Genomic DNA, 72,089 nt, shown 5'->3' with positions numbered 1-72,089 from the left:
AGGAGGTTGACAAACGTTGTCAAAAGCACACGAGGTCGTAAAGTGCTGCGGCCTGACGGTCAAAAATAGAACTACTGGGTGTCAAGCATCCAGTCCAATAAGAGTACTGTGCGCCGTTCTGACTAAACAGAGTACTGCTATCGTAAGCAACAGTGACTAGTTGATAGACAAGCATGAGCTCACAACAGGATTGACGTTATGCATTCAAATACCTCCCCCAACCCAGAAAACTATTCAGGGAGCTCCCATTGGATGCGCGCGTTTTGATTGAAGACGAGGAAAACATTCATTACTGACATAATTGACCATTCGAATCGTACGAAACATCAATAATGGCAATCTCATAATTAATTGCAACGCATGTTCTAATTAATTGCTTCGCTCTCTGCTGAATTATTATTAGTCTATTATTTCCCAAATGCATCGCAACTCGTGATTCTGTAAAAATAGTTTTCCGCTTATCTGCCAGTCATATTCTTCATTCGCCATTTACGGATTATGCTCTCCACTAATCAATTCCACTTATTATTCATTAGTGTTCGCCACAAAATAGCCATTCAAAAATGAATTCATTGTATGTTATGCACTTATTCTGAATGTTTGTAGAGATTGTAAATTATGTATAATCAGATGAAGTTCAATCCTGATGATTGAAAATGGATCCTATTCTAATAAAATTGGCATAAATTGCATGTATTGATTTTTTTAACTGACCAAACGAAGTGAGGTCCATGTTTTCACTCGATTTGCTTTTGTGTCTGTATATTTTTTTATCTGTCCGTAACGCGATTACGGCCAAACGTGTTGATAGAATTAGATGAGATTTGACAGGAATATTCCTTTTTCAACTGGGCGTCGATGTATACACAAAGTTTTTTATTTTTACTTTCCTTGCCCTATTGCCATAGGTAAGGAAAGTATTGCTTTCCAAAAAAAATTAAGGTACCCTAATTTCAAGTTTTCTATACGTTTCAAGGCTCCCTGAGTTCAAAAACATGATTTTTGGGTGTTGGTCTGTGTGTGAGTATGTGTGTGTGAGTGTGTGTATGTGTGTGTGTGTATATGTGTGTGTGTATGTGTGTATGTCTGTGAACACGATAACTCCATTCCTAATTAACCTTTTGACTTGAAATTTTAAACTTAAGGTTCTTATACCATAAGGATCCGACAATAAGAAATTCAATAAAATTCAATTCAAGATGGCGGATAATTACTAAAAAACCATGTTTTTCACGTTTTTCTCGAAAACGGCTCTAACGATTTTGTTCAAATTCATACCATGGATAGCTATTTATAATCCCTATCAACTGACATGAGTCTCATTTCTGGGAAAATTCCAGGAGCTCCGTAATATTGTTGAGAAAAATGGCGGATAATGACTAAAAAACCATGTTTTTCACGGTTTTCTCGAAAACGGCTCTAACGATTTTCTTCAAATTCATACCCTGTATAGTTATTTACCAGCTCTATCAATTGGCATGAGTCTTTTTTCTGGGAAAATAATGGGGGGTCCACCCCATCCTTGAGAAATAGACTTTGTAACCTCCTTCTCGTGCATGAGGTAGGTAGGTGGAGCAGTTTATAAAAAGAACACAGTCATAGTCAAGATATTTCATTTGTAGAACAGCTGTTTTGACGACTTTAAAAGAAAAATCATCGAATTTCACAATTTACACAAAGGAAAATGTACTATTTAAAAAGGAAAACAATTATATACACACATATACAGTAGTCTGATCGTAGTTGCAAATATGTTGCCGCCAATCGTCATTATGTTATTCCCCTAAATTATTATTGTTTAAGAATGAGACTTACAGTTCAATGTGCAAGAAAAGTTGTGTGAGTGTAGTACCACACCAGATTTTTTTGAAATTTTGCCTTGTAAGGATAATATGAAAAGAAAAGGAATTCCTCCATACTCTGATATCTCTCTCTCTCTCTCTCTCTCCTCTCTCTATATATATATATATATATATAATATATATATATATATATATATATATATATAATCTACTTTGAATATTAGATCAATCAGTCTATAGAACTATTCCTGATCAATCAGCTGACAAGTGGATTATTCATTGCATGCATTACACAGATGTCTGGCCGTGTCTATTTTTGTAAGGTAGGGTTTCAAATTTTTCATGATGCGTGCCCATCAGTATCAATATTCTCACATTTGAAAAACAAATTTAATAGGAGATTGGAAATGAAATGGAAAATAATAAAATCATTTGAATAATGCTGAAGAAATTAATAATATTCTTGATTGAAAAAAATTAATTTGAATAGTTTAAAAATATTTTTATCAGATGGAAAGATTATCACGAAACTGGATACAAATTCCAACGTGAACTGAATCTATTAACATGAGTGAGTTTTTGATCTTGGAGATAACAAATAACAGTTTTTAAGAGTAAAAATTATGATTCAACTGTGAATTGTGATTCAACTGAATCAACTAGAACAGGTGACATCAGATACTTGTGGATGAGAAAACTGCATTAGGTCTACTGTTCACAGAACAACTAGTATTAATTGATTTAATTTTTTTTATTACTTTTAAAATCCAATGTTTCTCATTATTCACCGAGCGAAGTGAGGTCTAAGATTCAAATCGACGGTTTTGCATTTCTGTTTATTTTTATGTTCCGCATTTACAGCGAAACGCAGCAATAGATTTTCATGAAATTTGACAGATATGTTCATGTTCTTTTTTGAATTTCGCGTCGACGTATACTCAAGTTTTTTTGTAAATTTTGAATTTCAAGGACAATAAATAAAGAAAAGGAGTCTCCTTTAAACGCCAATATTACCGTAAAGATCAGACTATAATATTATTAATCATAAATCAGTTTTCGAGTGGTCATTGCATGCAACTAGTAGTTCTGTGGACAGTAGACCTCGCGAAGTTATAAACCACACTCTCCTCTAATACTGTCCATCAGAGTAAATTCTGTCATGCGGGCGTGATATCGGTGTATAAACGACTAATGGCTGTTTGGGTTGTTGTATCGACAATGGTAATAATTTGATGTAAACAGTTATGCTACTATCATCAAAAGCTTACCGAGTTGAAAGCAGAGAAAAGTCGGGGAAAATACTATGCTACTTCAAGTTATCAATCGCATGCCTCAATGCATGCAATTAATAGTCCACACAACAGCTGTCTTTCCACTAAGTTACATTGAGATATTGAATTGCATGCGTCATCGCATGCGATTCATAATAATCCACTCGACAGCTGATTTATGATGGATAATTCTATAGTCTGATTTTTACTCTAATATTGGCGTTCGAAGGAGACTCCTTTCCCTTTTGTATTATCCTTAAAATACAAAATTTCCAAAAACCGTAAGTATACGACGAAGCGAAATTCAAAAAGGAACATGAACATATCTGTCAAATTTCATGAAAATCTTTTGCTGCGTTTGCGGAACATAAATATAAACATATGAACATAAAAAGAAAAGCAAAACCGTCGACATGAATCTTAGACCTCAGTTCGCTCGGTCAATTAATATCTCAATGTAACTTTTGTAAAAATTAGCTCGTGTGGACTATTAATTGCATGCATCATCGCATACAATCTAAAATAACACAGTATTTTCTCTCGACCTTCATCTGTTTGTATATCACAACTACATTTCACGCCAATATTCCAAGAGTGGTAAATCTTATTTCAATAAGAGTTACATTCACATTTAGATTTTTTAGGATCAATATTATCTCTCTTCGGAGTTTCCTTTTCTACATCAAGTACCTCGTTCATTGTATCCCATGTCTTTCCATCGTTACCCTTATTTTACTCAAATTTATGTCTATGGTAGTTTTCTTCAGGTTCTTTCAGCTGCATATCCAATGAATTTCTTCTATAGCGAGAAAATAATTTTTCTAGTTTATTATTTCAAGGTTGCTTTATAGTTGAAGTGCATTTTATTCCTAGTTTCGAGAGCTCTGGGGTGATCCAACTTTTCAGTGGTCTATTTCTGTGTGATGTTCTGACTTCTTTGCTATTGATTGGTGTTGCATCTTGTAGTATGAATCATATCATTCATCCATTGTATATTTCAAATTGAAAATCATAACATGAAATTGTTGAATGGAGCAAGGTTTGGTCAAGATGAAAATGAGATCAAGTGAAAGTACCCTTCATCAGTGACACCCCTCAATGGTAAAGAGGCATGGATTCCTCTCACCATTCTTTATTCCATATCATTCATCTACAGATATAAAAAAATCATCGATTTTGTAGAAATAACTCGATAATAAGGTTATCGATGGAAATAACTCATAAAATTCAAAGAATTGTATTCAGTCAAGTTGAAAAAGCTGTATGATTTGGTAATAACGTTGAATTTTCTGCAGGTCTATGAGTTATGTGGTCGATAATATAGCTTCCCTCATCATGGGAATAGAGAAATTTCTAATTGAGAAAAATCTGGCTTCCCATAGATTTTCCAGCAAGTAAGTCATAATATACTTAATACTTATGAAATCTATGAATTATAAAAACAAAAATGAACAGCATAGGGATATGTAAGAGAGAGAATGTGAGAATAATTTGGTAAACTGTATGAAGACAATGTGTATTGATGGCAGATAGCGATGTCCATAACTGTCAGACCAGGAGCCAGAGATGATTTTTAAATCCCCAGATGCAGGCTCAGTGTATCTCGTTTCAGCTTCTCAGAATGAAACGTTTCAAACCCCTGCTGGCTCCCTTTTCTGCCCTTCCAATGAAATTATTTTTTCTTTGAGTTTTTCAGAGAATGGTTTGGTAATAAATTCCTTTTATTTTACAAAAGATTTGAAAATTTGAGTGAATAGGATAAAAATTATCAAGCCATCTCAGGAATTTATAACTTAATAGTTCATATAACAATAGTTCCATCCAATGAGTGGAGAAAAAATGATGATGATTGATTATGTGAATTATGGGATTGAAATCTGTTCTTGAAGTAGCATTATGTATATTGTGTATTTCTCCATCTCCATCAGATTGGTTCCAATGTATAAGTTAGTGCTCAAACTCATATGAATAAAACCTAATGACTTCAATTCTGATTGGGTATATTATTTAGTTCCAATTTCAAGCGAATCGAACTTGATCACTATAGTTTCGATAGACTCTATCAATTCATTACAGCGATTCAGTTCAGCAATATTCAAATCGACATCAGTGAATATCATCAAGTCGCGATTTGAAAAATGAGCACGCCATACACCATCGACATCGCAGTCTGCTCTGATCGTTATTAAATATTCGCGGCAAATGTTCAATTTGATATGCATGCAGCTGATGGGTTCTCAAGTTTGAATAATTTATCGCGATGAGCGCAATCTCTGGCTGTTTTGAGAATAGCACGCTGGCAATTTTGTGTCGAAGAACAGCCGTTTCGAAAGTTAGTTTGCACGATGAAATAGTCTGGCAAAGTCGATTTAAGTCTGCGCGCGGATCCAAGAAGATGCTCAATTTCCTTCCACGCGATGACGTTTCCATCAGCGCTGCTAAAAGTAAAGTTGGCGCCAAATAAGGTTGAAGAGGAGGAACAGGAAGATGACGTCGATGAAGAAAGAGAGGAAATAGATGGTTTGATGTGAGGAGGCGGGGTGGGGGGTAAGTGAGATATTGTGAGAGTGACGATGACGAGACGACGACGATCTGTAGCTCGCTGTCAGGATTAGTGCGAGGATTGATTTAGTCTGTTAGTTTATTAATCGATGGGAGTTTTGTTAATCGAATCGGATTAGGGGCGCTCGTATCGGCGTCGGCTCTGATTTAAGTCAGCTGCAAATTTAGACCTCCATATGTCACCCCTCCCCCCTCCCGACACTCACCACAAGTGAGGGCACGAGTAAACATCGACAGGACTCCGGCAAAGTCATTTCGGCAGATCATCGACAGACCAGGTTTTGCGGGCCACAAGACACACAAAGTTGAATTCCTCATGTGATGAGAGTCATTTACGAAGCAATGAGTGCGATTTTCCGAGTGCGAGCAACCGATGAGGCGACAGAAGTATTTGTCCTGTTGAATGTCCTTGACGTGCTGAGATAATGCGCCAATTTTCCCAGTCATCGAGTGCGCGTTAAGGAAGCGCTGTCCTGTGAAATGAGGTCGTTCCCGATTAAAAACATTTGCAAAACAATTCGCCAACTCCCCTCTTTTGTGAGTCGAGCAGAGCAGAACTGAAACTCCTCAACGTCATGGTTGCCTCACCACTAGGGCAGCAGCAGCAGCAGCATCAGCAACGATGACCGTTTCATGCTCGGTTTATTCGAATTAGCCTCTCTCTCTCACACGGCGCTTATCTCGAGGGCTGCTCAAAAAGTGCCCGTTTATTCCATTTACGCCGTTTATCTCTTTTTTAAGCGCCCCTTTTAAAAGGTTAATCATCGTTATGATGTTATCTCCACTCTGGAAAACCGGGCACTCAGCTCCAACCTCAGCGGCTATTACCTCGCTGAGCCTATTAAGCTCTTCCCAATGGACTACTTAGTGAAATAAAGGAGAGTCATTGTTCGAGGAGATGTTCCTGTATTGAGTGAAGCAGTTTGTACGTGATTGCAGGTGTAATCTCAATGAAATTTGGCGAAAAATCAAGGATGGCTGAAAAACCTCTTTGGTTCGAGACTCTTTCATGGAAATTTTCGGTCTGTAGAACCAAAATAAAACATATTTGAGTACAAACTTAAAGAACCTTCAGAACTTGTATAAAAAAATATTGCAAACTTCTAACAATTACTTGAAATACTGTTGTTTTCTCATTCTGATATTAATTCTCTATTTTTTGTTTTTTCGTACTTTTCCCTGCTTATGTTACAAGAGAGTGTAAAAATAAAAAAATGATGAACACTTTTTTACATTCCTTGAATGCATATATTATCACCCCCAATAATGAAATATGTCTACTGAATTATAATCATAAAAGCTTGTCTGTTTGGCCATGTGAATTTAATTTATTGAGAATCAATGTAAACGAGGAAGGAAAGAAATTTATCCTCTCATGAAAGACTCCTGTGCTCGTGGAAGGTGGGAATAATGTAATGGCTTTTCGGAGCAGAGAGAATAAAATAATTCGTTCAAACAATTGGTAGTCCAGATGTGGATTATGGAAAAACAGAAATTGCCAACTTTGTTACATCTGTGATAATCAAGTGTGGGGGGGAGTGGTGAGGGGCTAGTGATTATTCGGAACAAAACTCGGAACTCCAAGGGGGAATCGGAAAGAGATCCGGCCTCAATTTATACGTACAAAAAGCAGAGCCTCTCTTGTGCTGGCTTTGAGAATAAATAACAATTTTCCAACGATTTTAATGCGTGGCTTGTGGCACTGTCGTCATTGGTGCGGTTTTCTCCACTCAGCCACCATTGGGAATTACTTTTGTGAATAAGAAGGAGAAGAAGAAAAAGAAGGAGAAAAAGAAAAGGAAGAAGAAGGTAAGAGGAGAGCAGTGTGCAGCTTTCTTCTTCAACCATAAATAATTCGAGGACTTTGGTTTCTGAGCCAGTTTTTAGGGGCTTCCGAACCGACCGCAATTTATGGAGGCTATGGGACCTCCTCAGTCCTCAGTTCTCCTCGTGAGGCGACTCCAACTACTTTTTACCGCAATATTTTACGCTTGCGCAGCCCAGTACTTGATCATCTATAAGTCCAGAGAATTCTCTTTCCCACCCCCACACTCTGCCAACCGCCAAAACGTATTTATTTATTGCCGACACAGAGTGACTCGAGTTTATTATTTTATAATCCTGTTTTTTACTTCATCTTGGTTATAATTTATCGCTTCCCTCTACGAAAGAAACCTTTTTAGGCTTCTTGATTCGGTTCTGAATTATTCACCCACTCTAAAGGCCGATATTCATGTTGTTACATACTCAAAATATTATAAATAAATATTAGAAATCCAAGTACCATCTCGAAATTGCTCAATCACGACATGTTTCGGTTATATAATGCTAATATCAAGTAATATTTTAAAAGGGTACTTGGATTTCTAATTTTTATTCATATTAAAGAGTAGCCCTGAAGAAAAAAGTATAAATATTATACTTGATGTCACACACGAAAACTCTAGTTTGTTTTAATTCACAAATGGAAGAAGAGTGTAGACTCAAAATCAATAAATCATCGTTGTCTATCGAATTAGTGCAGTTGAATAAATTATTCATAATCCCACACGTGCATGAAAAGGTGAATGCGATTATTCATTATCATGAAATTAGAAGAGTATAGAGTGAAAATTAGTATTAATCAAAGTAGAACCAAAATTGGAAACGTTACTGGAGTTGAGTTTCTATTGAATTGGACTCCTCAATTGATTGATCAATCGAATTGCGATGAAGAATTATTGTTGGATTGGTCTTGGACCCATTACTTACATCAACAATCTCGCAACATTCGACGTCTCAGAGAACTGATCAAGCTGATTCCCAGCGACCTGGAATCGTGAGGGATACTCTGCTTGAAATTATTCTTGAGAAATCTTGTATGTACTTTACTCATGAATGTGAGTTACTGTTGCTCCTTACTAAAAATAAAAATCATATGTTTTAACAACACTTCTTGACTCGAATTCTTCGAATAATTTTTTTTCAAAACATGTTACCCATGTACTCCTTTGTTCTCCACACACGAGTTCTCGAGGCTCCTCCTTTCGTGAATATCCTTTCAAGATTCATTCCTCTATGACCATTCACAGTACTCCATTTGCTGTCAAGCAGTTGAGAACCCTCTTGTATTTGATGGCTTGATAAATTGCGTTATTTATACCTATGCCACATAGTAGACGAAATACTGTTGCAGCTGCTTCTCAAATGAAAATCGGGAGGAGTGTGCAGCAAATTGCTTCTTAGAGGTAAGAGGGACAGAGGGGTGGTGCCTGCTTTGTAAGACTGTTCATCCATCATCGAGGAGGACACAAACCTTGGTGGCGTCTTGCGTCTTGTCCATGTCTTGTTCTTCTTGTCCGCGATGGATTGATGCTTTTCTGGCGCTTCTCCCCTTCTTCTTCTTCTTCTTCTTCTTCTTCTTCTTCTTCTTCTTCTTCTTCTTCTTCTTCGTATCCTCCGTCTTGTCTTCCTGCGAATGGTTTATCACACTTCATTTATCAATACTCAAAGATGTGCACCGAGCTACCAGAGATTTCTCTTCTGGTCGAGGAGGCGGCGCCTCGTCTCACTGAATCTGAATAACTCTTCCACTAGAACTGAGGCGGGCGCACTGAATCTTAAGACGCTGTCACGACAACGAGAACAAATTCAAAGGCCTCCACTTGAGGAAGCGTATTCAGAGCAGGCTTCGAAACCCAGCTACGCATGCAGGATTCCAGAAGTAATGAAGTGGAGTATGAAGAATGAAGTGTCAAGAATGTAATGGAGTATGATGAAATTATTGATTTTGTTAAACTTGCCATGACGTGTTTTGATATAAGGAGATCTTCATAATTTCTACTGTTGAATATCGATATTCATTAAAACCTACAAAATAATTTCAAATCGTTTTCATAACTTGTGGAGAACTGATACAAGTATTCACTTGTGTTATGTAACAGAATTAGTACATTATATTACTTTGTCATGGATTCTTAGCAATGCATCTTTTTTCTAAAGAATGGATAGGCTGAATATAATATAGGCTATAGACTATTATATTTTTATTCCATCAATTTATGGAAATCTGAGTTATAAATCTTTTGAAACCAATAAACGATTTTCATATTCTTCAAATATAATTGAGAAGTTATTGATTTTGAAATCAGTATGTGTTATGAATTCCTCAAGACTCCTGAAAGGTTCTCAACTGAGATATATCTCGTCTTCAAAAACTTCTACAATCTTGAACAAATAAGAAACCTGAAAGGTTTTCACCCTTCTTTTTCGTGAATCCTGGAGATTAGGAATTTCATTTTTTGCTCTCTCATCCATGATTGTTCAAGGTAATTTTTCCTCCTCGTAAGTTCTTATGTGAATGGATGTTTATATCTCAAAAAGAATTTTTTGATCTATTGTTACGTAGACATTCATCCAAAGATGCATTCAATTTTAACAAATTCAATATGAATTGTGAAATTCGATAAGTTCCACATTCGATCTCAATTTCCATTACTAATCTTGTCAAACGAATATGAAGTTTGAGTATTATCAACCTGATTGAATTCGGAATATTTCACATTCCATGAGAGTCAAACCAAAATGAATACCATTAATGAATGAATAACAACGAATATGAATGTCGAATATGAATGTTATGAGAATGAACCAAAATGAATACCATTTCAAACTAAGGTCAACAAAGATTGAAAGAGAATTATAACTTCAGAATTGTTGAACACTAGAAAATCGAAGAGTTTTCTATCTGGAGATATGTGACTTGAATCTGATAAGGCTAGCTAAATACACCTACTTAGATTTTTGCTCCTACGATATTTTGCCGTCCTTATGAATTCTATTGGATAAAACAGATGTCGCTCGTCAAGTTCTGTTTAATTTAATAGAATTCATAAGGATGACAAAATATCGTACGAACAAAAATCGATGTGTGTGTGTGTGTGTGTGTGTGTGTGTGTGTGTGTGTGTGTATGTGTGCAGGGCTTTAGAGCCCTCATTCCTTATTCCACAATTTTATTTCATATTAGCTCATAATCATACCTTCAGCTTGAACTTTTTTCAGTTTTATCACCAGCAACAATTCACTAAAAATTCCAATTTTTCACAAGATGTATTGTATTGCTTATGTTTAAATGCTCTAACACAAGTACAAATTGATTTTTGTAATATGTGATGACTATCTTATTGATTTTTCAAATTTTCATTTCTTGAATCCTTGAAATGATAAATACATAAAAATGATAAAATCAGAGAAATATCGATATTGGGCCTGATGGACCTTCATGACAGAAAAAAAAGTTTCTCCGGAGATAATCCGACTTGAGATGCTGGCTGTGGAGAAAAAGCGGTTTCTGCTTACAGTTGCGATCTGATGGAAATGAGTTAGCATCCTTTATTCAAGGCGAGTCGCATAGTGTTGGTGCTTCTGTCATAGCAGAGTGAACTTCTCTTTCGGATCCTATTATGCCTACTTTGAATCTCATCTCGAGGAGGCAATCGAATTAGCAAACTGTTCCTCGACTTCGACGAAAACCCTATTTGAAATTCATCGCGTCTCAAAGAATAATTATTACACTCTACGAAACAAAACACAACTCTAATCGGACTTTGATTGATAAGTTGAGCTGCAGAAGGCGTTTACTTTGTTCAAAATCAATTTTGAAATTGAAAGATCAAAAATATTAAATATCTCCAGCTAATATGGAATCTTCATGTTCGATTTTATGCCCAAGTGTTGATGTCCCTTAGTTGTATATTGAATATATAGAATGTTTTTATAATATGGATGAAAATTAATTGTGAAAAAGCTCACAATGGAGATTGATGATAGTCAAGGGAAAATATTGTTCAGAGTTTCATATAATTTCCTCGTTCGTTTTACTACTATTGAATACTCAATGAACCAACGTAATGTCCATGAATACGAGTAATTTTCACTAAATTACGAGTGGAATACAAGTTTTTTCATGACCATTTGCTCATAAACTATAGCCACTACTATAAGTAATACCGTAGCTAAATATTGAGCAAATGTAATGTGAATGATGAAAGAAATTCCTACAATTTATTGTAGGAGAGAGGACCAGGAAAATAAAGAATAATACACATTCGAATTTTGAATATTTTAATACCAAAAATTGTGATAGCCAAATGGATGATAAATTGGTTAGCCAAATTATATTACCAAAAAATTGTGATCATACAGCCAAAACTGATCTATTTACAACGCTTAGCCAAATGCGTTTTACAAAAAATTTAGTACCAACGGAAATTTTGAAAGAAATTTTGAATTTTGTCTTGCCAAAAGTATGAATTTACTCGCCGAGTGACCCAAACATTCCACCAGGTCATGTTTTTTATTGTTCTTAATCTAATCTCAACATTGTCAATAATGAACAATCACATCATCATAATGATACTTGTAACAATTAAAAAGAAACATTTTCAAAAGAAAAAAAATTAACGAGAATCAAGAATGTGTCAGAATTTCGAATTTTAAGACACTTAATCCAAAAAACTATTAATATCATTTAAATTTAAAGCTTCATAACAATTTCAGTCTCATATTTACGTGATAACAAAACAGTGGTACATACACTCTGATAAATGACTATGAAAGACTTTTTGAGCATTTGATGATGTCAATACAATGAATTTGAACTATGAATTATCTTAAAATATTTGCACAGTGAATCTAGGACAGGTTATACTTTCAACAAAATCATACACTGTGAACCAGTATGATCTATTGTTATTGTTATCTGGAGATGAATTCGTGAATTTTCTTATTTCAGAATACATGCAAAAGATTTTCCTGAGTGAAACCAATACTTGTTCCAGACAGATTCCGAATATTAGTTGAGTTCAAAAATAATGATCAAAAACAGTAAATATGGCTGGAAAAGTAGTGCAGTTACTGACACACAGTATGTGATTTTGTTGAAGTATTCTTTAGAAGCAAATATATTGATTTTTTCAAGACTGACTCCTTGTGATGAACTTTTAACAGAAATTGAGGTTCTGAACATCTTGCATGATCATTTCCCCAATTTCATATTCCCATATTTTTATCGTGATATCCAGTCGGTATAATTTTGATAAATTAACTATGGGAATGAACCACTTCCGAACCAGCTGTTTGAAATTGATAAAGTTCTCAAGGAATATAGGTAGTTCACTTAATCAGGATTGAAATTTTCTGAGGACGACTTCTTAGCAACATTTCTGGGAAGCAGAGAACGGGAAATGACGATTCCGTAGCGTTATTTCCAACTACTCGTTATCTTCCGTTGCCTGTTGCCCAGAAACCTTGCTAGAAAATGGGTCCTCCACTGTATCCTAGATTGATTGTGTACGTTTGTGAAGTGAAACTATTACTGGCCATATTAGTTCATAACCATTATCAAATCTTTAATGTCAGTTATACCCGTGAAATTAATAAGTCAGACTATTTTTATTATCAATTGAATATTCTAAAACTAATAATTCCATAGATAGAATTTTGGTGATAATCACAATATACAGTACAATCGTTTCGAATACATATTTACATCCGTAATAATTATGATAATTATTGTAAAAACATTGGCTTATAATCACTCTACTTATAACTTGTCGATTTATAACAATATTTCGAACAATTCTTGAAGTAATTGTAACTAGTAACAAAGTAAAACAAAAGAAAAAAGAAGATGAATTATATTCCAACATGAGTTTAGTTAGAATATCATGACTTTATCCTCTTTTCATATGATTTTTCTTCTCACCCACTACACATAAGATTGAGGAGGTAGCTTTCCGCTCTTAAAACTATCAATTTTTTGGATCTTCGAAAAAAAAAAACATTTTTTTCACATTCACCTTGCAAATCTTAGCAATGGAAAGTTAACCAACAGTTTGAACAATTTTTTTTCAATTTAATAACAAGTTTCAACAACATTTCGAGTTTCCATAACAAATACTTATACTAGAGTACTAATTATACTTTAACGGACAAAAATAACAACTATGCTCATTCAATATGAGTAATCTGATTGACTTATCAATCGGCTTTATATGTTGTGAGGGTGAGAAGAAAATAATGTATAATGTAATAATTATCAATCAGTGTTGAGATGTAAAGGACAATAAAAATTACGCGACATGTACCTAAAAATATATAATGACATAAGAAGAGACGCTAATACTATTCGTGATAGATGCTCAGAGATTGTAGATGTTTTTTATATTATAGGCTTAGATCCTTTATTAGACAGATTCTATTTCAAATAATATTCTTGAAAAACTTATGGGTGAATAATATGAACTTATTTTTATCAACTTTTATCAAGATAATCCCAAAAAGGTTGAGTTTGAAAAGTATGGATTTTGTGTAAAACATTTTTTGTTTATGGATTATTCCAGGGCTAAGACAGGGCTAAGATTATTCCAGGGTTCTCTAAGACTTCCATACTCATTCATTTCTCATAAAAGTGGAGTAAATGTGAATTTTCTCCTCCAAATTGGTCGTAGTCTATGTTTTCCTTTTTGAAAAATCTGGATTCATTCCAATTCCTCCAAAATTTGGGTTTTAATATTCTGCCGAAGAAAATACTTTCAATATGATTATTGTGGGAATTCGTTGATAATTTGGTATTGTAAATCTGGATTCTATACATATTTTTTTGAAAGAAAATGTCAGCAGAGAACAGTTTTGCTTGTGATTTTATGATTTGAAATAGGAAAACAATGAAGTTACACGAATGAGAATTCACATTGGAATGTTTTTCTGAGACGTCAGTTAAATTTGTTATCGTGTAACAAATTCTCTCTGCATTGTCCATTTCGATTCTGATTCTGAAGATGATTTATTGTTTTGAATGTATCACGGAAGTGAGATTGTAAGTTGAGCCATGTGAGAAAATTATGTTGATTTTTTGTAGATTCTAGATTGATTGGGATAATTTAGATTACAAGATGGCTTGTGAACAGTGAACAAAATGGAACAGTGAACCGTTCACTGTTAAGTCGAAAAGAAACTACAAATCCAGGAAATTTTGCTGCTCGATCTTGCATCTTGGAACAAATTTCGTTTGGATCAGTGAAACTACTCATCAATTTCAGTGCAAGAGTTGATTTTTTTAATCTTTTTATGATTTTTCTATATTTTTTGGTTGAGCGATTTTTCAATAGTGTTAAATTTTGGTTTTTCACTAGTTAAATCTCTTCTTTATACTCGTATCTCGTTTTAGAACCACAAATGAGAATGAGAGTACTCTATAAAGAAGGGAATCGTAATAATTTTTCGTGATTGCTGGCTTTTTTTTTTCTTCATATTTGATTGCTCTCAATGATTTTTCTTACATTTTGTTATAGCAAGGGATTCAGTGTGAGGATTATTGTATCTTATTGATAACTTTCAAAGATTTGTGGATACATCTCACCGAACTATTCAAGTATTCATGCTTCAGTTCCTCAAGATTAACAACGAGCAACATTAACAAGAATTGTGTCTTCTCAAGCAAGCATCTCTAGAAAGCCTGAAGCTCCCCTCTCACTCCTCGTCTCTTCGAAACCGAAATCCTCTAGAATAACAACAGATGACTGGATTGTAGACCGAGAGCTAGATTTCGCTGATAGTCTGCTTTCTCGAGGGCTTTTGGGAATTAAGAAAATTGAACAAATATTAGAACTCTGCAAAGTTTATATTGCTTTGGCTCAGAGCTGTTGTTGAGCCAGACGTTTGAACAGCCTAGTCATTGAAATGATGGAAGTTCTCTCATAAAATCGACTCGGATCCTTCGTTTAATCAGAGATAATATATAGCTTCCTCAGATATTATGAGGAAAATCTGATCCAAATCCAAAATATTTTCCCAGCGTTAATTGAGTTTCTCTTGTTGGATTATAGAGCATTGCATCAGCTCTAAAATGAAACGTAATTTTATTGATATCTATGAGGGAGTCGATTGAGGGTAACTGTGACTGGAGGTTAGGATGCAGATGCTCGTATAAAGTATAATCGTTATAATCTTTTGACGATCTATTTTCATAGCAAATTACAAAAATTATTCATATGAAAGGTCTCTTAATCTGAACTTGAAAATAAATCTCTCAGAACTATTCTGAATGATGATAGCCTAAATGTATATATTATATGACATATTTGACAATTTGTTAATTTATTTGGATAGAATTATGTAAAATAATCCAAATCGATATATATAGTGAGTTGATTCTATAGAATATTATTCTGCTAGTAAGAATAATTTAGTTATGAATTGAATAGTCGATGGGTTTGATAGAGTTTTTTTACAAATTTTTGTTTGAATGCTTGATCCATTTTCGTGCTGAAGTCGATTAGAGGACATCTAGCATAAATCTAACTTTTTGAATTCAAACCTGTTAGGCAAATATTGTACATTAATTCAAAAAAGACAGAATTCAAATTGATCTCCATCTTTGAACATCTTATAAGAGAATGTGCGTAATATTTTTCGGATACAGTATGATTCGTGAAGAATAATTTTGATTGATTCCCTGATAATTTGAATAACATTTATTATATTATACTCTATTCTGGTGGATTTTTGAACAAATATTCTTGTACTGGTATGATGTGTTTGAATTTCTCCAATTATCCATGAATAAAACAATCTGTATTTTTAATTCTGTGATCGAATGTTCCAATTGATTTGGAATAGGAGCGTTTCAAATGAGACTGTAATTTAGACGAAGAAATATTTTCTGAGACGAAGTTACAAATTCTTCTCAAAGGTATTCAGTTCTGTTGAAGCATCCTCAGAATCGAATATCATTGGACTATTTTTGTCAATTTGTTTTCTATTGCCAGATGAGATAACAGGATGAACGGTATTTGAACAAAATTTCTTGCACTGGTATGATGTTTTTGAGTTTCTCAATAAATTATTTTAGAATGAATCCATCTGAATTATTAATTTTGTGATCGGAAGTTTTAATAGTGTTCGAATAGGAGCATTTGAAATAAGCCTGTGATCCAGACGAAGAAAATATTTCCTTAAAAGTTACAGATTCGTCTCAATGGTTTTCAGTTTTGTTCAAGCATCCTCAGAATCGAATATCATTGAATTATTTATAAATTCGTTCTCTATTGTCAGTTGAGGTATCAGGATCAACGTGTGAGGTTATGATATTGAAATAATTTCATTTTAGAGAGTCATATACAGAAAAATATAAGAAAAGTAGTATCAAGTGAATGCTGTTCTGAATGGAGTGAGATTCAATAGTAAGAAAAAATTGGAGATAATTTTTTAGGTAATAATAAGTAAAGGATTAGTAAATTAGAACGGATTTATTCGTGATAGGTGAGAGGAGAGTGTGAATTTTGAAGAGATACCATCTATTTTGAAGTTGTTAAATTTGATTCTTGATCAATTGGGAGATTCAAACATTGGAATTTCATAGTCTGATTCAAATTTGAGCGAGAGACAGTCTAATTTGATAATGATTATATTCTGAAAATGATTTTGGAAAAAGAAACTCGAAGAGGAAGCCATACTCTCACTGCATTGTTCGATCATTTTTCTCTTTTGAATAGTAATTTCGAGCCCTGATCAAATGTTGGTATAGATTCGATATTCAAATTGACTTTTATCCGACTGAATTAAGGTCCAGAATTTGAATTAGAAATGGAATATTAACTTTTGAAAGTCATGAATATTCTTATTTGATTTACGTGGAATAAATTTCTTCTTGAAGACGTTTCAAATATACAGATTTGCAATTCAAAAAAGCAGAGCATTATGAGGAAAGAAGTCTTATTCCAGAATACAATATAATGTGCCAAAATTGATTGAACAATTCGAATTTGCTTTGTTCTATGAAATAATTAGAAACTTTCATCGTATTTCGAAAAAATTAGGCGGTTGTATTCTATTGAACCATTGATCTGAAATTTGGAGAGTTATTTGGAATTCAGAGCGATTGAGCCGGTTAAATGTTATATCGATCCATGAAAAACTAATTTTGATGCCGTAAGCTGATTTGAACTATTTTGAACGTCTTCTAGATGAGGCAAGTTGAATTTTTTTCAAACTCTTTTAAAATTTTTGAATTTTTTTAAACTCTTCAAGTCTACAATGGGAATTGTCACTTCTATTAACTCTTTGCTATCAAGGATGATAAATCTTTACGAAGGCATTAACGCCTTGAGTTTTTTATAATATGTACTCTTTGTTCGCATTTTTTTCTGCATAATTCAACGTCTAGAAATATTCTTAAAATTTTGCAGTTATCGGAGAATTGTACAACAATTAATCGATGTCACTTTGATTGACACTCAGAGGATGTTACAAAACCAATTGTTTTCAATTTATTAATTTTCATAAAGCTGTAATCCATTTTTTAACATCAATTATATTATTTCATCATGAATCAAATGATGGTTGGATCTCATGAACAAGGTATTTTTGAACGGCTAAAACATGTCTATTATTTGATTAATGCCACTTTGGAATTTTAAAACCAGTTTCCCTTTATCCGACCTAACTGAGGTTTGCGTTTTCATGTTGGTTGAGAAGCTGTTGTAAAAGTTGAGAGTTTCAAATCTGCAAATTTATTTCCATGTCAAATAAATTGAGTTAGGTGGGCTGCGCGTTATTGTGAAGTGTAAGTGCCTAGTTGGCCAAAACTCAATCACGTTTGGTATAAAACCAGAGACTGGAAAGTTGATAAATTGAGTTGTAGCGAATTTTGGACAGGAAGTGTGGATGGGGTGAAAATTCAGAGAGTCAAGTCTTTGTTCATTTCTAACTTGACAGCTCTCTTCCTGCCAATCAACTAAGTTCAACTGACAATCAGTCACAACATCATCCATTATGTGAGTTTGAAATTCACGAAAACAGTAGAACTGATAACCACCAGATAAACCGAGGATTGTCCTAAAAATAGCAACAGACTGTGTGCATCCAGAACCTTCAGTGGTATCATAATATATTTTCTAGGGCAGATTGAATGTGATTTTTGATGTAAATCAACGCATTGAATTATCCTCTTGTTTTTATAGTTGCTAAAATGTGTGAGTGGTATAGGTATTCTCATTTCATTTTGAACTTTGCTTGATTTTGAAGTTGAAATGACAATTTTTCATGAAGACCTAGTATTTTTGAGAGAGAATATGAATTCTAATGGAAGTCGTTGTGGAAGAAAAAGTCGGTGAAAATCGTTGATATTTTGATGAGTATGTCGGATGAGAGTGCAATTTTGTGTCTAGATAAAATGTCTATTAACGAATATGATTTTTGCATGTTCTATGAAGGTTTTTTATTTGTGCCAGTGGTAAGTTTCGAAGAGAGGACCTTTTTTTTGTTTTTATGAGATGTACTGTTTTCTTGAAGATGATGTGACGAGTAGAAATTAGTCTATGTTTTGTACTTGGAAAAGGGGTGGGATTGTATTCTTGATCGAATTCTCATGTTAACACTTTCTCACGAAAATTTTCCATCATTACTGAAACTGATTCCATTGTATTCAATTTAGTTTTGATCATGTTTGAATTATTAACTATGATATTCATCTGCGACTCCGTTGAAATTTAGTGTGATGGATATTATTTATTATAGACGGGAATAGCAGCTTCTTCATCTATGATTTTTTCTAGTTTGTTTAGATTTTGATTTAGAAGCTGATTAAAATCTCTTCCTGATCGGTAAGTCAAATGCTGTGGAGAAATTGGCAGATCTCTAGGTGCTCTATTTTTGATTGAAATTCGGAAAGGAATGAGGATGAGGATTGAAATTAGAAAAGAGGATGAGGAACGTGAAATTGCGTTACCAAGTTTGTAATCAGAATCCGTACTTCATGGCCAGAAAGAGTATTGGGTGATTTATCATTGTGTTCGAATCTAATAGTATTCAACTGGTTGCTGTATCATGGTCATAATTTTCTAACTGATCTTGGTTTGAATTGCTGTATTTTCAATATCAGAGTTTTGAGAAATTTAAAGCAACTTTTTTCATATTCTACACAAAAAAAATGTTGACCAGAAACTTCATTTCCGAGAATTGAGAATCTGTAGTGTACTATAGAATAATTCGTAAAATCAATTTTGTCTTGCAAACTCTTATTATTTAATCGAATTCTTCTAGACGAAGATTTCATTATGGAATATGATTTTGAATCAAAAATATGATTGGTCCATTGGGTGGAATTTAGTTCACAAAATAATTTAGTCATGGAATGAAATTAGGATTCTTATTCGAAATTCAATATGATTACAAAAGTGAAATTTTGATTCACAAATATGGTTCTAAAATGAAATTTTGTATAAGAAATTTGATTATAAAACTGTTATTTTTTTCAATTTTGATACTCTGTGAAGTTCAGTTTAACAATTTTATTGCGGATTGGGATTTTGTTTCACTAATGCTATTGATAGAATTTTACTTCATAAATGTGATTATAAAATGTAATTTCTCTACAAACAGATTTAATTATGACATGGAATTTCGATTTACAAAATTGATCATAGGATGGCATTCTGTTTTACAAATCTGAATAACTTATCTCCAAGACGGAAACGACTTATCACTCAAGAAGATGCTGAAGTTTGTGCTATATTGTGCCAAATGTGTCTTCTTGGTGAGATACGACAAGTTTTAGATTGCTTTCGAATTATAAGCGAGAAGAGAGTTTCGATTTTGAGATTTGACGACGATAGCAGCAGCAGCAGCGCTGACAGTCGAAATTACAAGAGTTGCACACTGCTCTCAGCTGTTGAATGAAGGTGATATAGTTTTTGTGTCGTGAGAGTAATACTAGGTTGGTGTGAGTCTGCCTTCAGGGGTTTTGGTGGATGGTTGTGGGGGGGGGGGGTAGTTGGTGTCATTAGGCATGTCGAAACTTGGAATTCGTCTCCGCCGACGGATCCCTTTGTGTCACAGAGTCGCAGTCAAAGTCATTAAAGAAGTTACACATCTCGTCAATAATTATTTCAACACAGACAAAGCTGGGGAAGAAATTATTCCAGCCATAAATTACACGCGGATCCAAAAGCGAACTGGAGCGGGCGCTGAAGTTTCTTCCCTAGAACCATTAGTCAAAAGATTGAAGTAGCGATGGTGCTGGGGGGTACAGGGGGGCTCGCGGATCGTTGTACCACGGTGCTGCAGCGTAGGAGGGGCGTCATGTGAAGAAAATTGCTTTTCCCGGCTCTGCGCCCGGGCCGGGTTTTAATAAATGACTTTGAAAGGCAATTACACTTTCGCGCTCTCTCACTCAGCCGACTGTCCTTCTCCGTTTCCTTCACCTTCTCCTTCACCGACGTCTTTTATCATCATTTCTCACCAGCACGCCTCCTTCCTTCTTCGACAAAAACACATTCGTCTGAAGTCAGCCTACGCTCTCGCTTCCTCTATTATGCATGACTTCCTTCAACCATTAATCCAAATCCACTATATATCATTTTGCATTTATTTCCAAGACACCTTACCACCCTTTGCAACTCCCTCGCTATTCAGCATTTTCTTCGCCGACGAATCGGGTCGTGTTTCGTTCCTCCAATTCAATCTTAAGATGGTGCCAAACCTTGTTAAGTAACTCCACAAGCTCACAACAGGATTGTCGAATGAATTCAATACAGAGGGGAAATGATGTTGGGATTTTGAATATGTTGTTTAAAATTCTTTTGATTGAATTTTTTTCATTATCGAAATTGAATTTTTGTTGTATTGATATACCATCAACACTTTTAAACTTTGACTGCTTATACGAGAAAGATACAAAAGGTGGAATTTTGAGAGTGATCAACATTTATCATTGTTTTTTTTTTTTAATTTTCTCTGTATCAATACTTTTTATTGTGTATTTCCACAATTTTGCGTGTTTTGGCCATTATTTTCAAGAAGAATTACCACAAATGAAAACCGAATTTTTGATTCTAATAACAAATCTCTAACAGATAGTTGGTTGTTAAGGATGGGATAAATGCCTTCTTCGATTTTTAAAGCCGTATAAAATTTGATAATTTTCTCTTTTCACTTCTTGAAAATTTGCAGCGAACAAATTCCAAGAGTGGATTCAATTTTTCCTGAAGTTTCTTGGATTGAATTGGGTAATTATTCTATTCTGTTTTGTGAATTTATCTCTTTTAATGGAAAATTTCTATAATTTCTAAAACATGAATTTCTCCTCTATTGAATGGTAATATTTCAAATATTGATATAAGTTATCAGGAAGTATAGACTATTATTGTTAACTGATGAAATACTTTGATGCGATTGGCTGGCTCTTTTAGATTTCATTGTGAATCGATATGTTGAGTCAAACAACTCAGTCCAAAAATGTCCACAAGTCCAATATTGTTTTATCGAATGATACAAGTTTCCAAATGCTTTTCAATAACAACATTTCTTTTAGTTTTCATGGGTGCTGTTAGAATTGGTAATGGTCTCGTTTCCCTAATTTTTGAAATATGTTTTGATTTATTTGTTTTCAGCCAAGATAGATTTCAACCAACTACAACCAATTCAGCTTGTAGTGTGGATGAGGCTTGGATGTTTTTAAATGATTCATGTGGATGGAGATAAAAAATTAGCGTGAAGTTGCAGGGAAGATTGATCAAAGTCTGATTGTTACGGAACTATAATTTTTGGAAATTTCATCCAACATAAGTGATGCGAATTTCCTTTTTGTATCTTTTTTTGTGTAGAATGATCATTCTACAGGCTTATTTTTTATTTTTTTTTAATGTCATTTTTTGAGTTTACCTTCGAAATGAGAATTTATAATACTTGTATTGCGAGGCCTTAGAGTCAGAATATTAGTCATAAACGTGAATTTTGGATAGTTTGGCTCATTGAAAATATGATAAGATTAGCCAGAAGAATAGAATAGACCTACATACTACTTGTCTTTGCTTAAAAATACAGATTCACTTGATTCCCACGAAATTAGTTTATGAAAACATGAATTGGTTTTTCAAAAACTAAAAAACTGCTTTCATGTGATTTTTGGAGATGAATTAATTTATATTTTTCCACCGAAGACGTCCAAAATTGCAATACTTGCGTAAGAGCTGATTTGTTTATAGGCCTATTATATTCTGCCAGAAATAAGAATTGATTTTAAAAAATTGTCAAACAATTTTTGATTCGTGAATGTAGACCTCGAAGAGTTTTTTTGAATTTTTAAATAATTGATTACTGGAATAATATCATGTATCGCCAAATAAAGGTCTCAATTTCTTTTACTCTTCACAATTAGTAGAAAATGAATGAGTTATTATGAGAACTAGACTAGCAATATTTTCTAATTTTGATGGACGGAGCTCCTACTACACAACGAATAACATTCTTTGAATTTTGATGGATGAATTTTTGGACAATTTCTGCATTGTTTTAGGATGTGGTTGACAAAATTTATCTAAAGTAGTTTCCAAACGTGGTCTGAATTCTTAAAGTTTCCGTTTCAAATATCGTATCCAATGATCATGAATTATTTCTTGTGTTGATGAAAATGAGTATAAGAATTGTAGTGTTATTCGCTTTTTCAAATAATACCGCTTATTAATTTTGATATCCACACTTGTTGCGTTGATAATCGAATTGAAGTAATTACCTTCAGTATTCTCTTCAATTCTGATTTGATTTGTTATAACCGGAGAATGAAAGGGATAGTTTATCAAGAATTTGAAGTCCGGAATTAGAATCCAGGACTTTCCTGAAAGTCCTAGAGTATGAAGAATTTGTATCGATCATGATGGGTTGAGTTTTGTTTCCCAAAATCAGGGTTTGGAACCTGAAACATTTTTCGGAATTTATTTTTGCCGTATGAACTTTTTTTTGAATAGGACTTTATTTTAGATCTTGAATATCAATGAATCAAAGCTAATAGGGTGATGTAAATGAAAATTCACTTTTGTGAGAAACTTCATAGTCTTTTGAAGATATCACTACAGTTTTTTGAGAAAATTTCTTCGCTTTACATCACTAGAGCCAAAATATTAATTTTAATGACCCCGTCATGTTTTCAGCAATTTGGTTGAAATGGCCTAAATTGACCAAACATATTCTAGGAAATACGATCCAGTAGTAAATGAGACTGTAAATCACTTGTGCGCTGTCTATGTGATATGAAATTGTATAGATTCCATTTCAATTTGAAAAGTCAAGGAATATTACTGTTTGATCGTATCATACTTCGGCGATATCACAAAACTAATTATTGTTAAATCAATGAATTTTGCTTTTCCATTTTCTATCTGCTTGAGCTGAGTTACTGAGGCGCACTGTTTTTCATGAATTTTTAAATTTTATCTAAAACTTCTACAAATTGGTTTAGTGAATTTGGGTTCGGTGGGAGCCAAGGGTAATGGTAAGCAGAGACTGATTGATTTTGAAAGACATTGGATTAATTGTGATGTAAAACTGGTAATGCCATTAAAATCTGGAGATGTTTCAGCTTGTGTCAGAACTCAAGGATTTTAGGAATACTGATATTTTTTTGTGGATACTATTCTTTAAATTTTTGTTCCAAGTTTTCTCTTCTATAATTTGATCAGGCTGGATAATATAAGGAGGAGGTGAGTGAGAGGAGCCAAAATTAATCAGCTGGTGACCAGTGAATCTTAAAGCTCTTCTAACGAATTTTTCGAATTTTGAAAATTATCTAGTGAAGCCTTCTTTGATTTTTGAAACTATTTCTGTGCCTAAATCGGTCAAAATGTACTCAATGATACTTTTGAGGTTTGAACTGGCACTGGAATTTTTGTATTTATTAATTTTCGTTGCTTTCTCTCTTGAAGCTAAAATAGAGAAACTAAGAAGCAGACATTTTAATTTGCCAAGAGTGCTCTGCGTTTTTCTAGTCGTTCAAATCTAGATAAAGTCAAACTTTGATATCCAAAGTAGAACGCCTGGAAGCCCTTTTTAGAAGTAACCCAAATATTATTATGAGTTTTCTATTTTATCAGTGTTTCAAGAATTTTGGTTGATAAAGTTTGCTATGTTTTGATCTTGTTTTAGAATGGACGACAGAATAATATTATACCAGATTTGATTCGAACTAGATTTTTTAGATAACTTTTATACAGTATATTTCTGTCAATTTTATTAATATGAATGAGACTAGAATGTTGTTCCAGTTATTTTGAGATTGTTGTTTTGTTCTTACATCATTGAGAGTTAGAGACAGTGGGAGCTTTTGCTGAATATAACAATTAATTTTGAAACTGTAGGTACTTTCCAAACGTAATTTGTAGTCACATTGAAGTGAAAATTAGTCACTAGAAAATGTATTGGTAGAAATTGGATTTGAATGTTGTTTCTAAATATGCTGATGACCAAGTTCACTATTTTTGAATGTCCAAATGATAAAATTCAAGCGAAAACTGTTTTTGATTTCCCAATTCCAAAACAATTCCAATTGAGAATTCTATTCTATTATTTACAATCATATATTGTTGAGAGTAGAATTTGAATTTGAATGTATTTCATGGTTTGGTCGATAGTCAGCATCACTGTTTTTGAAAGTCACTTGATGATAAAATAAATGCTTGCCAGAACTGTATTTTGTTTTGAATACTTCACTACCAGTTACCTTGAAATGAGAATGATTCAGTCAAATTTTATAAATATGAATCAATTTGATTTTGTTTCACGTTAATATGATTGTCAATTGTTAATTGTTTAGACGTCAATGCCAAATGGTGATTGGATTCCAGAAATTTATTTTGAGTTGGAAAATCAATATTCAGATACCAGTCCTCAAGAAGTGGATGACTGTCAAATTCATTTAAATAGATGGAATAGACTGTAAAAACTTGATTAAAAAAATAGATTACGAATTTCTGTGTCGTTTCATGTTTTTTTGGAAGTCAAGCTCACTGATTTTGGAAGTCACTGCTAAATGATGATTGAAATCATGCCAAAACTGCCCTTTTATATAAAATGAACTTGATTTTGACAGCTACCGGAATGGGTACTCAGGAATTGTCATATTGCTCAATGTAGCTGATACTTTTGGGAGTCAAAATATTATTGTTTTTTCCGAAGCCTACTGCATTTTGGAAATTATCATATAAAAAGTCAATATCTGGAAGAATTTAGTTCAACTTCTCCTATAATAATATATCCAAAACTTTTCTCGAAAGTTCAACAGAATCGCCTTTTCTAGAATAGCTTATTTTTCTTTTCGCATTATTGTTTTGGCTAGCACAAATACAAAAATAATTTTCTACTGCTGAATACCGCTGAATTTGGTAAATGACTAAATTGTTTTTTGCCAAAATTGTATTTTATTTATTCAGTTGATAGCTCGAAAGTTTAAAAATAGATATTGATATTCTTTAGCAATTTTATTCGTGTTTTAGGAATTGGAGTGTAGTATTTCACTAATTTGAATTGTTTGTGTCAGCTGTGTACCTGAAGATGTTCAAAAGATGGCTTTTCTCAACGAATTAACGATCGAATTTGTTTTAAAAAGCTTTTCCAAGCGATTCTCATTCCTATTTTGATATTTTAGCGTCATTTCCAATATTGAGTTTCCAGTTATTTCGATAAGCATACAGTAAATTACAGTGTTTTAGATTCTTAATTAGAAATGTCTGGGAATTATTAAAGAACAAAAGTAACCTGAATGAAACGATTATGTATAAAATACTGCTTTTGAATACGTATGCTTTCGAAATGTTAATGATTTTTTCAGTTTCAGTTTGTCAAGCTATATAGTCTATATTTCTGAATAGTGGAGTGAGATAATACATATTAGAATAATTGACAGCACGGTATGGTTGTTTGTATTGCCAGAAAATATTAATTAATCTCAATTGCTAAAATTTACTCAGAGAATAATGGATACAAATGAAATATAACGTACTTTCTTTCTAAATTCAAAATTCTTCGAAATTGGGGATGTTTCTAAGTGTCAATTTTTGATTGATTTTCTAAAAGCTTGGACCGATTTCCGAGATTTTGTATTACTGATTCCTTGAAAACTCTGGAATGCTGAAAAGTCTTATTGTGTAATTATCAATAACAGTTTTTGCAGTGGATCAAATATATTGTGCTGAATGGTGTCTAGAATTCTCTCAGTATTTCTCATAAATTTGCATTTGGATTTGGAATCGAAACTTATTTTTTGACAGGTCTTTATGGAAAAATTATTTTGTCCGGGATCATGAAATTCTGCCTATTGATATTTTCTTCGAACTGAATGTGTAGCATGTTTGGAGCAATATTGATTCTTTTTTGATTTTGGTGTAGATTTTCAAAATTATTTGTGTTGAATATTCCCATTGATAGTTGGCCTGAAATTAACCTGGATCATTGCAATTCGAGCCTAAAAAATAACTTTCTTCTGATTTCTCATTATTGTATGAATTTGGAATTTTCTTGTTTGCCAATTTTCCGTTTATCATTGATTTAGTGGTTAATTTTGTGAGTGAGTCTACCCAATTGACACTGCTTATTCGAGAATATGTATACATCGTGAAGACTCATTATTGATATATTGTTCTATATATTGATTTGTTCCGCTATTCTTCCTTTCGATTCAATGACCAATTCTACGATATTTCCCGTGATATTTTCCAAATGGTATTAACGATCAAGAGGTTCGAAATTTGTCAGTGGATAGGACTTGCTTGATGAATAATCAATTTCCCATTACATTACTTAAGTAAAACATTCATCACTTATGACCGATTATTATTACTCATTCTTCTTCAACTTGCACTAAAATCTGGTTATCAATATTTTCTATGGATTAAGAAATACAGGAGATTCCAATTGTGATAATTTGGGAAAATAATACCCGTAAAATACACCGAATACCTATGATGAGCTCTCCTTTGATTTATACTTTATACACTGAACATCTCTCTCTGATTGACCATTCCGTATTAAACTCTAAATAAAAAAGCATATAATAAAAATATTTGACAGTTACAGATGATAGAAGTATTCCTTGGAAATTTGATGATGATATTATAATTGTAATCAAAAATGAGATTGGGTAATTGAGTAGCTGAAATCTTATCTGCTTAAACTTATCAACTACGCGTAGTATGAAATTTGGAAGCCAAATGACAAAAAACATTTCTGTATATTGTATTTTTTTCATATATCAACGAAGGGGAAATTCTCCATTCAGAGAGCATTCACAAAACCAAATAAAATTTGAATTGATTGATTGAATCGGGGCTATTCTTTCAAATTCTCTACTGTACGTACACAGAATCTTGTCATATTGACTATTACAAAGTATGCTTGTGTTTTTGATAGTTGTACATCTAGCCCTGGTTTGAATTTCCATACTGTTTTTCATGATACGAGGGGACATGGGAAGCAAATAACATTTTGGATTGATCATTGACTAAATATAGTATTGGTCTATCAGATAAAATAATTTTCTTGTTGAATTGGTTTGAAATTTGCTTCTATCAGAATCAGGTAAATCATGTTAATAATTCAAGATTTAGTTTGTTGTAGTTGCAATTATATCACATTGAATTCAAATGAATTTAACAGTTGTAGATCGTAAATATATTTTATCTTCATAATAAATTTGGAAGAACTCGCGAATCTTAGCTTACAGATTCCTGAAGCTTATTGTTTTTTGAAGTCAAAATTACATTCTTCAAAACTACTAGACTTCTAGTCATTAGTAATACAATTTCGTGTGCCAATGTTCCAGAATAGCAAGTGTGTAGGCTACTATTGACCGCAATTCCCATTGAATTTACCCAAATAGAAGATAGAATCTATTGAATGTTCCAAATTGATTTGAATTTAGTGATTATTGTTTTATTATCTGAAATATGTAGAACTCTGTTATTCATCGTGCCTATTTCATGGAGACATACCAATCTAACATAATACTCATATTTACTATAGAATAAACCTGTTTGCCTTTATCTAAGAAAAGATCCTTTAGTACCTTGAAGACCCATATAGAGGTACCAGTAGTAGTTGTGGAGTAGATTTCGTATCCTTTTTATTTCCTTCGCGGGGCGTCTCATCCAAATAGAATATTATAGATGATTAGAAAACTATGGTTCCATGAAAGGTTGAAGTTCCAAAACAGAATAGAGATATCCAGATTAGATGCAGCATTGATGAACTTTTGACATCTTCCAATCTCTGAGCAGTCCGATGAAAGTAGTTTCAAAGACGATGAAGTTTCATCTTCTTCCTATGACGGCTTTGCCTGGAACAAAGAAAAAGATAATAATGTATAAGAAACATTCTGGATATTAAGTTCTGGTTCTTGATGGATGTGTATAATTTTTCAATTCCGTGACATTTTGAACAGTTGGTTTGAAATATGGTTAGCTCGTAGCTGTTTTGTCTCTTATGGCTCAATTGAATCGAATGAACTGAGTGTGGGACCCACACAACAGAAATCAGTCAATGAAATTTTTGGAAATGCATTTTTCCAGCTGCATCACTGAACGACCTGCATCACGAACGTACATTACATTCAACCGTATCCAATTTAGTGTTATTTAGCTGAGCTCTGAAAAAATCAGCGAGCGGGAGAACTTAATTGCGGCGTGTATTGAGAGTTTTTATCATTGGTATTTTACTAAATTTTGAAACAAAATGACGTTGCAATGATGAAAAAAGGAACAAAAATGTCATGACCGATTTTGGACCCTCGTGTTACTGCATTTACAGAATCATGGGATGGTCAACCTAGTAAGATATACCTATATACTCCAGTGAGATCTATTCTGAACCGTCAGCATTTCCCATAAGTGAGCTCTGTACATCAGATTAACCAATTCTGACAGTTTAAAGTGGATCTAGATGGATACAGAGTCCAGATACATCCACCAGCACACATACTGTCAATCAATGCATTAGCCACGACTGGCTAACACCCAGGATATTAAATATACATGATCTGGATGGAAATAATGTAAATTAAATCCTTTATCAAAATGGGATCAACACTGCGTAGGCCTACGTGATGTGTGACCCACACTCTCAGGTGTCAGCTGCACTCCCACACGCGCGTTCACGCAACATTTCTGAGCCCCGGTCAATCATAACAGTCGATTCCCCAACAAGTAGATTGAAGCTAGCCACACATGTATCGCTTCGACCGCTGCTATTCAGTATTCAACCTGATCTCGATAATTCATTGTATAACAATATACTTTAAATCCTGTAGTGGAGAGTACGGAACTCTCCCACTCCATTTTATCCTAAAGAGTGGAGAGAGGGAGAAATTCTCAAGATTTGCTGTGATCAGCAATCAGTTTTGGTTGGATACAGATACAGAGTTGGATTACAGATACCCAACTTCCACTTCTATTTCTAAAATTATTTGTAACTGAAGCTTCAACTTCAGGCTCCAAAACAATAAGATAAGCCTTCTTTTGATGCTTCATTAAATTGATGTCTATTTTTATTATTGAAAACCTATCAATGGACTTTACTCAAATTAACTGATTCGCAAAAATGAAGGAATAACAACATTTCTAATACAGAAAATAGCAAGTTCAATCTTCAAATTGAAGATTATGAAGATCATCAATCTCACTCATTCAAATTCAAAAAATATATTCTGATTCTCCATAAGAACTTCAGATAGAAATGATGAAGACGTACATTTTATTCTTGAGAAAATTGAAATAATAATGAATTATCATAGTAATATTGCTAGAAATTGTTCGTGATAGACTTTCAGAGGGTACGAAGAACCGCGTCTCTCCTTAATGGAGTATACCGCAGTGTGGCGGGAGTTGCTATTTCGGAAACACAGACAAAGTTTTTGGCTTATTTCTGTTGTAATAAATTGTTATTGGGCGCAGGCCGCAATGGTAGCACTGGGGAGCGAATAATTATTATCGTGAATAAGTTTCTCTCTCCCTCCATCGACCACAGAGGAATTTATGCGGCTCCTTATCTAATCAGAAGGAAAGAACGTAGCTGCTGTAAACCAACCCCCCGGAAAGTGTGTGCTCCTAACCCCCAGATTCGAATAACCTTTAGTGAGTTCAACTGCCACAATTGTTCGTATGAGGAGTTTTGGTGTTAGTTATAAGAAACTCTGACAGTTTGAAGTGAATTTCAGTGTACGAATGCTTTCCAAGCCAACCGGGAGAAAGTCGCAGTGAAGAGGAAGTAAGTGCGGTCGTATGAAATTGGCACAAGAACAGAATATTCGAGTTATTTATATCTTCCAGTCGGCTTGCTCAATGCGGACCGTAGCTCTGCTCAAGGGGTGAATAATATCTCCTTGCAGGAAGTCGGCCGATATTGATATTCGGAAGAAGGGTAAGAAAGTGATAGGTTTAGAGGGTTCATAAAGTCAATCTCTACCGAAGATCTATTTGGGGAAACTTGGGATCCAACAGAACAACAGTAAAACTCATGGTAGAGAAGACTTATCAAGATTATTGGAGATAATTATATTGGACTATTATATTATTGGAAATTGTTGATACATAAATTGAGTAAGAACAATAATCTTGTGCTCAATCCTGTTATCATTTTCTTCAAATGCTAAGTTGTTGATATAATAATGAATAGAGAGAGAGAGAGAGAGAGAGAGAGAGAGAGAGAGAGAGAGAGAGAGAGAGAGAGAGAGAGAGAGTATTCAACAAGCATTGAAGAACCCATCTTTTATTTGATGGTTGAATATCGAGATGTTCAAAATCAACAAATTCGGATTCCCACTTATCAATGTTGATGAACGAGTCCGGTGCAGTGCTATAAAGATTCTCATAAGTTCTAATGGAACTATTCATACTTGCTCGGCCGATCTGAGTGGAAACAGCCCCCCCCCATTAGAACTCATGCGAATTATCTTCTCGGTTTTCTGGTCACTGACTGTGATCCTGATGTGTGAAATCTGCCTTCATAGCTATTAAACAACATATCCGTTTTTAAGTTATTCTTGTTGTAAACACTATAAAGGAATTATTATTTTTACAGTAACTTAACTGAGAATAATGTTGAATTCCAAATTGGTAGAGTAGAATAACTATTAGAATAGCAAGTGATATAATCTATAATACACTTTATTGTAAGATTAACCCCAGAATTTTTTTGTATAGATGATGGTGGTAAGTGAACCTGCAATATTTCAAGTGACTTCCTTCCACCAGTAGGTGAGTTTGGAGCTAAGTTGTAGATGTCCTCAAGCTGACACCCTCACCGAGAGTGAATCTCTTATCTAATTAAAGAGATTTCATTATCACCTTTTATCAGTTATAAAACAAGCATTTTAAGATCTTTTTCATTTTTCATCTTTTTGTCTATCAGATGGTTTACTTTTTTCATCAAAAACTTGAAATTAGAACTGGAAGGAGTTGGAAACACGAAGCATTGCGATAGCGTGTTGAATAAGACTGCAACCATTTACCGCATTATCAAGACGTCCTTCTCGAGACCCTGATGTTCTTTATGGGCCCAACTTCCTTGAACTCTCAGCAGCAACATTGTTTTTCGAGTATTCCCCACTTCATCATAATTTCTTGAATAGCAAATGAAGAAGGATGATCCCTTCATAATTCACGAGCCTCCCACTCTCTTATTAGCCGTTTTGCATTTCATAATTTAAGTCTTTTGACAAGTTTAAAATTAATTAATATCGTGAGAAAGTTCGTACCAGACCGTATCTTGAGCGCGGTTTCTTCGGCAAGTTGCTCCGTACATCACCACCGCTGCGCTGCTTTCCAGTTCAACTCTTCCGTTGCGTCATACGCCATACGTGTATCATATTTTATACATTAAATTTAAGTCGCAACGATTCAATAAGGAATATGCATACTCCTTGCTGGCGTATTAATAAGGCTTTGAAATATGAGCCGAGCAATATTTCCGGTAAGTGAGCCCGGTTCCTTACATTCTCTCAAGGCCCTCCGATACTTCTCACTCACGGTCTCTCTCTCTCACAAACACATCTTCTTAACGTTCTCTCTCTCTCTCTTCCTTTCTTGAACCTCCTGCCATCCATCTTCAGAATCTCCCTTCATAATATTCTCTCGCAATATCTTTCCTTCCTCGTACCAATTCCTGTCCTCTCTTCTGTCATCTATTTTCTATCTTGAGTAGTTCCATTTACCTTTCCCTTATCAACTGTTATCTAACTCTTATATTTATATCGTCCTCTTTTCCTTCTCTTGATCTCTCCTCCAATCTCTCTATTTTTGGACTCCTCCACTCTCCTCTTCCTTATAATTTTCGAGTGTACTCTTTCTTGTCCTTTTTCTCTCTCTTCTTCCTCCATCTCATCTACTCTTCTCTTTCACCACTCACCCCCTCCCTTTTCCGCTTTCTTCCAATCCCTTCCTCCGCCTTCAATTCTTTTTTCCCTATCTTTTCGACTTTCTTGCCTTTTTCACCTTCACTCCTAAATCTCTTCTCCATCTCTACTCTTCCCTTTATCAATTTTTGTACAAACTTGTTCAGTCTATTTCCTATCCCTTTAGTTATTTCCCTCTTTTCAGTACTCTCTTTATCATGATTCTCCTCTCTTCTCCTCCTCATCTACTTATCTACTCCCCTGTTTTTTATATTCTCTCTCACTCCTCTCCTTCTCTACTATTTATTTGTTTTCCCCTGTCCTTTCCTAGGTTCTCCTTCTCTCATTTACCTCTTTCTTGACCTCCTTCACCTCACTACCATCATTCACTTATTCACTCCTTCTCTGTTAGAGAACCCTCTCTCGATCCTCCCCACACTACATCCTCTCCCTTCAAATACTACTCCCCCTTTCCCTTCTCTTACCTCCGGCTATGCCTTTCCCATAAACGCTCTACTCCGCTATAATAACGAAACCAGATACCGAGGCCCCATTACATGGCTTAGTCATGGCTCAAGTATTCGTTACTGAACCTCTACAGTCTACACAATTACTGTCATCAGTGGTAACCTACACCATCCAATTATTTTCCCGTTTCACGATAAATTGTTTATATATTGCTAATGGCTGTGATAATTTTTATTGATTCATTAATTGATCAAAATGGCGAGGTAGAATCAAAATCTGCAAAAGTGTCTTGGTAGGTATTTTGCAAAACCATTCAGAAGTCACTTGAGAGCTATTATGAAAATATTTATCAATGATTGGCTATCTCTCGAATAAATTCTTACTGAATCTATTATTACTAATCCTAATTATCATTATTGATTGAAGAACTTGAATATATCGAGAGGATTGGAGCATAATATAGCAATATTCGCTATGATGTGGCATAGATTTCAAAAATCGATAAATTAATTATATTCAGCGATTCAATCCAGTAAATCAATAGAATTAACTTGGAAACTGAGAAATGAACATGAAAACTTTGAAAATAATGGTATTCATCGGGTCTATAAGCATCTACATGCAAAATTATTATGAGAGTAGAAGATGCAAAAGTATTTTACAGCTATTGGGAGCTTGAATGTGCAGTTACAATATTTCAGAAACAAAGAAATCAGATAAGTCCTTGTTGGGGAAATTCTATTCAAACCAATCAGAATTATCAAACTTGCGGTTCGATTGAATATTCTACATTAGAAAATTGAACGGTAGAAGATAGTTCTATTACTTCTGACTCTTCCCACGAATAATTATTAGTCGTTTCATAGAGTAACAGAGGAATATTAACTGCAATTAGAAGAACTCACCAAAGAAACATGTTTTTGTGCTACGTGTTGACTGATGTGTTTTTGCCTGGAAGGTTGAAAGTTTTCCGAAATCGAAGCGTCTCTGCCGATGTCTCATGTTGCAATTTTGATTACATCCGAAACTTGGTCCTAAAGTTCCATTTGATGTCGCCAAAACCTGTGAAAGAAGAAAATGCAATAAAATTTCGATACAGATGACATACTTCATGCATTTCACGGAATGATTCAATCGGTAGGGAGATAAAGAAGAGGTGGTTAAGGGAAAATATAATTACATTTCTGTGCTAAGTAAGCTTCTTTCTGATATAGTATAGACAAGCCAGCAAAAGAATAAAATGAGAATCGTATGAATTACTGGTCTAGTCACTAGTGGCATCAATGATTCTGATTGAGCCGATCAGGCTACGTTGGTTCACCAATGAAAAAAGTAATAATATAATACAATTAATTATACAACTGTGGTTCATGTATTTGTTATGAAAAATACCGTTGAGTTTTGTGTGAGAATAAACTGTGGAGAGTAAGTGGGAGGTAGATTTTCAAAGAAACTGATGTAATTGTTAAGTAGAATTCTCTTATCAATGAGGAGCCGAGACATCATCTTAGAAGAGAGCAGACAAGAATAAAGTAAACTGGGAAGTTAAATGGGAGGGGATGTTGAGAAAAAAGCTGTGATTTGAGAGATGATTCACGGGGAAAATGTGAAAGGGGAAAGGAGAAGATAGATTGGAGCCAATGGATGGAGATGTTTATAGAAATAGTAGTAGAGCAATTATTAGAGTATGATAAACGAAATGTGCAAATAATTGTATAAGGTAGAATGAGGGTGATTAAGAATATCTAAAGATTGAAAATAAAATGATAAGAAGGAATTTTCAATAGAGGCACATAGAAAAAATTGTAGAAGAATGAGAAGCAAAAGGTGGGAGAAGTGAAATATGTAGAATAAATGCAAGGCGAAGAGAATGAGAAATTGAAAGGATGGAGATGAACAAGAAGGTGATGAACGAGAAAAACGAGGAGAACAGAAAAATAAATGAAAGATTACTGGTACAACTAAAAAAAATGAGAGGATAATCAAAAAGAAAGGAAGATGATTGAGGAAAGATGGGAGGACAACAATATCTGGAAGAAGAAGTGATAGACTGGTAGAGAATGGAGGAGGTCGATAGTAACGAGGAGTGAGAAGATGAATGTTGGAGGAAAAGATGATCAATCCGAAGCGACCAAGCTGAGTGCGAGAAGAGCTAGAAAAACAGAGGAGATATGAACGAGGTGAAGAAGTACAGGAAAACTGAGAAGAATGAGGGGGAAATTGTCTGGGGAGAAGAAGGAGTAATGAGAGAAGCGAAAGTTAAATATGAAAAGATAAATAGGGGCCATCTTAAGGGGCTAAATGAGGCGAGACTGCACGAGTAATGAAGGCCAAGATGGCTGCTGCGATCGGAGTCTGCAGGCAACATCTCAAAAGGGCGCCGTGCGGAAAGGACGGAGAAATAGAAAATTAGTGATGCCAGGGAAGAAGGGATGCAGTAGATAGAACTGTAGGAATGAATGAAGAAGAAGGAAGGTTGGGGCGGTTGGGCTTGCGGGAGCGGGAATCAACTTCCGCCTGAGCGCCGCGCGGCTCCTCAGGGTCCCAGGCTCCAGCTCGTTTAGCACATACCTGGATGGTTCAATTAAAACTTTATGTTGTTCTTACAATTTAAAGTCGTATACGGGACCGTTCTCTAAGAGAGGAGAGCGCTCTTGTTTACTGGGAGCTTGAGCTTTGCATACGTTTAGAATGGGGCTCCTTTGAATAACTTGAGCAGCTTATACAGCAACGACGGCTTGCGATAACACAGCAGCTCTCTTTCTCCGTCTTCTGCTTCCTTCACTGGCTACGGATCGCCGTTCTCAAATAAAAATGCTCTAATTATACGCGCTCCAGAATCTGCCTTCAGAAGGCTTCTTCTCGAGCCCTCAAGAGCAGCTAAACTAACAGGTGTCTACTTATCCTCTTCTGTAGGACTTATCTCTTCTCCTTCAGACATAGAACGTCATTCATCACGGCAGAATGTTGAAAACAATCAGACTTATCATCTTCAAATTCTCGTTTTCATCGTATTCATATTTATGAGCGATGTGTTAATAGCATTTCAGTCGGATTGATGAAGCCTTAAAATTGGAGTTGATAAGCACACCAAAGAATGAAAAAAACTGTCTGTGATTTGAGCTCACGGTGTCTTGTGTTGAGAATTGATGGTAAAACATTCTAGAACGTTTTCCAGTGTATTGTTATAGCTTCAGATTCGATTGAAAGGTAATGTCGGTATAGTCAGTTCTGTTAGTTGATAGTTATAACTCTGATGTTGAACAATGGGCAAGTAAATGAACTAAACATGCTGAAGAAAATGAACTAAGCATGAGTTGTTAGTCGTAAGATAGATTAGATTAGATCAGATCATAGTTCTTCATTCATGAATGTTATATTATAGTGACTCATACACTAATTCACATCAAATGACAGTATTGTTGAATTATTCAAGAAATTTTACAAAGTGGGCTATGAGAAGTGAATTGATCAGGACGAATATTGGATTCAATTTGAATAGCAATATAATATTGTGATGTAACTACATCACGGCGGTGATTCAACAAATAATTATTGTCGACTCACTGAAAAGGATGTATATTTATAAATATCATTCCCAGAAGCACACGACTAGGAAACTAGGAAACACTAAGATAGCAGACACTGATTTGACAAATATCGAATTGGCTGAGTGTAGATGACGAGAAGGCTTATGAAAGTTATGTGAGTGTATAATTATCTAGGAAAGGCCTAGTTAGTCAGCTATTGGTGTTAGTGTAGACCACAATACAAGTGTTGTGGAACATCTCAAAACACTATACGGTTTTGATGAACCGTATTTCTCTTATGATGAGCTCTAGCTGCAACTTGAATATGGAGAGAAATGATTCATCACCAATATTGGAAAGTTCCTTCAAGTAGAAGCCTGATTTTGAATAACCTAATTTTGATAAAAATTCAAATGGAGCCTGATTCAGCGAAGCCTCGTCGTAGAATGAACAATTCGAATAATTTACAAATCAAAATAATTTTTTCTCGCTTTCAGCTATTCAAATCCTGAAATCTACTCGGTAATAATGAACTAAGTTAAGTTAATTCCTTCGAGCACTGAAATATACATTTCTTCGAATGAACAAGAATATGAATTTTATAGGGACAGGAGTGACGCATGCGTAATTTATAGTAAGTCAAAGTTCATTAATCTATTCAAAATAACAACAACTATCTATAGAATAGAGAGGTCAACTATAACAATTTTGTTTCACTTTTTGAGGAAATGTTGAGTAAAGTATGCTCTGTGTGGAAATATCTCTACCTCATATTTTCAAAAGTAGAATAGAATCAAGAAACTTCAAAGAGAAGGCTGATATTTCCATTTTAGAATCGCTCTACACATTTAGGACCTACCTCATTCTTCAGTAATAATTATTAGTCTTTGAAACATATTTAATTTTGAGAACTCCGCCCTTTATTATTATCAGTAAAGATATCAGTGATATCTTTCAAATTGATTGATAATCCTATATTTATGCTATAACTGTCCTATTTTAGAATCAAAATACATCAATGAGGTCGGAATAGGCTACTTGTGGCTATGATCGAAGCATTACAAGAATAGTAAACACAATCTGTTACAGAGACTGCCGAGAGTTTATAGTCTATCCATCAATGAATGAGAATAAAAATAAGATACACCGAAATGAAATATTGAATTACTAACAGTTTATTCGAGTACGGTAACCAAAAACCTGAATCTGTAACTAATTTGAACCTATTGCATTTAATACAAGTAGTTTTGAGATAAAAGCAGTAAAACTTGAACAAAAGCTGAGATTTCAATTATCATACAGAAAGTACAAGTTTTAAATTGAAACAAGTATATGAAAGAAGAAGAATAAATCATTGGCCAAAGTGTGTGATTTTCCGATCAGGTATACATTCCTTTGATTGAAATCGTAGTTGGAGAGGTATAACGGAAACGAAAGTGTCAATTAATTATTAATGATGCCACAGAAAAAAATAGTACAGAGAAAGGACAGAGCTTCTGTGAACATGACTGCTTTGATGTTTCCTTTTGAGAAATCATATTCTTCATTTTTCCGTATCCAGTATTATCATTCATGTACGCCCACTTCTTACAATGTGATTTTTACTGATTTACATCTTCAACTGATTTCTATCAACTTCATCAATAGAGAGGTGGGAGAAATAAGCTTCAATAAATAGCAGCAAACAATGAAATAAAGATTACCCAATTAATCATCGGTTTGAATCTGAGTAAATCTTTATAGGTCATTGATTCAACAAAATTGAACAGTCGATGTATACCATCATCAGTTGTAGTAGTATAGCCTACACTCTTCTAGTTCACAATCCATGGATTCATTGATTTTCTGATTTCATAGATTATAGACGAGGACATTATTAAATAGGCTATTCATGGAATCAACAGTCGACATCATTCATTATGGAGCAGCCTGTGCGAAGTAATAATGTATACTGTAAAGCTATTTTCAATCTGGCTTATTAATTATGAATGGAATGAAATCTAATCATTCGAATTCGTATCAAACCATAGTCAATGAATTCATCACAATATCAATTGAGTGATTCAATCAGTAGCCTGTGATCTATCCATGTTTATATTGAATTGTATGCTCCTCACATTTTTTAGTGGAGTTACATTAGCAATCAGTTATGCAAGTCATTTATTGAAATTCATCCCAATTCTATAAAAGCCACGCAATTCAATGTATGTCACTAGCCTTAAGTTCAGGAAAGGCGTTTTTTAAAGCGCATTGCGATTGGCTGGGAAGAGCCAGTGCGCGTGAAAAGGCGTGGATAAAAATGCACCGATGGTGGAGCAACAGCACAGGAAAGAAAGCAAAGGCGCGGCAGGGGTGCGCAAAGGGCTGAACTGCCGGGGTGCGGGGGTTGCGGGTACAGGGATGGGTGAGAGGGTGGCGGGGTTTATAAAAAGGTTGCCGCGACCGAGCTGACTCACCTGATTCACGCCTTGGCTGTCGGGCGTCGTCGAAAAAACGCGCGCGTCTAAAAAAGACGTCTAGAAGACGCCTAGCGTCGCGTCGATGGTCAAGACCCAGCTACTAGATCATAACTAGCACTCACCTGTATTTGAGAAGGACAGGACAGCCGTCGAGTGCTGTATGCCCCGACTCCACGATCAATTTCGCGTCCACTGCCGCCATCTTGTTTTCCCTCCCCTCCTACTCGCAACAGCTCTCTATCGAGCAGAACCAACCTCCACCCACCACCGACCACCCTCTAGCCCGGCCCATTAACGCCGAGGGTCAGCTCAACATGCAACTTCTGCACTCCCCCACAATGCACTTCTCACTGCAACTGCAAATGCATCCCCCACTTTGACAACATAAATCTCCTAATCCTCGACTACTATTTCCTGCCAGCAATGGGATTCTCTCTAGATCTACTCTTACCTCTTGACAGCTGGTTCAAGCTCATTGACTAAATGACAGATAAATCAAAACATAGCAATATTGATCAGAGAAATGGAAGTACAAGAACATGATTCGAATGTGAACTGAAGGATGCATCGATACCTGTCGGTGCTTATAGTTTCAACGGAATATTTTGAACGGTACAATCAAAATGATCAAACTACAAGATGTGAATCAAAGTTAATAGTATTGATCAAAATTAATTTAATATATTGACAGTTGAGAGAATTGATTTTTCCTAGAAATAAAAATACTGTTTCTAATCATTGAGTACCGTATGTGAAGCTGAATGCATAGGCCTACTTAACTCCTGCAATAAACAAATATAGGACTCAAGGACTGATGGAAAATATTCCTGTTCCATTAGTAATTTAGATCTCTAGCCCAATCAATGAATATTCAAAGTAGCAGTTTCGGTCCGAAAATTGGATGAAAGCTGAATTTCTTATCATCAGTCATTTTCTCAAACGTCCCAAGAAAACCCCCAGGAACTTTCTCCTCAGCCACTCTCGAAGGCCTCTGCCACTTTTGCCAACTCTAAAAACTAGATCAATGTTATTGCACAGGTTTCGATGTCTGGTTAGCAATCTGTTGTTGAGTTATGACTTCTGTTTCACATTTTTTATGAATGTTTACTATATCCGTAACTTTCGTTGGGACTCCCCACCAACAAAAGCCGTAAGAATTTACTTCCGTAACTTTTTTGTGTGGTGTATTATTCAATTATTTACGTTCCATACATTCACATTTGATTCGAAATATAATTTGTTATTCAGGTCAGTATCATTTTTTGAGTTTAAAGAACTCAAACCGAGAAGAAAAAGTCGCTCAGAAACTCTAAAAGTTACAAATTTATAACAGTTTCCCCTAATTTTGGCAGTATTGCAAATACTAGAAGAGGCTAGAATCTCCGAAGGTATAAGTACTCATTGCGATTCGATTTTATTCCAACAAGCACACTAATTCAACTATCAAAAGATTATATAATTGAAAATAAGAATATTTTAACATACATTTTTCGAATTTATTTTTCAGTAGACATGGCAATAGTTGAGTTTTTTTCTATTGGAAAAATATTTCTTCAAACTGTAATTTTCTGACTTTTGGTTTGAAAAATTGATGTTGAAAGGATATCATGGATGAATTTTTTCTAGTACATAATGATTGTTTATCCAGCTGATAAAACTAAGTTACAGATGTGTAACCTGGTTGGCCGCTATGGCTTCGTATAAAATGAGCGCTGCTATCCAGAGATTGTCAGTTTGGTGTAAGGGTAAGCATTCCTGACTGGCAATTGGGAGGTACCGGGTTCGATTCCCGGGCTGGCAACTAATTTCTGGATAGTAGTTCTCATCGAATTTCCATCTAGCTGTTGTGTGTTAACCCTGTTGTCAATGTCTGCAGTAGCAGAGGTTTTCGGGGTGATTTACAGCCTTTATTTAGGATTTTCGTTAAATAATAATTTGATAAAACTAGAGTCGTGAAAATTATGAATTTCTTTACGTGAACTAAACGTAAATAAGTTTCTCCTAGAATCTAGTGTTATCCTGGCGCAATGTGTTCGATTCCTTCAAATGGGAATTTCAGAGAAATTTCTCCAAGCACAAATGTTTCACAATGGGAGGATAGTTGGCAAAAATGGAGAAGCGAGAATCTGGTCTGTTGGATTATGTTTATTGACGCATTGAGCCCAACAGTGGTCTGACTGAAGAGGGGTGAGTTGCCTCGCATCCAGGGATGATAATATCAAGGGCTGATTAGGTCCATGGCGGATGCTGTGCATAAGGGTGGGGGTAGAACAACTGAAAGCGAAGAACGCAACATCGGTCCAGCTCTTCAATCTCAAACTTGTTCATCACGCGGTTGTTGATACTACGCCACGAATACATAAGTTTTCATTACTTTAATGAATCATGAATTTGAAAGTAGATTGCGAGGGGGGATGTGCAAGCCCACTGTATAAATCTCACTTTTCCCCGTTCGGAGAAGATAATTTCGGAGAAACTTTTAGAAGTTCATTCAAATAAGCTGATCCAGATCTCAGAAATCTTTTAAAAGCTTGTCTTTGAATTAATCAGCATCTGCTTATGAATTCATCAACAAGTGGAAATCAATCAGTGAGCAAGCAAACTCCCATGAGAGAAAATCACTATTACAGCAAATTATTTATGTCGAGATTAACAAATCAGTACCCGGTTCATTGCAGCAAAGCGAGGAGCCCTTAATATTCATTTTCTTCAATCCAGTAATCTTGACTGTTCTCAAATGTGAATATATGATAAAGTTTCATGAATTAAATAGGTAATTGTTCACCATTGTTTTTATGATTACAACCACCAAAACCATTACATATAGGTAAATATTTTCTTTTCTCACCAGTATATATTTGGTAATGTAATACGAGGAGTATAGCAACATGACTATGATTATGATAATAACATGATTATTATAATACGTCCTCGAAACATATTTGAGGAGATTCAGGGACCTGCTATACATTAACTCCATTGCATTATCTTCATCAGTCATTCACTTCATGGAGCTTCTAAATCTATCTTATGAAATCTTCAACACTCATATGATATGAAAAATCATATTATTCTCTTCCTGTTTCCGTTGTGCTCAAATTCATGTTGAAGTAAACCACGTAGGCTCGCTCAAAAAGTATTATTTTAATGTTACTGAAACTCACAGCTATGAATATTTCTCATAAATCGTGTGCATAGAGTTGTTATATACGACTAGCCTAGTCTATGCTTTGCCAAGATCTCTAAATGAGTTGCCTGAATACTGGAAACTAAATTACTGAATATTTCACTGTCAAAGAAACGTTAGATCAGCTTTGCGTCGTGCTGTAGTCAGTTCTGTTGCCTATACAGGAGCGAGACGTAAAATGACAGGAGCAAGATTTGTCACATCCTATCCGAATCGCGGCTTTTCTCCCGTGGCGGCGAATAAGTATCGTGAAGACGTGTCTTCCGAGGAACAGTCTGAGATTTCTTGTCGAGCAGCGTATTAGGGCTGACACACCCTGTCAAGTGTAATAAGACGTTAAGGAGAGTGCTCACTAGACAACAGACAACAGAAAGAAAGAGAAGCAGAGCGAGATAGAATAGGGATTGAGGAGAGGAGAGAATGGAGAGAGAATGAACAGGAAGAGATAGGCTGGGAAGAGAGAGAGAGAGAGAAGGTTTAGGGGAGTGAGAGGAATATATTTGTTGTTCTGTATTCGAGCCTTGTTGGCAGGAAGGGTACTGTATAACGGGTTATGAGGGGACATTTTTGGGAGATATCTTGAATAAGTAAGTAAATACGGAGGCGTTCTACACTAAATCTTACATAAAGGAGACATGCCATGTCAGTAGGAGAGACAAATGAAGGCAGAGCCAAGGGAGGACAGCTCTAATAAGAATCTGCACGAATATACTGTCGACGATATTAACGAAGACGTTTATTTGATGTCCCATCAGACCTTCTGATTAACAACGAACAATCGTCTTGTCTTCTTCTTGTTCATTCACCCTCATCTGCAGCCGCTGCACTCACATAATGCTGTCTGCGCAGACAGAAGACAGCTCTCGACAACTCGTCGTCTTGTTTTCAGCCAGGTTGCATTGAACGCGTTGTCTGTTCCACAGAAGACGCTGAATTAGAACGTCTAGTAGAATTGAAGCGAGTCGGGGGAAGATTTTAATTTGATTTTCTACTCTCTTTATGATGAGAGCTGAATACGTGAAGATTGTGAGTGGGAGAATCCTTTTGCTAGCAACGGAATTGAACACAGCTCTCGACTAATGAGAAAGAAGAAAACTGTGACTGAACATACTAGACTCGAAAAGGGAACGAACGCCTTAGAAGCGACGACGGGACAAAGACAAGGCAAGGTAATCGCTGTGATGAGGCAGGAGATAGTTACCGGTCTTAAACGAAGACAAGGAGCGCAAATAGCTTCCCCCGAGACACAGAGAGAGATAGTCGAAATTGACAAGCGAGGCGTGATGAGGGCATTGCTGTAATTACAAGAGAAACTGGATTCTCTGCTCATCTTCACAGCACCAAGACGTGAACCCTTCGCTATCTTCAAAGCACAAAAATTCGCGTTAAGTGACGACGAGAGACGTAATTTGAATCCGGCAAGATTATAATTTGAGGTTGAATATCTCAAAGTGTCTAGGTTTCTACGGTAAAGGGAACATGTTCGTCGTCGTAATTATGATTTACCGGTCTAATAATCTTATAAGCTGAGATACTTAATGAGGTACAACAAATGTCTGTATCACACATTATAGTACAGACGCAATCTTTGAGAGAATTGCTTGTGACGCGAAGGCAGAAATATAGAGCTACCCTGAAGTTGTGTTCCATATTCCGCGCATAAATTACGTAGCTCATTCCATAGCACATCATAAGAAGTGCAATACCAACAGCTTCTAAAAATTTCATATTGGACTTCTCCTTAAATAATGTGTTGTTGCTGAATAATACGACTTTCACAAAGTACGGATCAACCAAATAATCAGAGAAATACTGATGAGGTGTTATACGGATTTTATATTATTTGAGACATAATTTTATTGGAAATATCATGCGCAACATGGGAAGAAAATAAAATTGTAGCCTACATTCATCGGAGAACATATAAAACAGATTCATCACTGTTAAGAAGAGTTTTCATCATACAACTACTGAAAATGATGCAGTATGCATTGAACTTCGAACTTTGTATGAATGAATCGATAAACAAAATTAATTTTGACTAAATTCAAGCACAAGAGTATTGTGCTTCTATTCCTATGAATTGAACTGTTTGCATTTATCTTTCAGCTCAAATACAACTTCCTAGATTTTCTGATATCGTTTCCAAAGAGAAAAACAAAAAAATGAATCTTGTTATATTATTTGAAGATACAAAGATCTTGTCCATACACTACAAACAGAAAATCGGAATCCACACAACACATTCTAGATAATATATTTGGCTGCATCGACCAGCCACATTTTCTATGTAGGGGCAGTTGCGGCCTCGAAACATAAATAGCCGACTCTTTGACAACTAGTCGCTACAGTAACACACACGAATTTGTGAACGTATTTATATTGGCAACATCGAACAAATCTAGCGGCGGTTGAGGAGGCGGGGTTCGTTGGGACCCCAATCGTCACCAGGGATCTTTCGGTCACATTAATCTAACGGGTCGGCCATTTGTTAACGTATGACACAGCAAATTGATGAAAGACAATGCACGTCGATGTAGGCTTTGGATTCATGGCCTGGCAAATAAATGCCACTACACATTGCCGTTGCTGAAAGTAACGTTCGAATGTGGCCGATGCAAAGAGCACCACATGTCATATTTCACATGAGTATACTCTATAGGATAGTTTTGAATGGTGATATTAATCATTCAAGATGGCGCAAAGATTGATCAGAAATTCAAATAAATGCTCAATTCAAAGGCGGGAGAAAGAATGATGTGGAAGAAGAGAATTGATGGTACTGGAACAAATGAGTAGGTCCACATATTTGACTAATATATACTAATATAATTATATACAACGTATATATTGTTGACTAATGAGTATAAAAACGTATAATGGTGATTGATCATGCTTGTTCAGAGATGTGAAATATTAGATTTCATACATACAAATAGCTGTCTTTTCCTTCTTAAGCTTTCGAATATGAATATTTATAAATCATTTATAACCAAAACATTTTGTGAGTAAAGAATTTTTAAAGGGTACTTTTATTTGAATTTTTATTTATACAAATAGCTTCCTAATATCCACTATTCGAATCACCTTATTTGCTATTGATTTCATAATGTCCTTTTTCCATAATATTTTCCAACTTGTTTTTTTTCTATAGCCTCAAAATAAGTTGTATTTATAAGGTTATTACAGTTAAAAATTCATGAAATCGCAAAATTAATCGAATAGGATGGGTGAGTGAGAATCATATCTCAATGAGTTGTGATTAAAATTCTTCAATATTGAAATATTTTTCGTGCTATGAACTAATAATAAGTTCATAAGTCTGAATTCCTGAGATTTATTTGAATAGGATGGCCAAAGTGTGTGTTTATAGAAGTAAGATAATTGCAGAATACGACTATATTAAATATCACTCCTACATTAAAATTGTATTAAATTGGAATAAATAAACAATTCGGTTCAGAAAATTAGGAGATCGGAGAATGAAAATATTCTCTAGTTACCTTGAATAGAAGTTGTGTATGATACGATCACATCGAATGAAAAATCAAAAAATATAATCTCATTTTTTAAAATCAGATTAATATAGTAAATCAGTCTTTCGAATCGGTCTGTGAGCAAAAAACTGTTGGTACCTTACCAGCTCACGTTTCGAAACGAGGCACAGTAGAACGAGGACAGCAGAGACGAAAACAGATTGAATCGATTGTTTCCGGGAAGAGGCACAGATTGCAGCGGCCGGACAGGTTAAGCCAGTCCACTCAATTAACATAAAAAGGGTTGAATGCCCAGGCCGCCAATTGAACTGTATCGACTGCACGGCTTTTTCCAATCCAGTTTTTTTAAATCAGCTGCCGGGCTATGTTTCCGATAGTGGCCTATCCTGTTCAAAGACAATGTTCGGCTAGATTCGGTCACCCCAAACTAGAAATGTTGAAACCTGAAAGCAGTCGAAACACTTGGTCAGTTGCCCAATCAATAGACCATGTCCAGGCTTGAATCGAGTCATCTATTGTCGTAAATCAGGTTTTTTTAAGGGGTAAGAACTAGTTGTGTCCACTCTGAACTTGATTTTTTTCAAGTAGGGGATCGCTAGGCATATGAGGCCATCCTTGTCGATGAATTATTCATGCAACAAGGAAATCTGGTGCTTTATTATAATATTGAATGGGTTTGATCAACAGTTCTGTAATCCGAATCGGCCCTTGATTCTGCTGATTGTGGATTGTGATTGTACGAGTATAAAGCAATAGTGGAGTGGAGAAGAGATTGGTGGACGGAAGAAAGTGTGCATATATTATTGAAATAAATCAGTACTGGACAGAGAGAATGACAATCTCATTCTTCCCTGAAAGAATAACATAGCTGATGTATTAAGGAAGTTCCACAAATCGATGAACGATATCGAGGGCGATATTGGTCACTGATTGTAATAAGAAAAACATATGTTATCATGTTTTCTTCAAATTAATTTGAAAATTTCTGCTCTAGATGTTTGAACATGACTTGATTATTCATAGCGATTATCATTCTCAATAGTGTTAATCTCTAGTTATGCTAGTTTATAGTTTCAAAGATGAATGAAAAATGAATGAAATAGACAATCGGAGTTACTCCAATCAGAATCGAATTATCAATTTCGATTCCTCATTAGTCAAAGAGATTGATTGGTAAATCATCAAATTTAGCGAGAACAAAAAATGTGATGACGAACGTCTATGTGAGACTGAAGCCACCGGCAAGATGAAGAGAAGGAGAGAGATTGTTTGAAGAAGAAAAACATAGAATCAAGTCACCAACAAGATTCAGAGAATAAGTGAAATATTGCATAGAAGAAAGAGGGAGCGATAAATGCTTTTTGTTTGAGGAAATGAGCGATCGAATCACCAGTAAGATTAAAACAGAGAAAGTGAGTAGCTGTTTGAGCGCGAGAGAGAACGATTCAAGTCACCAAGTCAGATAAGTGAGAGTAACAGAGAGATAGAGTGATTGTTTAAACGAGAAAGAGAGCGTGTACAGAATAACGTTCTTGCAAGACAAACACCTTCGGTAGCGGAGCGCCTCGGGAAAGTGCTTCGATAATAACGATAAAGGCGAAACAAATGAGGTACAATTCGCCTTATCGGGGAGCCCGGGGGACCCGCGCAATACTCTCTAATTAGAAGAGGGCTGTGTGCTCCAAATCGCATGAGAGCGCGCGTGTTGAAGTTGGAGGCGAGGCGAGGCGACGAGATAGAGAAGAAAATCAGCTACAACTGCAGCGCCGGTGACAGGCCTGGTGCCTAATAAAAAGCATCCGTTCCCTTTGTCGAGGAGTCTCACGTAGCCTACAGTCAGCTCAGCAGCGTCGTAGTCGGTCTCTGCCTGGCATCTCGCGATATATCCTTAAACTTATCGTTTGGGTTGCTCATTGGGCGCCCTGAGGCGGCCAAACACCGCCGTCGATATCGGTTGGTGTGTTGCTCCAACTCTTCCCCCCTCCATTCACAACCAACTTCAACATCACAAGATATCTTTCCTCGTACACTTCTGACTAGTACTATCATCCGCACGCCAATTACCGTCAGATGAAAATTACTCCGATGTAAATATAAACTTAAATATTGAGTAACAAACCCCCATCGCAACTTGCAATGCGGGAGCTGAGATTCGAGTAGTAACGTCTTCGGCGAAAGTTTCTTCGGCAAATCTTGTATCGAAGTTCGCCTCCTGTCAATTCGATGCGATGCGATGCGATGGATACGAATTGAAGCGTCTGAAACTTTACTTCTCCTAAGACACAGCAAAACTCCTAATTAGTTGCCTACTCAGGCCCTGTTTGATATGCAGGCTCTTTCAACTTATTCACATATTCTCTGGTATCGTATTTCTCTTTGGAAGTTGGGCTCCGCATGCTCTCAATACTTTCCGTCAGGAAATCTTGCGCTGATAGGTGGGGTTTGCTCATCAAAGCTTACCAAGTCTCTACGATTTCTCAGAATCGTTTTCGATGCTAAATGAGTAAACACTGACTGAGGATTATTCTAATTCTATTTTAACATTGGAATAATTCTCAATTTATGTATTCTTTTTATAACAGAAGAAAGGTTCTCTTTCTGAGGGGAGCTTGGACATGATAGCAAGTGAACTCATAGCGGAGAAATTATTGAATGCATTTTATCTACCAAAATTGACAATTCAGTCTCGAGAAAAATAATGTTAGATTTAGACAATAACGAACAAAGTGATGTCAAACATTATTAATGTTGAAGATTGGTGAAAAATAACTATTCCAATAAGAGGAAAATATGAAAAATTGAGAAAAATAAATAAAATATCTACATCAGCACATATTGTGGAGAAACACAATGAATAGTGTGTTAGAAGAACACGTTAGTCTATGCATGTACAGCACGAATGAATGACTCATTTGGCATGATTAGAACAAGATGTTGATGAGATTAAAAAAATGAAATTCAATTTATCCTATTCAGATTCTGTCTCACGTAAATTCAAATTTGAGAAATTATGAGTCAAGATTATGTTTGATCTTCCAGTTTTTCCTGATTGTTTATGGAATTGGACTTTCCGGAAGGCTATGAATAAATCTCTTTTAACGCGATTAAAAACAAGGTCTATGGGAACAAAATCTTCTTTCTGGGAGAAGATAATTGTTGTGTGAGCTTCATTTTTCCGCTGTCAGATTCCCACCCTTCTACGTACTCACTTTACTTCAATCCAGACGACGACGATGATGAAGCTGGTAGCGTTCCTTCCAGGAACAAGTCAAGAGCTCTTTTCTCTGAATTCTGAATTGGGGTTGTAAGAGGATTAACGAGGTGCACGCCATAAGGAATTATAGAAAAACAGAACGTAAAATATGGAAGGTTTCTTGCTTGCGAAATATGGTATATGTACAGAGCGGAGTGTTTTGCGTTTGGTGGAGTTTTATTGAGGATGGGATGGGTAGTTTGGGGGTTGAGAAGTAGAAGCAGTGGGCTAAGCCAAGAGGCAATAAGGCTCGGCAATGTTATGGGCCCTGCTTGCTGGGAGCTTTTCTGAAGAGAGTGGATGGGGCAGAGATTTTAATTGCTTTTTCTCTTACGCCTGCTTACCGTCTCTTCTTCCTTTTCCTTGTGCCGGTGGGTGTGCGTGAGCAAGTAGTACGTATATTTTCTCGACTTTTCGCCTCCCCAAGTCTTCTTCGAATCCCGTCTTCCACTCCCTTCTGCATCCGACTTATCTCTTCCCTTCCTCTTACGAACGTCCCTCGACTTTTCCGTCTCTTTAGTTGCGCCCTTCCACCCTTTTCTTTGAGTCGACCCTTTCTTCTTCTTCTCTTCCCTCCGCCTCCTCACCACGTCCTACGCAAGGATTTTCCGAAACCCTTCTTCGTTCACCTCCCGACAATCCTACCGGTTTCATCCTTTCGAGCAACCCTTCTTTATATAAGTCGGCCATTTGTAATTTCTATGCTAAAATCTGTGAAAGCAAGGAAATCCCTGACAGACTGTGTTCTTTTACCCATTAGGGGGTGACTCCCTCTCTCCTTCTTGTTTTCTCCTCCTCCTCGCTTTCTTCGTTCTTCGAGAACCCTCGCCTTTGAAGGTAATTTCTACAACCCTTTTCTTCTTCTGCACGTCCCTACCATTTCCTCTGCTTACGTTCCCTCTATCCAAGTCTTGCCTCCAGAGAAATACGATGTACAATTCAACGTAGTTAAACTCAGCACAATAAAATTATACCAGCACCATAACATTTCTTATTTGAATATCTTACAGCACCAGCAGCCTTCCAACTTTACAATATATATCCCCATTCCTTCCTGACAGTCTGCATTGCTTCTCTTGAATTATTATCGACCTCAGTCTTCCTACTTTGTGATAATGCTTCTCCTTGCTTACTTGACTGCTGCATCTATTGAGTTGAATTTAGTATTCAATATTCTCATCAGCAGTCTTATTGCTTTATCAAATACACGTGATGCCAACTCTGTTTGAAAACGGATTGTTGAATTCCAATGAGATACTTTTGTGAATTGATCAATCAATAGATCAAACTCATCAAAAAATCGGATTATCAGGTAGCAAAATTATCATAGATTAGTATTGTATTGAGCTCTCTAAACATTAGGAGGGAATGTTTTTTGATACTCAGAAACATTGGAAAGTGTACATTGATTCTGAATATATTCACATCTCAAGTCTTATAAGGATTGCTAAGAGTTGTCGATCTTATAGATTCTCTTATACGAATGAGATTCATCATTTTTATATATTAATAAGATTATCAGCTCATTCTATAATTGAATAAGAATATTGATGAATAATTGTTGACAATTATTATGGATTGTGATATAAGTGAGTAGCCTACATACAGAAGACTATGTCTGTGTATTGTATGGATATTGCGTATATTTAGTTAGTTTTCAATCCAAAATTTGGATACAATTATGTTACTCGAAAACTAACTATTCAATGGTCAAATAGGAACGAGATCATTGATTTTTTGCAAATAATCACTAAAAATTCATTAATTTTCAAATAAAGACTGATACTTTTGCTGAGATAACTGATCTTGATCTTCTCGTCCTTATGTAGTCGTATGAAGTGAGTGATCTTGAAGGGGACAAAAACAATTCAAGTACCAAGCAAGAAGATGCCTTGAATCAACCCTTTGAACTGATGGTGCTGAATAAAGATTCACAGCCATTGAATGCAGAAAATCTTGAGGGTGGAAGAACAGTCATAAAGATGAATGAGTGTGTACCAGATACTATGCAGGAGAGTGTCGACATCAGAGATGAATACTAGCACAGAAGTCTTAGGCATTACCTTGCAAGGGATCTTTCCTAGGGAGGAATCATCATCACCTTACAAACGCCCATAAATAACGGCCTCAGTTTTACGCTCTGCAGAAGAGGTCCCTACAAAGCGCGTTCTCAGCAATATTTAATCTAATTACTAGAATTAAGCCTATTAAAGCAAAGTGCCTCTGTTTATATTCATCTTAGACGGCGGGCCAAGCTTCTCGAGGGAAGCGACCGCCGCCCGTCCGCCCCCGGGGGCGGCAAGGAGGCAGTAAAACTGCAGAATTTTCAGGGCACGTATAAAACAAACAGGTCGCAGGGGGGCTGCTGCTGCTACGTGCTCCGGCTCCAGGCAATTTATTTTCATTTTACGATTATAACGGAGGTCGCTTGCATTTAAAACGGCTCACCTCCGGTCCCCCCCCCAACCACCTCACCAAAGCACCACGAACTTTTCCTTGATAACTCCTCGGCTCCGCCTACTTTCATATATTATTGCTCTTGCTGTTCCCCAGCTCTTCTCTTTCTTCGTCTTCTTCTTCTTCTTCTTCTTCTCTTCTTCTTCTTCTTCTTCTTCTCTTCTTCTTCTTCTCCTTCTTCTTCTTCTCCTTCTCCACCAGCACCACGGACGAGAACGCGAGAAAATATCAAAACTCGACTCAACCCCCCTCCCACAACCATCTACCCTCAACGACTTCTCATAAGCTTCCTTTGAATTTGCCAGTCAAGAAAATCTAATGCTAATTTAACGGCGTATAAGCACAAAGCATGAGTCGCTTCTTGCAGCCGCTGCTACAGTTACATTCATTCACAATTCGTGCTTAATAACTTCAATGCGTTCCATTCTACCAATGCTGACAGATTGTAGTGAATCTTACTCTAGTGCCGAGTTGGGCCGTTAAATTCAGTTGGTAGCAAAAGCGAGGACCACTTTCCCGGGACGCCCCCCCCCCACCTCATCAACAACATCAACATCCCTTATATCTGCATCCTTCAGCTGTTATCTCACGCAACGAATCGAGCCGCTTTTTATGTGTCTCCAACCAACACCCATCTATGTTTACTGACTGCATGACATTCATGTCGGTCACGTGCCTGCTAATATCTGTTCATGGTTGATTGTCTTGAAATTTCTCATATTCTCATTTCAAAAGTGTCAATATTTGAAGAAAAACCTTGAATCCATCCCAAGTGCAGCAATCCAAAAATATAATAAAAGGGAATGTAGCGTAATTGAAAACTTGCAAATATTCTCGTTAACTATTGAAACGATTCTACTATAATATTCCTTCGATAATTCCATACATCCCTTGTGTTACAAGAAATCACCTCAAATTTTCCCAATCACCTGTTCAGGGTCGAACCTAACATCTCTACTCCATACGATAAAAGAATGAATAAGTAGATTACATTATTTCCATTCCATTGAGAATTTACTACTCATCCAGAAAATTAGTTCATATTTCGAATGCAGAGATAGGAAACCTTTCTCTAAGCCATGGTGGTTTAAAAATGATATTGCAAGTAAGATTTCCAAATATTTCTGTAGTTTCTAGAAGGAGAGTTGGGACGAAATTGATGTATTTTAGTGATAATTCATATTTTTTCTTGCAGGATATCTTGCGAAAAAGCATGAGAATATTCTACAGAGAAAAATGTAATCAGTGTCTAGTCTCTTTGGTAATAGAAGTGGACTCTTTCTATCAAACATTACAATACAATTCGACTCCAATGATGATAATTCTGCCCAACATGAAGACAAAACTTCAATGTTTCACTGAAACAATTGATGAGTAATTTACACTTTAAAGCTCTACCTTACTTCATCTTCTTACTGAAGTGAAGAAACTGTTGACTACTGAGCTCTTTACCTTCGAAAAATGAGAGCTCCATATCGGGAAACGTAACGAATAGGAATGCATTATAAGTGCTGGTGAAGAAGGTTTGTGGTTTGGAGGTTTGGCGCGGATCCCGTTCAGCACAGCAATCATGCACAATACTCACTATTAGCACAGCCGGCAATAATAGGTTACTGCTCCCATTCCAGATGTGGCAAATGGCGCCTCATGTAGCACTGCTCAGCCGTTTCTTTGCCAATTAGTCGCTACAACTTTTTAAGCAGCCGAAACCTCCAGCCCTTCCTTCCAACTAACGGTTAGAGCTCAACATGGCAGCAGGAATTAACGGCGAATTTTCTTATTAGTCCCACGCTTTTAACTTTCCCTCACACTCTCTCTTTCTCGCACCATATCCTTGGCAATCGTCCTCCTCTTCCCTTGATTTTCACTTGCCGTGTTCTAATTACCACCCTTTCGACCCCTGTCTTCCGTGAACTGTAATTAGAATCGTGATTTTAATTACAACGAAAACGGCGAAGGAAAACACTACTGCCTAGCTGTTACCAACTTTCCGTTTGGAAACTTCAGCAAAATGTGGAAGTCTTACTTGAAAGTGAGATGATTTTATGTTATGGTGATCGAAGAAAAAAGTCCTACTATCATATATTGCTAGAAAAAAATTATTTATCAGGAGCAGCAAGCAAATGCAATCTCCAGATAATCATTTTGACAAATTGATAATCATTTTTCAAATTCATATTCATATTGCAAATCGTAATTCGAGAAAGAATATGAACTTGATTTTGAAATGAGTTGAGAATCGTCCATCGTTCAATGAACTGAATAATGATGCAATATTCCCCTATCAACACTGATACGTTAGAATTTAAAATTCTATTGGCATATCTCCTATTAAAATGATGTTATCCGTAAATTGTAGAAGAATCAACAATTTTCAGCAGTCGATGGATTTAAATACAGGGGAATTTGTACTCTGAAGAGGATCTTTGAAGAGAAAAGTGATGAATGAGCATGGGGAGTCGTTGATAGCGCAATCATTGAAAAGATCTTGTTGAATGCTCGTTACATATGGCGAGGGAGACTCTCGTGTATAATTTTTCAGTTCGTGTTTCTGGACAAGATACAAGTCTGAAATTTATCTCTTCTGACCCTTTTTAGAGTGAGGAATAATCCCAGGGGTGATGTAGGTATGCAGGGGATGAAGATGCACTCCAATTAGTTTTTAATTTCCACCGTGTGGTCGCTTTTTATTCCACTTAACGCACCACCCAGGTTAACCTCTACCTCTCGGCTCTCTTTTATCATTTTAATGTTGTTAGACTGGCTGAGCCTTTGATAAATGGCATTCTGCAAGCTCACCAGAGACCCTCTAATTGAAATTGCGTGTACACCGGATGAAAAACACGATATATCGTTTCACGTAGACAATGACACTGCTGGTAAGTTTCCCTTTAACAAGGTTTCATACAGCTCTTTCAATTTCTCTTTAAAAGCATGACTGTAAAAATGGATGACGCGGTAAGTGATATATTGTTGTAAGTGGTTCTCTACTCTCAATTTGAATTGAATTATGTAACATCAAGAAAGAGCTCTCATTATTTTATCAGAGGACCACACTCCAATGATGAACAGAGAAAAAAAGAGACCAGCACACACTCATAATATTAGTCATTATCCACTTAATTCCATGAGACATGAAGAATCATATACCATAATGAGCAAAATATTTTATCTGCAGTGTTTTTCCAATCACAAATAATTCATTTCCTTTCCTGATATGGAATATTCAAATACGATCAGTTAACATGGCTCACATTTCTTGACATTTTTACCGAAATTGGAAGCGTTTATGAGGCTCATTTGTACTTTTCTTTGTACAAAGTTTCAAAGAATCAATTAAGTTATTCAAGGGTGTAAGTAAAGGAATGTGGAGAGATTTTCATCAAAAACTTCTTTTTACTATCAAATACTATTGATATTTTTTATTGACTCATAACTCTTCTGAGTTGTTCAATTGTGTGAATTGATGATCATCAATGATTCATTTCGAATATGCATGCTGATTTATTTTTCAGTTCAAACTGTTTTTTGAACAAGAGTATTCAAGTAAAAAATATTACTTTTTCTCGCCTCAGCCACAGGCTTGAAACATAGAAGTTTAAACGTTCAATAAACCTACCATATTTTTCAAGTTTGATAATCAGATCTGACAAAATATAATTTCTCATCCTGCAGGATCAACTCACTCAACCACCGCAAGATTGATTGACATTATTTATCAACAAAATCCAAATCCAAATTCGCGCCTCATCGCAGTGAAACATTACATCCATATCGATCAAAGCATGGGTCGCTTCTGCAAAATGTAAATGTCTCTCATAAGAGGGTCTGTGAAGTGCCAATTTAAAATGTCAGGTAGAAAGGATATTCAACTGTCAATTGTTCTGTGATGGACATCACGGGCTGGCAGTAATGCACTTGAGAGTGAAAAAGGGCTGCACAGGAGCATTAACTCATTAATTTATGTTGTGCCATTTGCAATCGACTAAAATGACAATTTACATTTCAACTATAGTGGGGCTTACTAAAATCTGCATTGGTTCTATAGGAAGTATTGATGTCATTCATACAGAATGCTGACGGTTCGGATTGAATCTCACTATAGTCACTGTCCGATTCTTAGTAATATAGTTTTGTGCGCTGGGCCCAGGGATGGACAAGGGAACACATTTGACACGTACGCACATGCACACTCGCACATAATGTGCGCGCTATCGCTTTCACAGCTGAATGCATATGTGACGTCATGTAGCGGCTATACGTCAATGTACACTGGTCCACTAATTTTTCAGTTGTATTTCGCTTTCGAAAATAATGTCGATGTTAATGATATCGAGTGACGGAACAATTTCTCTACTGACTGGATAGCAGAGTACTGTCGTGATATGATGTGATTTTAAGTCATATTTTGTTTCATTACCACATCACATTCTGTTTCACTAGAAAGTCTATAGTTATCGTTTTCAATCGATAGCTGAGTAATCTATTGATGATAGAGCTTCAGAAGCGTAAAGGAGAGATTATAAGAGTTCCTGGGTTGAGAATTTCAGTGAAAAATTTGATTATCAGAGAGTACAAAAATCGATTGATTGATCAAATTTTGATCAATTGACTGCTATAGTCAATCTTTTTTTAAATCCCATTTTCATTATTTTTCAAATATGCGACATCAAGTTTCAATTAGTAAACTAACTACTCCATTGTTTTCTCGAGTTATTACCAAACTGGTGGATGATTAATAAAAATGGAGCAACTTTCAATTGAACTAACCTGTCACATTCTCTTCCTGAAAATGGAAACTCCATCATTGCCAATATCCATATTTAAATGAACTTCATTCATTTACTCATTTATAAAATCATTCAGCAAAACACAACTTCCAGAAAAGTACCACAGGCTTAAAACCAATACGGTTCCAATTCTAATTCATACGACAGTTCAAATATAGGTAGGCTACCTAACACTTTCTTATGATGAACAAAGCTAAATTCGCAAATTAATTCCTGCCCTAGATTGATCGAAGACTAATAAGAGAATGGAATCACCTGAGGAAAGGACTAAGCATGCACCTTGCTTTAAAAGAAACGTTATTTTTTCGTAATCACGTCATGTGTTTTTTGATCAATAATGATCAATCGTTGAAATCATTCATTTACTCAAAGTAGCTGGTAATCGATGGAAAACGTGTCTCTCTGAGTTCCTCTTTCCAAGGCGCGATAATTCCTATTCGGATCTGGTATATAGTCTTATAATTAAACCAGGTGAATTGTATGGAAAGCCAAGAGAAAAGACGGACGTGAGTCGTAAACAACGCGCCATTTCTCTATTACCGCTAGTAATAGTTTAAGTAGTGGAAGCACCTAGGCCTCAATAGTTACGAGGATTGGGTGTTGCCGTGGGTTGGAGATGTCTTCTCATGAAGTATGCAAGAGGTGTGCCACGGAAGGATAAAAGGGGGATAAGGGTTGGTTGGGAGGAGGAGGAGAGTTGCCCAAATCGCAGGGTTGCTGTGAGCGGTGAACAAGGCAAGACAAGGCTAGGCGAGGCTTCCACCTCCTTATTTCTTATTCCGTGCGTCTTTCCTCCGTTTTGAATCGACTTCATTAAGGCACGATCCGGCGACAACAGCCAGAGAAAAGTGCGCGTCGCTTTGTGCTCGGCAAATGCAATTTTCAAAAGGTTTCCCCCTCCACCGCCCAGCACACACCTCGGTCCTCCTTTGCAGCGCGGCTCCTTTATCTGTAGTCGTCGTGGAAGAGAGTGCCCCTCTTCTTCCCTTCCCACTAGACTCCAGAGTAGATTATTGTTCCGCCAAAAGCAGGCCAGACAAAACAAAAGACGGCGATAAAGGAAAATGGAAATTTCGCTCGAGCAAGGCTGTGCTGACGTGAGCAATGAGTAGCGGTGGGGGGTGAGTGAGAGGGGTGACACGCGTCACAAGGAAAACAAGAAAAGCGCTGAGGAAATTGGAGGGACGACGCTTCTCAGACGATCCTCCGTACGGAGGAAATGAGTTTTCTTTCGGTTTTCATCTCTAGGAAAATACGGAGTGCGAGAGAGAAAAGCTGAAGCCTCGACTCCGGTGTTATCATTCCGTCTGAAGTTTAATGTGTTTCCAACTCCTCAGGGATCCGACGGCAACCTTGTTATGGGAGAAGTACTTCTCCTCCTGCTCCTCATCACAACTCATCCACTACTCCACACTGGAAATAAACTTTCCTCTCTGCGCAGTCGAATATAAAACGCCTGCTGACAGACTGAGCCAGCCTCACTCAACAACTCCACTAAGAATTAACATATGGCTGAGCTGCCGTGCCGTTTTAAAACAATATAAACTTTAGCTCTCGCATCTCCGAGACGAATCGGGGCTACGTTTATTCCGCCAACTTGTTTAATTTGTCGGCAAGTTTTGAGTGCACACGGCTTCAAGTTTAAAAACTGACTACTATGGAGTGATAGAACATCCGAGCGTCGGATTGGATTAGAGCTACATCAAACAAGTTTCATCGCCGTTGTACTTAGTTTTGCCCAACTTACTTTACTCTCATCCTGATTATACTCAGGATTACAAAATGATAATAGTTATTATCAGAGCACATATATATTCATGCATAACTATCTTTGCAAGTTTACTTGGATGCATCAACAAGATCACTTCTCAGCTTCAATTCAATTACTAAATGTTCCTGTAAATAAGAGTTTGAAATTCGATTTCAATAATATTTGAATGTGGAATCTTGAATGAAGCTCCACGAATCGCATTTGAAATGAATGCCATTTTATGCCGCGATTTGAAAACGGAATGAAACCCATGATTAAATCACTCCAGCCTGACAGAATATGATCAGAGAACCCATCGTAAAATGGCATCATTATCTAATAATTTCAATAAGCCTACCGTTTCCTGAACAACTGATCTCTCAAGAAATCTCGTAGTATTGAATCAGCATTCTTGAGTTATAAATCTCCAAAAAAGATTTTCGAAGTCATGAAACACATTTCCTCATTTATATACCTCATTCCGACTACCAATTCCCGATTAATTGATTTATTAATTGTATCTGAATCGTTTCATGGGACTAGGCGTTGTCAAAAATCATAAACAATAAAATTACAGTAGAAATAGAAAATAAAAATCAAAGTAACCTTTTTGAAATTGTTTATTTACTTCATGTTCCAGCCATGAAACATGTCGACATGTCATTTTTTATTTCATTCCATTACTTGATAATGGCATTATGGCCGAAACATGTCGTAAATGATCAATTTTAAAAAAGGTCCTTGGATTTCAATTTCGTATTTATTTTCAATTTCTATTTCTAAGAGTATCCCAAACTAAAAAATATAATAATATCACAGTTTATTCCAAACATGTCAAGAGTGACTAAGAATTTCAGGTATAGAAGGATTTTTTTTCCTACGATGGGCTTCAATTCATTAAGAGAAGGATGTTAGAGTTTCAAGTCGAACGTTGTAGAAGCATTAGTAGAGAAGAGTCTAGATTTGAGAGACGTCACAGTTATAATATGTTCTACTCTTCCTGATCTCTGTTGCTCTCGCACGCGCAAGAGAACCATCCCGCTCCTCACTTTGTTTCATTACAACTTCGTCGAAATTCTACTAAAAAGTTCACGTTCCGCCCTCCCCGCACCCTCACTCACAACCCATAGCTCCACCGGGCTACCCGAAATTTCATGCTGAAATGTTTAATTTATACCCTCCTCAACCTGACCTGTTTTTCAGGCTCAAACTCTCCTCTATGTGCTCTTAATCCTTCCCCAGCTTCTAAAGCACAACTCAAGAGAATAATAAATGTCAGCAGGCTTAAATGATTAACAAACGTCATCGGGAATAATATCAGGGTTGAAGTTTAACTTTCCTTGGTCGAGTGTTTCATTTGTATGTTTCGTCTCAACTTTGCAGTTCTAAAAGTTTTACTCGAATCGATTCGTTCAGTCAACGGAAAACTCGTGCATTGAAACTCGTGTGTGTGTGTGTGTGTGTGTGTGTGTGTGTTAGTTGTGACCAGCCAAAGTTTCAACATTCAACGAATTCAACATTTCGTCGACCGCGGCCACTGAAGAGCGCTCTATGAATACAAAATGCATTGTTGTTAATATGGAGATTCAGTAAGCAGAGTTAGAAATCCGATAATGGTTGATAATCGATGCAATAATGGTTTAATTCAATTTGAAATTTAAAAATCTTCTATTGCATAGAACATGTTCGAGAATACCTACCATACAATACCTTCACAAGAGGAATTGTTCATAGGCTTAAGGAATTCATATGCTCATTCATTATCCTCATTATAAATTATTTTTGGACTATTATAAATTATGAGTATTATTTCATCAACATAGATTATTATTATTATTATCATCATCATCATCATGCATTATAAGGAAATCCAATATTGTGACTGAAACAACTGTATACTGTGAACCATGAGTGCCTGGTTGAAAATGGTTGATCTGACAGGAATCTAAAATCAATCGTTAAATTCCGATTAAGTTTGTTTCTCTGAGTTATCGAATGATTTTATCTATTATTTGTATTATCAATTTTCGTTATTGATCCAAGATTTTCACACATCCATTAATGAACATATTATAAAATTCAATTTGAGTCTATGTTTAAACATGTCTCAGATTATTATGATGTCATTATGATGTCAATCGCTAGCTCATACTTGGTGAGGATAGTATAGCTGTTATTGACATTATTTTATCCCAGCTAGCTCTGAATGGAAACATGAGAATTGGATAATAGGTTAAGAGCAAATCTGAAAAATTATTGAAAATTATTTGGTGAAATTGAAAGAAATGCTATTGATTATGGACTTTATGATATTTTAATCTAAACGTTCCACAATGGGATTTTTGAAAGGAAATTCTCAAAATATCTAGGAATGTTATAATGATAAATTTCCAGTGAAGAAGATCGGAAATGGGAAATGTGGACAATTCTTGGTTCCTGAGTAATCGAGTTCAAAGGTTTTATAATAAGAAGCCGACGTTCGCAACAAAATTCTCTTGTGAGAGCAAAGTTTCTATTCTGTTCTGCTATCAAATATCAAAGAGCTTGAATTAATACTGGCTGGAACAAAGTTTGAATAATATCTTGCCTATACTTTCGGCGAAGTTTCCTGCGTTTCCCTCTCTGCTGAAAAGCAATAATACGGAGAAGCAAAAACGAAGTGCTGGCATAGGATATTATAATATTCTACCTGAACAATAGCCTTGATGGCTGCTCTATTCATGAGTGCAAGTTTAACTTGTAGAAGAACAGGCAAAGTCATCGTTGAAAACTTTGTGTGTAAGTTGCTGAAATTGGCGCCGAGTGAGTGAGACAGACGCTCCAAAAGAGAGAGTGTGAGTGAGTGAGTGAGAGAAAGCTTGACAACATTTTTTAGATGTTTGATGGTGACGACAGCGACGACGAATGTGAGGAAACTGGTATGAGGTGGAAAGAGAATTAAGGAAACGTGGAGCAAAGAAAACGTGCACGAGAGAGAAATGGAAGTAACAAAGATGAGGAAAGTGAATTTGGGAGTTTTGTAGTGTGGGGGGAGGGAACTCGACAAAGAACATCGTCTTAGAAGAGGAGGTTGCGGAGAAATAGGGCAGAACAAACGAAGGAGTTTCTTCAGACTGCTACCGACGCAGTGACGGAAAGAAGAAAGGAAAGGAGACTGGTAACGGAAACGTGCAAGAAAGAGATAGAGAATCGGAACGGTATTGACATTAAAGTTGGAAGATTCAATAAACACATCCAGCGTATTGTTCGTGAGGCACTATTGTTCTGAGTTTCTCGGAGAAAACACCCTCTCTCTTCAACTATTTTACTTGATATTCAATTTAATTAAGAACCCGAAGTGAATTTCTAATTATGAATAAATACGCCCGTCCAAGAGAAAGCCTTGAAGGTAATAGAGAAGTCTTGCCGGTATATTATTCGATTCCTTACATTCCAAGTCACCTCCACGTGCTGCTAGGAATTCGCTCGAATGTTTTTGTGTAGTTGGTAAGCAGCAGCGGTCTTAATTTTGTGCTGCGATGAATTCCTCACGGAATGAATTCGGAGTCGAGTATTCGAGGTACAGCAGTTGTTTGTGTAGTTCACTGGCAAAGGTAGTGGTGATGGAATTGCTCATTGCTTCAATGAATAAGGAACATTCTCAGTTCCTATTGAGTAAATGAATTTCATCGGAAATAAAGTTCTATTCAAATTCAAGGTTTCATATTAAACTGTGGTTGTTGAAAATATTTTCAAAATCTATTATCATTCTCCCATCTTGTCTATTTTGCTATTGTTATATCAGATTCCGTGGCCTGACCAGCACCATTTTCAGCGAGGATAAACATGATTTTGCTCAACAAAGCTAATAGTTCAAGCTCTTGCAGTTGCCAGTCTAAGCAAGCTACCAGGGTGATTTGGTTGCATATAGTACATTGCTATCAAGTAACATATATTTTTAAATCATTCGTTTCAAATTTTGAAGTGTAGAGCATTATTGGATTACAGTATTAAGAAATATGTATTGGAAATTCTGTATTCGAGCATATTTTTCATGTTTCTGAATGAAGTAAATATCCGAATTTCATATCTCAAATTGTGGTGATGAACAAATTTGTTGTCATTTCTATGACCTATGGTTACTAAATGCCTTTAACATCTTAATTTATTCTAATCTATCAACAATATGCCTTCATTTTGATGAATGAGAACGACTCACAGCAAAGTTTTCTATTTAAATTGGAGAGTATACAAAATTTGATCTTACATAAAACAACTGAATTCTCAGACTAGACTGTGGATATCTTCCTATACTGACTTACTGGTATATCAATGTTCTATCTATTAGTTGGAAAGAAGACTGATAATAAGATCATGTGTGGGGAATGAAACTAGTAAATCGAGACTATTGAGACTGAGACTTCAGAACGATTTGATGGTAAATGAACTCTAGCAAATTGCATATATCTATGGATCCATAAGATGAATCATATACAGTCTGCATTCATCCATCGGAACAACTTTTCTCCGATTACTGATGTGAATTTGTATGATGTAATTTCTAGACAGTTGAACCTCAAGGGTAACTTGATACTTTTCCTCAAAACCTGATGAAACTCTATATGTACAAGACTTCATTGGTATTGATGTGGAAGGGATCGAAGAAGGCGAAGAAGAGTGGCGATAATGAAGAAGAGTAAGAAATAAATGAAGAAGACGAAGAAATAGATGAAGAAGTGAAGCGAAAATCTTTCGTTGGTGGAGTGTTGTTGGGAAGACGCATGCGCCAAGCAATCCGGGGGAGGATCAGCAGCAGGAGCAGAGAGGAGGCTGCGTCTTTTCTCTTTATATTTTGCAGGCTCTTCTCAGGATTCTTCCGCCCTCTGCACAGCGTTCTTTCACTGCTCTCTCCTTGCTCCTCTCCCTTAGCAACCCTCTCGAAAGCAGCTCTGTTGCACTGCTCCTCGCGGCCTCCACAAAACTCCTTTGAAAGGAACACAAGAGCGCCCGGAGGGTGGAAAGATAACATGAAGTAGACTTTATAAAAGCAGCCATATTGGTTTTTAACCCCCACCAACGGCGGAGGAGTTAAGAATAATGATTTTCTGGAAGGCGCGCTGGCACTTCTCTCCTCCCTCCTCGCAAGAAAAGAACTCCCCTTCCTTTCTCTTCTCAGGCGCAGCTCCTCCGTCTTTTCCCCTTCTCACCCCGCTACAGCACCGCTCCCACCCGTCACCCACCACTGCGTTCCTATGAATATTGATGTCCGAACTTCTAGGCCAAGTTTCCCTCAGGGTCTGATGAAGAGAAAATGGAATTGGAATTTTACCCACCGTAGTCGACTCGTCTCCTCTCACCTTAGCTTTAACCCCGAGCTTCAAGCGTCTATATATCATTCCATCTGCGGTCTGTAAGTTTAATTAAATCTTCCACGTAGGAGCACACTCCCTGAATCCCCCTGTCAGCCCCACTTCGCCCGTCAACGAAAGAAAACCATCCGACAGCCGACGCGCATTCATCTCGACTTGCACATTTCAAACACGTCTTTTGCTCAGCCAGGTCCATAGCGAATCAAAGTAGAGTACAGTAAGGTTCACTTTGAACAGTCAGCATTCTCAATGAATAGCATTAGAGCTCCACATTAAATTGATGCTGACAGTATAAAGTGAATCTTACTCAAGACAGGTGCGCACCCAGATGCCACACAGGCAGCCAGGAATTTGATCACTAACTTCACAGTCTCTCATTCCATTGGTCGTAGTCTACCATGATTTGGGGAAAAACGAGCGATTTTGGGAAAAAACTAAGAAACGGAAGGAAGTGCAGACAAAACTCAACCAGATAATTCAATAACGCTGGACAATTCTGGGAACCCGGATTGCACTTTCTGTCAGGAATTCAATCACCAACTCAATAGATACTTGATATAGTATAATGATTGGAGGAACGAAGAATCAAGTAATAAAAAACCGGAGAATGTTAGGAAAAATCTCATGAAATATTTCATAGTTCTTAATATTATAATTGCCAGAAATTGTATTATTTCCATAGCCTCTTTCATGGAGATTGGAGAGGAACTACATCAAGAGAAGGTGAAGTTGAGAACTACATTGGTTGCTGTTTATTATATTAGTAATAGATCGATTCAAGAACAACATTGTGAAGAAGAAGTGAATGACCTAATCTTCAAGGTTTTGTAAGTAATATACTTTATTAAGAATATACTTAGTAAGAATACTTTTCAATGATTGAGGCCAATTGAAAAGGTCCAGATACATTACTGAATGAATCATCAAATAATCCAAGAGCATAAGAAAAAAAGAGGAAGAGACTAGAAGAGCTGCTAAGAACTCTTATCCAGAAATCCAATAATAGACAAGCCAAGCCAATATCGAACACGAAATCAAGAAACAAAAGAGAAACTATGATATATTTAATAGGTGTCATTTTCGAATCTACACTGCCTGAGACAACTTACAGGATGATTTCACTTGTGATATTTGGCACAATAATGAATGACATTTGATAATATATCACACAAGGATTAGAATTCGAATAATGTAGTCTATAACGGTTCTACTCACATAAATGGCATGACGAGTGGTGAGCTCGAGCTCCTTTGGGTCACTCACGATAAATAAGAGCTAAAAGGGTTGAAAATGGTCAAACGCGGAGACGGGGTGGTCGCGACCTGTTCCGTGTCCGGTTCTGGTGACCGGTTGCCCCAAACTCGAGTAAACTAGTTCCCACACTTGATACTGTAATATACCAGTTATGACTCAACCGCTTTTCGATTCAGGCCCATTCTTGAACTACGATTTCGAAAACGTATCAAGGGTTTGGTGATCGTATTTTGAATCAGAGTGCTCGGTATTCAATGACTTCGAAAATAGATTCGAACCACACTCCTTTCGAATTTATAAAGGCATATTTTAAAAGAATTTTTATTCAAATGCCTGTCCTCGAATTTCAAATTTGATAATTATTAATAAATATGATATGATTATAAGCATTCAAGTATTTCGATAGTGCTTGAAAGAAGGGTGCTATAGTGAGGTCCACGTTATAATGGCAGTGGAGGAAGGTAGGAGAACAACGTTGCCGATCCTCTGTCTTGTCAATGCCTTTTATATTCGGCAGCTGATACAGGTTTATTGAGGTTATATTAACTGTTTATTCCAGTTTAGAATAGTCAATTATATTTTACCAAGGAATAATTAATATTTTCAATGATTTCATAATGAATTTTCATAATTAAGATGGAATATTTTATAATTAATTAATAACTCTACATTATTGAATGACGATCTGGCAACAGAGCATAGCGAGAAAAAGATAGCACTATCCGCTTCGTTGAATGATAGACAAGGATAGCAATACCATTGCTAATTAAACACTGCCGTTGTAACGTGGATCTCACTATAGTAATCATTTGTCATTGAATGATATAGACATAGACTATACATTTCAAAGAATTTCCTCAAATATTAATCATATTCCATCCATGAGAATATGCAATGTTTCCAATAGTTCAGTCGTTCAATGTCAAATGGTTCAATATGATTTTCTCATAAATTTCCTGCAATCTATGTTTGTTTATGAATTCAATGATTGCGTGCTGAACATATCCATTCGCATAGAAACTATATTGATCTTACAATAATAGACCAATGAATAATCATGGAGGGGATTACAAAATTGTGAGACAGGTATCGTAAGATTGTATTATTATAGACTACCGTTACAGATTCAGATTATTGAAATTGTTATAACAAATCGATCTTTATATTCAATCTAATCATAACATGCATTACCAGTTTACCATCAAGATCAAATCAAGGCTGGAGAGTTCGTAATCAACTAATTTCTAAATAGAAATAGGAGGATACTTTTTAATATGAATAATTCTACTGGTTCTTTAGTAGTTCTAATAGTAACAATAGAAAAATAATACCTTCTAAATAGAAATTCTTGACTTATTCTTTGCAGTTACATAATGTATTCTTCAAATCATAATATGAATTCTTTTTTAATTTAGAATTATCAAAGAGAGTTAAGATTTGTTGCTATAGAATGAAATGTTTTTGAGAAGTTGGTTACAATAATTCAGTTCGAATCAAGTTTAATTTACAATTCAAATTCACATTAATAAGAGAAAATCTGTGATCAAAGTTTACAGATTAATCAAAGGAAGAATAATAATTGATGTGTTTTAGTGTTAATATCGGAACATTTCCAACTCATAACGATCCCTCTGCAATGTATAGTTCAATCTCACATTGAACGTTAGGAAATTCTTGATGAAACCTAAGAAATATAGTAAAGAAAGTATGTTGACTCACCTTTGCACGTCGATGTGACCTGGTGCAGTGCTAGAGGGCCACTGCTGAGAAGTGCAACCACCAGCCAAGAGGAAACATGGACCAGACCCCGAGACAATAGAGGGCTGCAAGGACTTGCCCCCGGTAAACTGGACACTGGTCAGTCGACTCCCCAGCGACATTCACATATAGCTGTCAGCGTTGGTAGAAAGGGGGCATTGGTGATATTCTTAAGCAGCTCTGACAGTGGAACTGGCCACTGGTCACTGGTCTCCCCTAGCCAATGTCTGCAGGCGATTTGCTCCCTTGCAACTATTTCTTTTCTATCGCATCTTCACACTGAGACACATCACAAAGCGCCTTTTTTATTTCTCAGGTGACCGTTGATCGAGCTCCGACGTTTTCTCACTGCCCCACTGCTCACCCTCCACCCTAAAAAACCACTTCGATTAAAAAATAGGATTCTCGTTTCGAGTAAGAAGATCCCTCTTGATTGAGGGTGAAATTGCAGTTCACCTATACCTCAGTTGAATATGAATATCAACCAGCTATGCACAGCTTAGTAATAATATACATATTTCGGTATATTACCTGTAGATGACTGACAATAGGCATGAATTATAATAATATGGAAAGTATTACTATGAGTAGCTTCGAACAGAAATAGTGTTTTGTACAAAGGGCTGGCTAACGTGAGAAATGGATTTTTCATTATAATTGGATGCAAGATGTACACTTCAATGTCGATGTGACATTGCAACTGCTTGATGCTACTTTCAGATTATATTATATTCATGGATTATCAAATCATTTGAATTATCCTATGATGGATGATTTGATTAAAATTGACTATTTATTGTGCTCAGTTCATATTAATTCAAACAACTTGAAAATTCATGTTTATTTTTATAATAAATTCGTTCTATTTCATTGGATTTTCCGTACCATTTAGAATATCTTATCCAATACTTTGTGATGTATAATCAGCAATTAATCATATATGACTCATGTGCAAGTTAATGATTATTATGTTCAATCTATTCTCAATTATTGTTTGTCAGTCTATCCTATACTATTAAACGAGCAATTTCTGTTTAGATGTTTAGATGTTTTTATGTTTTTATATATCTGTATGAAACGGCTATAACGATTCTCACGAAATTTGGAACATGGGTTTATGATATGAGAATTCGATTGCACTAGGTCTCAACCCTGGGATAACTCGCTGAAGGACATTAAAGGATAAATACGTCCTTGGAAAAACAGCTGGAAATTTTTTCGTCTGTCGATACCGTAATGGAAGTTTGTGACCGAGTGCATGTGTGGGATCATTCAGCTGATCTCGCAAGAAGAAAAATTCAGCAAGAAAATTTTATTTTTGTTCATTTCTCTTTTTTTTAGAAAACATGTTTACTTCAGAAAGTCCAAAATAGTAACTAGATGCTGTTAGTGTAGAATATTACATACTATATTAACAAATATTGTAGCAAACATAGTATATCATTCTAAATCGAATTCATAGTGTATCTATTTGTAATTGATGATGTGTTCGTTTTTTTTTCAAGTGTGAATAGATTGTTATTTTGATGAGTGATAGTAGCTTAACCTAGATTTTGATTAGGACTGTAGTATAAATTTGAAAAGGGACAGCTCTGGGCATAAGCCTATTTTGCCTCCTCATATAACTGTGAAAATAATTGTACGACTGAGAAAATGAATATAAACTATAAATTCAGTCTTTCATTACAAATTTTCTATGCTTTAACACTCCAGAGCAAAGCTTGGTCCCCCGATATTCTATTACTTATGTGTCACTGCATGAACAATCTAGCTTTTTGCCTCTTGTATCAGGACGTATGTATAGATTACGAACGCTGATGTATTATAATGGAGCTTTCTTCCATGCTTTTTTGAGCCAATCCTATTATATTAAGCGAGCAATTTCTTTATATATATATTTATATTTATCTGATTATTTTTTATATCTGGTTATTTTTATATCGGGTTATCTGGTTTCTTTTATGTCCAACGGATCTCGAAAACGGCTCTAACGATTTTCACGAGATTTGGAACGTAGTAGGTTTATGATACAAAAATTCGATTGCACTAGGTCTCATCCCTGGGAAAACTCGCTGAAGGCTATGAAAAGGATAACTTAATAATTATTGAAAAAACAGATGATAATTTCGTCGTCTGTCGATAACAGAAGATGTGAGTGCCTGCGTGGAAGAGAAACAGATGATAATTTCTTCGTCTGTCGATAACAGAAGATGTGAGTGCCTGTGTGGAAGAGATATAATAATTATGTTCAGCTGTTCAACTATTTTGCAATCAATCAGCTTATTCACGAGAAATATTAATCTAGAAATTTTAATCGATTTGATCAAAATAATCTGATTTCTTGACATGACATGGTATATCATTCAAATAATTTACAAAGTTAATCATTATTTTACAGTTTCAAGTGATTAGTGATTGTTATTTTGTTATTAAATTTGGTTTGTGAACAATCTTAATTGGAAATTTTCTGTTTACAAATGTTTAGACTGAAAATTGGACCTGAATTCAAGTGTATGGAACATAACCTACTCTTTGGAATATTTATAGAATATAAACCAAAATTTGCTCGAGAAAAATAAAGATAAATATTGTATATGACCGTAACACCCAACTATCACCTGGTTGAAGTATGTGGATATGTGTATATAATTTCTCTCCTGAATTAAGAGTGCACTACTAAAGGCTTAAAGATGTTGAACCTGCAAGATGTTCTACTGATTCTATGTAATATACAGTAGACAAGATATCAAGGATTTTGAGAGAAATAATCTAATTATATTTTCACGTTTTCAATTCCTTATTCAATGATCCATTTATCAAATTCATCAGCATTCAGTAGGTGAATTACGAAAGAGCCAGGGAAAGCATGTTAATAATTTTCAATAAGAGAGCAACAGGTATTCGATGTGCAGGCACTTACAAAATTGATCATTCTGAAAGATTCAGCCGTCCAAAAGTATTGAATTTCTAAAAAAAATGAAGATTAATATTGTATAAATCGTATGGAATGTCGACTTGGGACTTGAAAGCTATGTATTTTTTGAGAAAAAGACTTACAAAGTTGCTCAATTCAACATTGAAAATATAGGAAGAATAGACTTTTAGAGCACCAATGATATCACTCCGACCAGCTGGTTTGGATTTGTTACTGCGCATCTTTTCGTGGCCACTACCTTGATTCTAGGTACATTGCTCTAATCCGATAGAAGTTATATAGAAACACAAATTCATATAATATGCATTTTAAATTTGAAACACATGAATCAATACTGAAACTGAAAATGTTGTTTATTCTTCTTTATATACGGTCATTCCGGTTATCAAGAATTCAAAATGAGGAACAAAAATATGATTGACAAATTTAAATGAAGGATAATGTTACTCGCTCGTCTTTTGTAATCATACGAGATAGCAAGACTAAATTTAATGAGCTACCACTGTTATGAATGCAGTACACTAATCGACTGTCTAATGTATTGATATTACAATGAAAGAAGGAATTACCCCAAGTCAATTGATATACAACTGAATTCCAAAACAATGGAAGAAAAAAATCTGATTCAACCGGAAATGCAATAATTTTGCATTCTGCAATCGCTTTCCGGCGGCCGGCCAAATGTTGCAACTTCTTTTGCTCTTCCAACATGAAGAAAGAACTTGATTACTGGATATCTGCATTTCTTGCAATATTTATGTAGCGTTGTTGCAAGGAGCGATTGGAGATAAAACAAGGTATGTCGTCGGTCGGTATTACAGTGACTAGTTGTGGTCTGTTCGGTTAAGAAATGGATGCATTTTTGTGTAATAAACAATGCACCGAGTAATAACGGTGTAGTGGTAGAATGCAGATGTATGTTTTGTTGTAAGGTTGAGTTTATTGTATCGATTGCATCGAGACAGTTGCAGAACTCCAAACAATCTATAGCTTCCGGCTGATGCATGTGTTATAGCGAAATTCACTTCCGCCAGTATACTGCCAGAATCTATTATGAACAGTGTTGATTCTTCCCATTCAAACAATACTGCTTGGTTGTAGTGGATCTCACTTGAGCAATGTGCTGCAGTTCCATCGTTTGCTTCGGTGCAACTGCACATGTGGGTGCAACTGTTCATCATGAATAAAATATTACTGCTGACATTTTGATAAGTAATGTAATTGTTACTTGCAATTGAAAAACAAGTACGAACGTTTTTATTATCTCTCACTCTTGAGAGTCTGCTAGAAAAAATCGTAAGGTCGCCGTGGTTCAATCCTTATTATTCGTGAAATTATTTATTATTATTGGAATTAGAATTCCACGAATATTATGTTTTTATATTGACTATAGTAAAGCAAATCGTTACATTTTCCGGCGCTTATACTAATTATTAATTGGAAAATGAACAGAGAATACAAATTTTCATCGTGTTGATAAAAATCGAGTATGAAACGGGGCTTAATGCTTAATGCTATAATCTAATGTGCTCTCATGAAAAAAAAACATGAGATTTTCCCTAAAGAAGTATGATAATTCTATTTTTCCAACGTTATTAGGCCTACTACACAGACCTACAATGTAGGTATTGTTTCTATAATATTAATATCATCAATTCCTTATTTCCTGTCTCTATAATGTTCTCATGTAAGTTATTCAGCTTTGACAATTTACAATTCAATTATATGAGAGTAGCATTTTTTGTATATTTTTTAAGAAGATGTAATTACATACCAACCAGATTGGAAAATGATTGAAATTATTATTTTACGATTTCAGGCATGCAATCATAATGTATCAAAAAAATATGTCATGAGTATTGTAGTACAATATTAGTGATAATGGGTAAGTTATTATTTCATGATATAACTTCTATTGATGATATCCAGCGAACACTTCCATTAGGTGTTCACCAAAAATCAGTCGTATTTACCAATGGACAAGATATTTGGCTACTCATTCAATGCAGATTCCAGTATGGATGAGTCCTTGAAACACTTCCACACACATGGTTATCAATGCCTTTGAAGGGTGTGGAGCTATTTATTCATTCAATGAAATCAAGCACGAAATTCATGAACACAAAACTTTCAGCCAATGAACAACTTTTCTTTAATTGATATTTTTCAAAGTGGAAATTATAATAACGATACCATTTCGTTATTCCTTGAATAGATAGTATTCACTTATTAAAGAACATTTTGAAGCAGAACCAAAAAAACAAACATACTCCTGAACTTTAATCTCACAAATATCGTCTTCTCCTTGATGAAAAATGAGATAATAGAAGATTTTTATTCAATAACATCGTCTTATGATATTAATACTGCTACGACCAATTCGTCTACATCGAGAATCGATGAACTGTATTTTCTCAGAAAATCAAATCTCTTAGAGAAATTAACGGACATTTTCAGCATAGATTTCAACAATATGTTCATGAATTTTTCTCATGAAGTTTCTCAAATTGAATATTATTTATAAGAAAAATCTTGTTGATGAAATTGGACGGGTTGAAACTGTACAATATGATACAA

General features: G+C 35.7%; 1 long non-coding RNA gene across 3 annotated transcripts; it reads right to left on the bottom strand.

Moving 5' to 3' along the window:
- Window positions 1-11,721: 11,721 nt before the first annotated feature.
- Window positions 11,722-66,572, bottom strand: LOC111057371. 3 transcript variants are annotated; one of them, XR_005572154.1, is made up of 3 exons: window positions 66,539-66,572; window positions 34,200-34,356; window positions 11,722-28,776 (listed from the first exon to the last, which is right to left on the bottom strand). It is a non-coding gene; the product is annotated as an uncharacterized LOC111057371 (long non-coding RNA). The 3 variants fall into 3 exon arrangements; XR_005572151.1 differs by lacking the exon at window positions 66,539-66,572 and adding an exon at window positions 39,406-39,496; XR_002606482.2 differs by lacking the exon at window positions 66,539-66,572 and adding an exon at window positions 39,281-39,472.
- Between the last annotated feature and the right edge of the window lie 5,517 nt (window positions 66,573-72,089).

This window comes from Nilaparvata lugens, chromosome 1, assembly GCF_014356525.2.
Source record: "Nilaparvata lugens isolate BPH chromosome 1, ASM1435652v1, whole genome shotgun sequence".
Lineage (NCBI taxonomy): Eukaryota > Metazoa > Arthropoda > Insecta > Hemiptera > Delphacidae > Nilaparvata > Nilaparvata lugens.
Note: the sequence above shows the minus strand (reverse complement) of the source record. Positions and strands in the feature narration are given on the sequence as shown.